Here is a 72,089-nt window from a genome sequence, read left to right as displayed (position 1 = left end):
TTCCTGATCGCCCAGACGCAAGCACTTCTGGCAGGTGTGATTCTGCGGGAGGGTGGAGTTCCCCCAAGACTGCCACATCTCACAGGAGAGGCACTTCACCGTTTCATGAGGTATTGTAAAGACTAACTGGGAACAAGCTCGTCCACCGCCACTTGTTATCGAAACCTCTCGAGTCTAAGCCTCAAATCTCAACTCCTTCATTAGCGAACTGACTCGCTGACCGCTTCGCTCCGCTTGAGCTACTCCTCTACTTATTCGTTTGAGCTTTTCAAACTGCTCGGTAACCTGACCCGGATTGCCCAATCAGCTGCTTTCTGCTGAGTCTGAGCTATTCAAATATTGATTGTCTAATCAACGGCTTTCTGCTGAGCTATTCAAATCATGATTGACTTGATTGCACAGTCCAATTGCTAAAACTGCCAGAATCTCTCGAGTCAAAGCCTCAAATCTGCACTCCTTCATTGGCCCATTCACTCACTGGCCGCTTTCCTATTGATAGGTTTAATGCAACTGAATTTTTTTCCACTGACTTCAGGTGATACCACAACTGAAGGTCATGGATTAAGGGTAAAAGGTGAAAAGTTCGACGGAATCATAAGGGAAACTATGGTGTCTTCCCTCTGCTCATCCTGTATTTGTCCACTGTTTGTTGTTTCCAAATATGGGTACAGTCGAGATCCGTTTTTTTTTTCTCTGTCTTGTTACTGTACTGTCATATATTTCGTTGTCCCCACCCATTTCCCATCCTCACCAAAACTATTTTCGCTGTGTTGGCACCACAATATTGATAACGAGGGAAATGCTCTGGGCACTTACATCTGCGCTATTTGTTGATCTTGACTCTTCCGAACAGCGGACTATCGAAGGCCAGGTGAGCAAGGACGACTGAAGGTGTTTTAATTTGGAAAAAAAAATCAATATAAGTTTCTCAAGCGAGACCATAGTATGTTTCGAAGGAACTTTTAAACAGAGTAGTCGTTACTTGGAAGGCAATGCACGAGAAGCTAGAGAAAACTAACATGATGGTGTAGTTAAGAAGCACATGGACAATCAAGTGATATTCTGTACAGAGACTGCGTGCAGACAGATTTGTAATTGAAATTAGTATGGTAGTCGGCACAGATACTGTTGGCTGAATGCCTAGCGCATGTGTGATACCTTTCAATGTTCTTTGTTGACTGACCTGTGTTCATTTGGGTTGATTGTAACAATAGAGTGAGGCATACAGTATGTCCGCGCATGAAAGATTGTGCGAGGTTATATTTCTGTTGCTGCTGGTCGTCCACTGTACCCATCAAACAATTAACTCTTATTCTGACAATATTCCCACGCAGCAATTTGGAGGTGGTTAGACTTTACGAATTTTTCTAATCATTTCTCCAGGAAAGACCAATGTTCATATACATGAGGGAGTCTGCAGATGCTGGAAATGCCGGTTGTTGCTTAATATCAAGGTACAGCTAGAAATATAGATTCAACCGTCCTTTCACACAACTTCTTTACTTTACCTAAAAATCATGGCGTTCACAATCGGACAAGATCACTTCCTGCCCTATTACTTTGTTCTACAGTGGTTTAGTATTAACAATTAAAATTGTGGACATGTGGCAGTTCTTACCGTCAGATCTTTACCTACCGATAGAACAGGATTTCCTGGTAATGTTTTCTCTTGGGTATTTTTCATCGATCTGGAGGTTTTAATGAAACCCAGACAAGTAACTGAAACAAAACAACCTGACCAAATGTAATTATATTTCTGAAGTTTGCTTTGTTTAAGTATACTGCACCTTTTTACTCTGTCCTCTTCTTTGGCCAGATCAAGATTTCAGACTATATGCAACCAGAATAACCGACGTTATGCGTTTAAACACCGCTAAAGAGGCAAAAATTATGAACATTATTTTTACACTTATAGAGCCAATGGGATTACTGAAAAAAACGACAAACTGTTGATGCTCTCCAACGATCAACATAGTATTTTGAATATTCTTCTCTGCGTGTTGAGTCCAAAGCGTTTCAATATTAGAAGAAGAAAAAAAATATTTTCTGTCTTCATTCCCGCCACTCAACCTTCACTTAAGGAACTCAAGTGTTGAACAGGAACTAACCTTAAACAATGTTCAACACACTTCTTATAACTGCTCGACAAATATTGTCGCACACATTCTACTGCATGGTCCCATTTCAAGGAAGAAATAATTAGTTTGCTGAGTTTACATACCAAAATAGTCAACGCGACAATAGGTGTTATTGAATGGAATTCCATCTTGACCCACTGAAGAATTGCCCGGTGTATGCCATTTTTTCATAAATAAGGGATAGAAATTTATGCTAACTGGAGGAAAATCCAGAATCAGTCGCTGAATTTGAGTGCACATTTGGCAATTGAGAGATTCAAGCGGAACAAGCGAGAGCGTAATATTAACCAGAGAACTCTACGACTGGACTAGATTCCTCAGGTCGGGTGATTTTCACCGATGGAAATAGCTTCACAGCAGCCTCCACTCGAATCCCCACTACATTCGTTTGTCGCAGTGTTTTCACATCTTGTTCTTCCCAACCCCAGTCATAATGATGTAGTCTTAATTCACTGGCACACGTTATCTGTTCAAAGTAGAAATTAATGCTATGAATAATATCTGTACTAGTCCCAAGTTATTTTATATATCTGAATGATTGGAGTTCAATCAATACACCTGGTTCTCTATGCATGGTCCCACCGAGGATCCAAATGGAAGCTTCTCAAATAAAGAAGAGAATGTTGAGAAAGAGGAGAATGTTACTATCCTCCCTCCTCCCCCCAAACAACGCCGTTGACGGGAAGTAGAGACGGACACCCTATGGGGAGAGATTGACGTTAAGGTTTGTGCGGATGGTTTTAGGAGACGAATTGTAATATATGTCTATCTAAGTGGAACGACACACAGAAAGTGCGGCAACAACTTAACAGGATGGACAGCATTTATTGAAAGAAATTTCGGACTGGGATCCTTCATCAGAAATGAAAGGGAAGGCACCTTTGCACCTTTCGCAAACAGTAGGGATTCTCTATGTTTAACCATTTTTATACCACTGCACATTCCCATCATTACAATGTAGGTCAAAGGTTTCTTCTACTGGCACTATGAGGCCACTCTCTCAATGGAGAAACAACACATATTCCGTCTTAGTAGCCTCCAACATGATGGCATGAACACTGATGCCTCTAAATTCTTGAACTTTTATCTCCCTCCTGACGTTTCTTTGAGCATTCCGCATTCTGACACCCCTTTTACCAATTATCTTCTTCTCAACTGCATATCACATCCCGCTAATGCCCCTCCTCTTTCTTTTCGCCTTATGAGCAACTCTCCTTTCCTATCTGACTCCTTCTTAAGCCCTTTTATATGTTGTATCTATCTAGTCCCAGCTTCTCAATTGCTACCCACACTCCCCAAACCTACTATTTCCCTCTCATCTGGTTTCACTTATCACCTGTCTGCGTTATAAACTTTTCCTCTCGAATACCATCTCATTCTGGGTTCTTTCCCCTTTATTTCCAGCGCTGATGTAAGACCTCATCGTAAACAAGTTATATTTATTCCTTTCTATAGACACTGCCTGACTGCTGAATTTCTATAGGATTTTGGGTGTGTTACACTGAATTTGCAGTATATGTAGAATATCTTGTGCTTGTAAAAATAATGAGAAGATTTTGGGATCTCCTTGGACTTTCGTGTCATTAACTTGTCATTTCAATAACGAGAAAAAAAACCTATTTATATTCCTTTGTAGAACTGGACTTTAAGAACCTTAATCTACAAGCGCATGATGCTACTAGTTAAACGCAGTTGTGTGTTAAACTGAATACTGGCTATAGAAAAGAGCTGCTGCCTGTAGAACGAATTAATACAGGGTGGCTGGTTTCAGCATAAACAGATATAAGTAGTACACTGCAAATAGTCAATAGATACAGCAAATGTTTCACTGTATACTCCTGAATGGTTTAAAGAAACACATCGAGACCCGAGATTCAGAAACAGGAGATATCATTGATCCTTTATGAAGAATACGGCCAGCAGAATGTAAAATAGTACCAATTTCCTGGTTACATCAGAAACAGTTCTAAAATTCAACCTTTTTGGACAAACTTGAGATTTTTTTGGGAACAAATTATTGGAACACAACTTCCACATAATCCTATATTATTTTTATTAGGCGATATTGAAGGGATAAAATCGATACCCAAATTGAATAAATATCAGAAAGAATTTATAAAAATTGCACTGGCAGTAGCCAAAAAGGCTATTGCAGTTACTTGGAAATCGGATGCATACTTAAGTATAGATCGTTGGAAGAATGCCATTTCCAGCTGTATTCCACTTGAAAAAAATACTTATAATTTAAAAGATAAATATGAAACATTTTTGAAAATTTGGCGCCCTTATTTACAAAAGACAGGATTAAATATATAGCTGCTCTGAAGATAAAATAATTGGTTATTTGGGGAAATAAATAAATATATAGACTAAAGTTATTACGAACTCCGTGGAGCATGTGGGGATCTTCGGATATCCAGGCACTCTTTCTTTCTTTCTTTCTTTCTTTCTTTCTTTCTTTCTTGGGATGTTGGGGGGAGGGGCTAAGGGGAGGGGGGAAGGGTACTCTTTTTTTTCTTCTTTCTGTAATTATCTGAAAACTCAATAAAAATAAAAAAAAAATACGGTCAGCAGTAAAAAAGGAACTTAACGTTTGAGTTGATTATAAAATGGTGGCACAAAAGTGGGAGAACATCAGAGAGAAAAAGTGCGTTATGTTGTAAAGATGGCGTTGGGAATTTCATTAATTTTTAGTGGAAGATGATCCTTTTTGAGATTTTATTTGTGCCTAATTATAAAGATATTCCAATATTGGGCAACAATATTATAGGACAGTATACACACAGACGTTCATGAAAGCTGAGGATCTGTACGGTATGCTTTATTTGTAGTTTACATTGACAGATTTTTGTCATTATTTGCCGTCAGAGAAAAAAAAAACAGCGAATGGCGGATGGGACAAACGGGTTGAGAGAAGCCGGACTCCACGCCACTCGGAGTCACACACCCCAATTTCAGTCTACTTTGTACCTAAGGTGTACGGGATTAAAAACTGTTTAAGAACTATCCCAATCCTTAAAGAAAGAAGAGGTGGTTTCGAAATAGCACTGGAAGTTTGGGATTCTCAATGCATCAGAAATCAAAAGTATTTTGAAATATCCTGGAGCAGCAGGGACCAGTGAAGATGCATTGGTCTGGCATCCAGTCCAAGTTGTTTCTGTTTGTTGAAATATAATATAGCCCAGTTTAATACAACGTGTTAACGCTAGATATCTATTCTTAAATGCCCCGGTTCCTCATGAACACACCTTCTGTTGTTCAAATGCTGTAAAGGTTTCTGCATCGTGTACCCTGCATCAGGACAACAAATTCCACACCGCATTTGGTTGAAAAAGAAGTGTTTTCTATTTGAAACATATCATCTGCTTCATCGTCTTTCTGCAAAGGGAAGTAGTTCCTATCTAATAACAGCTTCAATATATTTCCTAATATAATCAGTTACGTATCCAGTCAGCCACTTCTGTTCCAAGGCAATCTTTATTTTTTTTTTCAAATAGTCTACATAGCTATACTTCGAGTCCTAACTATATCCGTGCTTACTTCCCCTACAACACTCTAATCGAATCAGAACTTTTATGCCCGGGATCGAAATTGCAAGCAACGCTCTGACGGAGAGGCAAGTACATTTTGCAATTTCCAGTACACATTGCATTTCTTCTTATTCTTGGAGAGTAGATAAACACAACCAGTCCGATTATTTTAATCACTGTCTAACTTGACTTACTTTGATTGGAGATATATGAACATATTCTTCCTCGAAAACTTGCAAAGTTTGAGCAGATTTGCTCTATGGCTAAAGAATTACAAATTCGTCTAGATGTAAGGCAGCGAGTAATCTGAATGGTATGGGGCCATCCATAAACGGGATCGCAAGAAGATGAGGAGGAATACAAATTTACCCTGCTGTATCAGAGTGCAACGATTTCCACTGCCGAGAAAATGTTTACGTGTCTGTTGCTCAAGAAGGTCACATTCATTATTAAGGGCCTTCACATCAACGACACAACGTGGTAAGGGAAACAAGTAAGGTAGTAATGGAAACGATGATGTTTAAAAAAGAGGAAGTACTGGCGCTTTTAAAGAATATAAAAGTGGATAAGTGTCCGGATCCTGACAGGATATTCCCTAGGACCTTGAAGGAAGTTAGTGTAGAAATAACAGGGGCTCTGACAGAAATATTTCAAATGTCATTGGAAACCGGGATGGTGGCGTAGGTTTGGCGTATTGCTCATATGGTTGCATTTTATAAACAGGGTTCTAAGAGTAAACCTTGCAATCATCAGCCTGCAAGTCTGACGTCAGTGCCGGGTAATTTGATGGAAAGTATTCTTAGAGATGGTATATATAATTATCTGGATAGACAGCGTCTGGTTAAGAAGAGTCAACATGGATTTGTGCGCGGAAGGCCCTGTTTGACAAACTTATTGAATTTTTTGAAGAGGTTACTAGGAAAGTTGGCGAGGGTAAAGCAGAAGTTGTTGTCTGTATGGATTTCAGTAAGGCCTCTGACAAGGTTACACACGGAAAGTTAATTAGGAAGGTTCAATCTTTAGGTATTAATATTGAAGCTGTAAAAGGAATTCTATAGTGGCTGAATGAAAGATGCCAGAGAGTACTGGTGGATAACTGTTTGTCAGGTTGGAGGCCGATGACTAGTGGTGTGCCTCTAGGGATCTGTACTGGCTCCAATGCACATTGTCATATACATTAATGGTCTGGATGATGGGGTGGTAAATTGGTTTAGTAAGTGTGCAGATGATACTAAGAGTGGTGGCGTTGTGGCTAGTGATGTAGGTTTTCAAAGATTGCAGAGATATTTAGGCCAGTTAGAAGACAGGGTTCAACAATGGCAGATGAATTTTAATGCTGATAAGTGTGAGGTGTTACACTTTGGTAGGACTAATCAAAATAGGATATACATGGTAAATGGTAAAGTATAGGGGAATGCAGTAGAGCTGAGTGATCAAGGAATAATGGTGCATAGTTCCCTGAAGGTGGAATCTCATATGGATAGGGTGGTGAACGAAGCTTTTGGTATGCTGGCCTTTATAAATCAGAGCATTGAGTATGGGAGTTGGGATGTAATGTTAAAATTGTACAAGGCATTGGTGAAGCCAAATTTGGGGTATTGTGTACAGTTCTGGTCACCGAATTATAGGAAGGATGTGAACAAAATAGAGAGAGTACAGAGGAGATTTATTAGAATGTTAACTGGGTTTCAGCATCTAAGTTACAGAGAAAGGTTGAAGAAATTAGGTCTTTATTCTTTGGAGCGCAGAAGGTTGAAGTCGGGGGACTTGATAGAGGTATTTAAAATTATGAGAGGGATAGATAGAGTTGACGCGGATAGGTTTTTTTCCATTGTGAGTAGGGGAGATTCAAACAAGAGGACATAGGTTGTGAGTTAAGGGGCAAAAGTTTAGGGGTAACGCGAGGGGAATTTCTTTATTTCGAGTGTGGTAGCTGTGTGGAACGAGCTTCCAGTAGAAATGGTAGAGACTGGTTCTATTTTGTCATTAAAAATATGGATAGGTATATGGACAAGAAAGGAATGGAGGGCTACGGGCTGAGTGCAGGTAGGTGGGACAAAGTGAAAGTAAGAGTTAGGTACGGACTAGAAGGAACGATATGGCCTGTTTCCGTGCTGTATTTGTTATACGGGTATATGGTATGTTTATATGTCATCTTCTCGTTATTATCATCCAGAGGATTACAGGAGACTGAAGACGTATACCTAGCGATGTAGTAACAGGTTCTTACCTTCTGCATCAGACATCTGAGCAGATACGAAAACCTGACAAATTTCAGAGTTGTACATATTTACAAATGTTTGTACAAGTTTGGATAATAAATGGACCTTTGAACGTTTGAATCCTTGCACCTGAACATTTCCTCATACTTTTATTGCAGAATTTAATTGCGTAACTTACAGACTTTTATGTCTTGTACTTACTTCTGGCTCAAAATGGAAATAATCACGTCATATGTCACTGATAATAAAAAAAAGTTTATAGTTGACTGCAAATTTCTCTGCGTTGTCGCTTGTCCCAAACGCATTCCGTCATTATTTTTTCATTATCCATATTTGTCTGTTTCCCTCTCAATTAATCAGGGATGCGTATCTCCTTCCCGTGTAAACACAGCCACTTTTTCCGCAAAGCACATTTTCAAGCTCAAAGGGTTCACTGAGGAAGCTGGACCACCTCCAGTTACTAGAAAATTCAAACCCTGGAGAGAGTTTACAATTGGTTTTTGAAAGGCGATGAATACTTTTATACTTTGATTGTAGTCATGAGCTAAATTCATTACAGCTGGAGTAAAAAAACGTGACAAACATGAAATTTCGAAATGAAAACACTACAGTAAAGGACACGAATGAGTGACTGGAATACTTTTTAAACATTAGCACTATTCGGATAGAATAAAATGTGTGCTTATACGACATAACATCTGTATATCATATTCAATATTGACAAACTGGGTCATTGCTCTCTTGGTACCAATGACTATATTTCAGGAGCAATCAATGCAGATCGCTCACAGATCCAACGTTTGCTTTTATCACATGGCAAATCATTCAATTTTCCATCGCCAAGTGTCTCCACACAGTCCTCGCCGTTCTTTGCATCATTTGGTTCCCCTTTGCTCCAGTTTCTAAATAAAAGAACAAGAAAAACAGTATTATTAATAGGACGCGAAATTCAATCTCTGCTTTAGTTCCATACTCATGCTCTAGTTCATGGTGCAGCTAGAAGACCAGCATATGCAGGCAGGGTATGTTTTGTTTTCACAGAATCTGTAGATAGTACTGGGCATATTCTCAGCAGAGGCAACTGAATGGTGAAATGGTGTACGGAATTTATGGCCATGCAATGCTAGGTCTGTAGCACTTATTATCATCACTGCAACAGAAATATCCACTCATCTGATAGACTTTCCGTTGCTTCTCCCTTCTGTGATCTGATGCATTTGTTACTTTCACGTAGAAATGCTTGGCTTGGCATCTGGCATTTGTCCCTTCCAAGTGGAGATGGCGATGACTGCTCCAATCATGACTTTGGCATAGAGCTCTTTCATGGTAAGTGCACAGAACCGAAATGCCGCCCTCCGTTTAGTAAATACTATTTATCATTACTTGTAATTTGATATGTGGGGGCTGTATAATAATAATCGAATGCATTTGTTTCAGAGCGATTTCTCTCTGTCTATTGCATGCAACTTCACCAGTTTTCATCAAGATCTTTCATTCTTCTAAATTTGAGGGTAATGTTCACAGTCGCCTCTTTCAGCAAATCCGCTACTCTGCACCAGTTGTTTTGAACCTTCATTGTCTCATTCTGTGGTAAGTAAATTCATATTGTAATAGAACAAGACAGTTCACAATACTCCAGCTAATGTAACAAGTACTTACTGCTGCATTCAAACTCATTCAGAGTAGAAACAAGGATATCTTTTCCTTTCTTAATAACTTGGTGGACATGCTTTTGGCTTTCAATGACCTGTACATAAACTCACATCAGTTTATTCGAACATTATCATTTTCCAAGTTACATTTCAGTAAATATCTGAACATCAAACCTCTCCAAAACATTCCATCAATCTTCAGGACTAACTCTCCCTCCTGCATCAAAGCGGCATATGCCTTGACTAAGTGACTTGATGTTTGACTTATCAGCCTCCAATCTTGACTGCATGTTACCGCTGGATGCTATTCTGACAGCAATCTTCATTTTGTGAGCCGAAGGTTGGGTCGAGCAACTGATCTCAACAATCGATATATGGATCTGAAACCAGCACTCCTGTAATAGAGTCATAGAGTACAACACAGGAACAAACCCTTCACCGAGCTAATCCGTGTAGAACCATCCAACTGTATGGCGACGATAGTTCTGTATACTCCTACCATACATCTGCCTATTCAAACGTCCTTTAAATGTTAAAGCCGAGCTCGCATGCACCATCTGCGCTGGAAGCACATCCCATATGCTCACACCACTCCGAGTGAAGAATCTTCCTAATTTTTCGCTCAGCATTTCACCTTTCATCCTGAACCAATGACCATTAGTTGTAGTCCCACCCAAACTGATTGGAAAACCCCTTATCTATAACTCTCGTAGTTTAGCAAGTCCTCATGAAATTTCCCCTCCGTTATTTAACTTCTATCGAATATAATCTTAACCTATTCAACTTTCCTCAAACTCAGGTGCTCCAGTCTGGCACCATCCTTGTAAATTTTCTCTGTACTCATTCAACCTTAGCGACATCTTTCCTGTAGGTAGGTAACCAAGATTGCATTCAGTATTCCAAACTAGAGCTCACCAACGTTTTATACAACTTCACATTATATTCCATCTGGTGTATGCAATATTTTGATTTATGAAGACCAGTGTGACAAAAGATTTCTTCCCGACCCTATCTGCTTATAAGGCCAGTTTCAATAAATTATGGACCTGTATTCCCATATATCCTTGCCCTACAACTCATCTCAGTGCACAAGCGTTCACTGTGGTGGGTCTACCATAGCTTTTTTTAACCAAGTACAGCACCTCGCACTTGTTTCCAATAAGTTCGATGTGGCATTTTTTAGCCCATTTTTCAGCAGGTTCAGATCCCGCTGAAAGCTCTGATAGTCTTCCTAGTTGTCCATTACAACCCTCCGCTCCCCCCTCCCCCATCTTGCTGTCACCCGCAAACGTACTGAGCCATTTAAAGTATAAATTTTCTGGCAGGATAGATTAGAGGGCTAGTGGAGGGAGGCTATTTTAGTGGAATTGAGGAATAGGAAGGTGTAGTAAAACTTATAGGGGTGTATTATAGGCCACCTAATAGGGAGCGAGAATTGGAGGAGCAAATTTGCAAGAGGATAACAGATATCTGTAATTAGCACAGGGTTGTGATTGTGGGAGATTTTAATTTTCCATACATAGACTGGAAAGCCCATACTGTAAAAGGGATAGATGGTTTAGAGTTTATAAAATGTATGCAGGATAGTTTTTTTTGCAGCAATCCATAGAGGCGCCAACTAAAGAAAGGGCAGATTTGGATCTTTTATTAGGAAATGAAATAGGTCAGGTGAAGGAAGTATGTGTTGGGGAACACTTTTGGTCAAATGATCACAGTTGTGATGAGTTACAATATAATTATGAAGAAGGATAGGACTGGAGCCAGGGTTGAGTTTTTGATTGGGGAAAGGCTAAATTTGAGGAGATGCGAAAGGATTTAGAAGGAGTGGAATGGGCAATTTGTTTTATCAGAAAGATGTATTAGAGGAATGGAGGTCATTTAAAGGTGAAATTTTAAGGGTACAGAACCTTTATGTTCCTGTTAGGTTGAAAGGAAAGGATAAAAGTTTGAGAGTGCCATGGTTTTCAAGGGATATTGGAAACTTAGTTAAGAAAAAAAGAGATAACTACAATAAATGTAGGCAGCAAAGAGTAAATTAGGTGCTCCCGGAATATAAAGAATATAAGAAGAATCTTAAGAAAGAAATTAGAAAAGCTAAAAGAAGATACAAGTTTGCTCTGGGCAAGTAAGGTGAAAATATATCCGAAGGGTTTCTACAGTTATATTAATATCAAAAGGATAGTGAGGGATAAAACTGGTCCCTTACAGAATCATAGTGGACAGCTATGTGTGGAGCCAAAGGAGATGGGCGAGATCTTGTACAATATCTTTTCTTTGATATGCACTAAGGAGTAGAATATTGAATTGTGTAAGGTATGGGAAACAAGTAAGGAAGTTATGGAAACTATGATGATTAAAGAGGAGGAAGTACTGGCGCTATTAAGGAATATAAAAGTGGATAAATCTCCGTGTCCAGACAGGATATTCCCTAGGGCCTTGAGTGAGATTAGTGTAGAATTAGCAGGGCTCTCACAGAAATATTTCAAATGTCATTAGAAACGGTGAAGGTGCCAGAAGATTGGTGCATTGCTCATGTGGTTCCATTGTTTCAAAAGCGTTCTAAGAGTAAACCTAGAAATTATAGGCCTGCAAGTTTAACGTCAGTGGTAGGTAATTATATGGAAAGTATTCTTAGAGATGGTATATATAATTATCTGGATAGACAGGGTCTGACTAGGAACAGTCAAATTGGATTTGTGCGTGGAAGGTAATGTTTGACAAATCTTATTGCATTTTCTGAAGAGCTCACGAGGAAAGTTGACGGAAGTACAGCAGTGGATGTTGTCCATATGGACTTCAGCAAGGACTTTGACAAGGTTCCGCATGGAAATTTCAATCGTTAGGTATTAATATTGATGTAATAAAATGGATTCAACAATGGCTAGATGGGAGATGCCAGAGAATAGTGGTGGATAACGGTTTCTCAGGTTGGAGGTCAGTGACTAGTAGTGTGCCTCAGGGATCTGTGCTGGGTCCAATGATTTTTGTCATATACATTAATGATCTGGATGATGGGGAGGAAAATTAGATTAGTAGGTATGCAGATGATACTGAGGTAGGTGGCGTTGTCGATAATGAAGTATTTTTTTCAAAGTTTGCAGAGCGATTTAGGCTAGTTAGAAGAGTCGGCTGAACGTTGGCAGATGGAGTTTAATGCTGATAAATGTGAGGTGCTACATTTTGGTAGCAATAATCCAAATAGGACATTTGGTAAATGGTAAATGGTAGGGCATTGAAGAATGCAGTGGAACAGAATGATCTAGGAATAATGGTGCATAGTTCAGTGAAGGTGGTATCTCATGTGGATAGGGTGGTGAAGAATGCTTTTGATATGTTGGCCTTTATAAATCAGAACATTGAGCATAGGAGTTGGGATGTAATGTAATAATTGTACAAGGCATTGGTAAGGCCGAATTTGGAGTTTTGTGTACAATTCTGGTCACCGAATTATAGGAAAGATGTCAACAAAATAGAGAGAGTACAGAGAAGATTTACTAGAATGTTACCTGGATTACAGCACCTAAGTTACAGGGAGAGGTTGAACAAGTTAGGTCTTTATTCTTTGGAGTGTAGAAGGTTGATGGGGGCATGATAGAGGTACTTTAATTTATAAGGGAGATAGATGGAGTTGACGTGGATAGGCTTTTTCCATTGAGAGTTGGGGAGTTTCAAGCAAGAGGACATGAGTTGAGAGTTAGGGGGCAAAAGTTTAAGAGTAACATGAGGGGGAACTTTCTTACTCCGAGAGTGGTAGCTCTGTGGAACGAGCTTCCAGTAGAAGTGGTAGAGACAGGTTAGGTAATGTCATTTCAAGTAAAATTGGATAGGTATATGGACAGGAAAGGAATGGAGGGTTATGGGCTGAGTGCGGGCTAGTAAGACTAGGTGAAAGTAAGTGTTCGCAATGGAATAGAAGGGCCGAGATGGCCTGTTTCTGTAGACTGGGAGAGCTACGGTCTTGAGAAGAAGTGCTTCTCCAGTAACATCCTGAACCCTTCTTTCAACAGGAACTTTCACAGCTAGCACTCAGTTCTACCTTCCATGACGCAAGAAGCCATCTGTACAGGGGGCCGGGCGGTGGGGGTGTGTACTGACAGAACCTCCAGTTGAACTTTGTATTTTTGTGCGTTTTCCCCCGAATCGTCAGTCTGTGGTTTTGTATTGCCATATGCTCTTGTTTGTTTTCATGACCCATGTGCTCCTGTCCCCGCTCCTACTCTACTCCAGCCACTGTATTGCTGAGTACTCCGCCTCTCACCTGTTTCGCATTATTAGTTGTTTTGCTGCCACTTTTGTCTCATTGTGCTCCACCTATCATCTGCCTCCCTGTGTATACACTTGCTTCTTGCCAGACTGTGCCAATGAGTTTGCCCGAGCCGCTCCAGGATTCGTATCGGAATTCTGCCCGTCTGAATATGGACTCCCGATTCTGGTATATGGATTTCTCTAGAATTTTTGATCTCCGCCTGAACTTTGGCGCCAGCTTTGTTATCTCTCTGGATTTCCGAATCCAGAAATATCACAGTGCGCACAGTACTTGGTCTGCGATTGGGTCCCTGCTTCAGCTTCCTGACACTTTTCTAATATAAACATGGATATTTCTCCATTTTGTTCGATCGAACACTATACAGTACGTCGATACAGTTGGTTTACTATAAATACCAATAAGAAAAATTGAAATTATCCATCAGGCCATAAGACCATAAGAGCACAAGAAAAAAGAGCAGGTTGGTTATTCGGCCCATCGAGTCTGTTCCACCATTTCATCATGATCAGATCTATTTTCCCCTTTCGTCCCATTCCCCCGCCTTCTCACCATAACCTTTGATGCCCTGACTAATCAGATACCTATTGATCTCTGCCTTAAATACACCCAATGACTTGGGCTCCACTGCCGCCCGTGGCAACAAATTCCATAGATTCACCAACCTCTGGTTAATATTTTTTTCGCATCTCTGTTCTGAATGGGCGACCTGCAATCCTCAAGTCATGTCCTCTCGTTCTAGACTACGGGAAACAACTTTGACACAGACACTGTGTTCATGCCTTTCAAAATTCAAAATGTTTCTATGAGGTCCCCCCTCATTCTTCTAAACTCCAAGGAGTACAGTCCCAGAGCGGTCAAACGTTCCTCATATTTTAACCCTCTCATTCCCAGAATTATTCCAGTGAATCTTCTCTGATCCCTCTGCAATGTCCGCACATCCTTTCTTAAATAAGGAGCCGTAAATTCCCTGATAAAATTCTACCCGTTCGTATCTTGCCGTATAGAGTTTGGGGTAGGATTTCTGTTGCCGACTCTTCTGTAGGGTATATAACCGATTTCTGCGAACGCAAGCTCTCAGGCTTTGATTCGGACAAGGCAAATTCGTTTGCAACCAATCAGTTTTGGATGCATTTGAAAAGAAAGCAGGCTGAGAAGGGGCGGTCAGTTCTTCGGCAGTTTGAACGGGGCGCGAATTCGCAAACGCGTGAAGACGGTCCGCGAGGCAGCAGGAAAATTTAAAAAGCAAGCAGATTAACTGAGCGGGTGTCGGAGGAGTTGGAGACAGAGAAGGAAGGTGTTGGCTTGAGAGGCTTCGACGAGCAGAGGCTGAGGATGAGCTTCACTCCAAGTGAGGTAAGGCCGAGTAAGATCCTTTAATTAATATAATTACCTTAGGAGTAGGTAATGGAGGCAGCAGTTGAGTGCACTGTTTGCAGTATGTGGGAAGTAAGGGCGAGCACAATTGTCCCTGATTACTCCAGCTGTAAAAGGGGCATGGAGCTGCAGCTCCTGACAAACCGTGTTAGGGACCTGGAGCTGAAGCTGGATGAACTTCGTATCATTCCGGAGGCAGAGGCAGAAATAAACATGAGCTACAGGGAGATCGTCAACCCAAAGAGTCAGGAGACAAGTAGCTGGGAGACTGTCAGGAGAGGGAAGGGGATTATACAGAATGAGCAGAGCACACCTGTGGCCGTTTCCATCAATAATAAGTATAACGTTCTGGCTATTGTTGGTAGGGAGGACCTACCAGGGACAAGTTGCAATGGTTGCATCTCTGGCACCGAGACTAGACCCTCAGCTCAGAAGGGAAGGAGGGAAAAAAGGAGAGCAGCAGTGATAGGGGATTCGATAGCTAGTTGGACAGATAAGAGGTTCTGTGCAGGAGATCGAGAATCCCGAATAGTCTGTTGCCTCCCTAGTGCCAGGGTCAGCGATGTCTCAGATCGAGTTCTCAGTATTCTCAAGGAGAGTGAGCAGCCGGATGTCGTTCTCCATTTTGGGACCAATGACGTGGTAGGAAGTGTGAAGAGGACCTGAAAGTTGAATTGAGGGAGTTAGGCGCCAAGTTAAAGGACAGGACTTCCAGGACAGCAATCTCAGGATTGGTACCAGTAACACATGGAGGCGGGTTTAGAAAATAGTTAGATAGCGCAGATCAACACTTGGCTGAAGACATGGTGCAGGAGGGAGGGCTTCAGATTTATAGATAATTGGGTAGATTTCCAGGGAAGGTGGGACCTCAATTTGAAGAGATTAAGGGAGAGGATGTTAGTTCACAAATAGAGAAAGCTATTAAACAGTGTGTGAGGGAGGGTAGACAGGTGATAGAGAAGGGCAGCTTTCAGTCCGAAGACGTAGGGGAGAAGGAAGAAAAATATAATAAATTTGATTGCATCGTCAGGGATAAACAGAGAGGAAGAGGTGGAGAGATTCTTAAGTGCATCTATATTAATGCTAGGTGCAATGTAAGAAAGGTGGATGAGCACCGAGCATGGAGTGATACCTGGCAATATCATGTTGTAGTTATTAGTGAAACATGGTTACAGGAGGGGTGTGATTGGCAACTAAATATTCCTGGATTTCGTTACTTCGGGTGTGTTAGAATCCGAGTGACAAGACTGACAAGCCTTGCTTGTCAGAGAAAATATTACAGTGGTGCCCTGGAAGGATAGATTGGAGGGCTCGTCAAGGGAGGCTATTTGAGTGGAATTGAGGAATGGGAAAGTAGTACTACACTTATAGGGATGTATTATAGACCACCTAATGGGAAGCGAGAATTGGAGGAGAAAATCTGTAAGGAGATAGCAGATATTTGTAGAAAACATACGGTTGTGATTGTGGGATAATTTCATTTTCCACACGTAGACTGGGAAGCCCATACTCTAAAAGGGCTGGATGGTTTGGAGTATGTAATTGTGTGCAGGAGATATGTTTTTTTTTTATTTTGCAGCAACACATAGAGGTGCCAACTAGAGAATTGACAGTGTTGGATCTCCTGTTAGAGAATGAGTTAGGTTGATAGGTCACGTGAACGAGTTATTTGCTGGGGAGCACTTCGGGTCCAGTGCTACTAGTTTCAATATAATTATGGAGAAGGAAAGTTCTGGACACGGGGTTGAGATTTTTGATTGTAGAAAAGCTAGATTTGAGGAGATGTGAAAGTGTTTAGAAGGAGTGTCTTGCGACAATTTGTTTTATGGGAAGGATGTAATAGAGAAATGGTCATTTAAAGGCGAAATTTATGAGAGTACCGAATCTTTATGTTCTGGTTGAAATGAAAGGTTAATAGTTTGAGAGAGCCCCGGTTTTCAAGGGATATTGGAAACTTGGTTCGGAAAAAAGAGAGATATCTACAATAAATCTAGGAAACATGGAGTAAATGAGGTTCTCGAGGAATATAAAAAAATATAAAAAGAATCTTAAGAAAGAAATTAGAAAATCTAAAAGACACAAGGTTGCTATGGCAAGGAAGGTGAAAATAAATCCAAACGGTTTCTGCAGTTATATTAATAGCAAAAGGTTAGTGAGGGATAAAATTGGCCCCTTAGAGCGTGGAAGGTCATGTTTATAAATCTTATTGTATTTTTTAAGAGGTTACTTGGAAAGTTGTCGAGGTTTAGGTAGTCGATGTTGTCTATATGGACTTCAGTAAGGCCTTTGACAAGGTTCCACAGGGAAGGTTAGTTAGGAAGATCAATTGTTAGGTATAAATATTGAAGTAGTAAAATGGATTCAATAGTAACTGGATGGGAGATGCCGGAGAGTAGTAGAGGATAACCGTTTGTCGGGTGGAGGCCGGAGAATAGTGGTGTGCCTCAGGGATCTGTTCTAGGTCCAGTGATGTTTGTCATATTAATTAATGACCTGGATGATGGGCTGGTAAATTGAATTAGTAAATATGCAGATGATACTAAGATAGGTGGCGTTGTGGATAATAAAGTAGGCTATCAAAGCTTGCAGAGAGATTTAGGCCAGTTGGAAAAGTGGGCTGAAAGATGGCAGATGGAGTTTAATGCTAATTAGTGTGAGGTGCTACTTTTTGGTAGGACTAATCAAAATAGGACATACATGGTAAATGGTAGGGCATTGAAGAATGCAGTAGAACATAGTGATCTAGGAATAATGGTGTATAGTTCCCTGATGGTTGAATCTCATGTGGATAGGGTGGTGAAGAAATCTTTCGATATGCTTTGTTATAGACCTTTATAAATCAGAACATTGAGTATAGAAGTTGTGATGTAATGTTAAAATTCTGTAAGGCATTGGTAAGGCCAAATTTGGAGTATTGTGTAGAGTTCTGGGCACCAAATTATAGGAAAGATGTCAACAAACTAGAGAGAGCACAGAGAAGGTTTACTAGAATGTTACCGGGGTTTCAGCACCAAAGGTACAGAGAAAAGTTGAACAAGTGAAACTTGACGGGAGTACAGTTTGCTCCGCGTATGTCTTCACAGAGATATGGCTCACTGATGGTATTTCGGACGCACCCATCAAGCTAGACGGGCTAGCTTTGTTTCGTTCGGACGGAGATACAGCTGTCTCCGGTAAGGTCCGCGGTGGCGGTGTCTGTGTTTATCTCGACACGGAATGGTGTAAGAACTCTGTGCAGGTTTCCACACACTGCTGATCGATAGTGGAGTTTGTGGCAGTTCGATGCAGACAATTTTATTTGCCACGGGAATTCACCTCTGTCCTTATATTCGGTGTCTACATTCGCCCAGCGCTAATGCTAAGGAGGCGCTCGGTGAACTGTACTATTAGCGAACTGCAGAACTACACCCTGATGGTCTGTTTATTGTCGCTGGTAATTTCAACCAGGCGAACCTTCAGTTAGTGCTCCCTAAATTCCAGCAGTATGTGGACTTTGCACCTGGGGGGGGGGGGGGGGGAACGCAATGGAGCTAGTTTACGCAGAGACTCGCCCCCACCTCGGATACTCAGAAATCATCTCGGTTATGCTAATTACAGCATACAGACCGCTCGCCAGGCGCTAAAGACTAGTTCAGAAGCACGTGAAAACCTGGCTAGCAGGAGACATCTCTGCTCTTCAAGACTGCTTTGAGAACACTGACTGGCACATGTTCAGGGAGGCTGCAAATGATGGGGACTCTACCAACTTAGAGAAGTACACAGCATCAGTAACTAGCTACATCAGCAAGTGCATTGATGATGTTCTTCTCTCCAAAACCATCACTAAACGTGCTAACCGGAAGCCATGGATGACCGCGGAGGTACTTGCGCTGCTGAGGACCCGCGACTCCACCTTCAGAGCAGGCGTCAAGACAGCTTTAACAACAGCAAGGGCCAAACTGTCCCGAGCCATCAGAGGGGGAAAGTGTGCAAATGCCCAGCTAATCCACAGTTACTTCCAGGACAGCGGTGAAACGCGGCCCATGTGGAAGGGCATCCAGGACATCACCAATTACAAGACAACAACACCTGACTGTGCAGATGATACCTCCCTCCCAAATGCTCTGAATAACTTCTACGCCCGGTTTGAGGTGGAAAATGACGTGGCGGCGAGAAAGTCGACCCCTCCTGCGAATGGACAGGTGCTGTGTCTCTCCGTGGCCGACGTGAGAAGAACCCTGTGCAGGGTCAACCCAAGGAAGGCTGCTGGACCAGACAACGTCCCTGGTAGAGTGCTCAGAGGATGTGCAGACCAGCTAGCAGATGTTCTCACTGCCATCTTGAACATCTCCCTGAGCAGCGCTACCATTCCAACGTGCTTCAAGGCCGCCACCATCGTCCCCGTGCCGAAGAAGTCTTCAGTGTCCTGCCTAAATGACTACCGTCCGATTGCACTTACATCCATTATCATGAAGCGTTTCGTGCAGCTCGTCATGAGACATATCAAGACCCTGCTGCCCCCCTCACTGGAACCCTGCAGTTTGTGTACTGTCCCAACAGCTCAACAGATGACGCCATTGCTACCACCCTGCACCTGGCACTAATCCACCTGGACAAAAAAGACACATACGTTCGGATGCTGTTCATAGACTTTACTTCAGCATTCAACATAATCATCCGTCAGAAACTGATTGGAAAGCTGAGCCTATTGGGCCTGAACACCTCCCTCTGCAACTGGATCCTAGACTTCCTGACTGGGAGACCTCAGTCAGTCTGGATCGGGAGCAGCATCTCCAACACCATCACACTGAGCACGGGGGCTCTCCAGGGTTGAGTTCTCAGTCCAATGCTGTTCACTCTGCTGACCCACGACTGTGCTGCAACACACAGCTCGAACTATATCATCAAGTTCGCCGATGACACCACCGTGGTGGGTCTCATCAGCAAGAACGACGAGTCAGCTTACAGGGAGAAGGTGCAGGGGCTGACGGATTGGTGCAGAGCCAACAACCTGTCTCTTAATGTGAACAAAACAAAAGAGATGGTTGTTAACTTCAGGAGGGCACGGAGCGACCACTCCCCGCTGAATATCGACGGCTCCTCAGTAGAGATCGTAAAGAGCACCAAGTTTCTTGGTGTTCACCTGACGGAGATTCTCAACTGCTCCATCAACACCAGCTCCATAGCAAAGAAAGGCCTTTGCGAAGGCTGAGGAAAGTCCATCTCCCACCCCACATCCTCATCACATTCTAGTGGGGTTGCATTGAGAGCGTCCTGAGCAACTGCATCACTGCCTGGTTCGGAAATTGTACCATCTCGGATCGCAAGACCCTGCAGCAGATAGTGAGGTCAGCTGAGAAGATCATCGGGGTCTCTCTTCCCGCCATCACGGACATTTACACTACTCGCTGCATCCGCAAAGGAAACAGCATTATGAAGGGCCCCATGCACCTGTCATACAATCTCTGCTCCCTCCTGCCGTCTGGGAAAATGCTCTGAAGCATTCAAGCTCTTGTGACCAGACTATATAACAGTCTCTTCCCCCAAGCTATCAGCCTCCTCAATATCCGACTCCTGGACTGACACCTTATCCTACTCCTGATTATTAGTTATTGTAATGCCGGTACTGTTTTTGTGTACTTCATGCAATCCAGTGTAGGTCTGTAGTCTAGTATAGCTTTCTGTGTTTTTTATTACACAGTTAAGTCTAGATTTTGTACTGTGTCATGTAAACCATGGACCTGCAAAACGTTGTCTCATTTTTACTATGCACTGTACCAGCAGTTATGGTCGAAATGACAATAAAAGTTGACTTGACTTCTATGCAAATTCAAACGACATTCCCAGGAATGTATCTCTGGATATCCCATCCCATGTCAGCTTCCACTGCCTTTCCATTCTGTAATGCAGAGAGGTACAAAGGTACGCGTCTCTGATTATTCACTAGTTACATAGCAACACAAAAAATGCAGAAATAGATGAATATCAAACAGAAATACCAGACTTTTCAGAGAGGAACCGAGAAGAAAAGTACAACTGGGCTGGGGCCAACACCTTCACTGAGTCACTTAAAAACCAAGCCCACACACAGGCAGACACACACAAATGCAAACAGACGCGTGTGCCAAGCCTCACATATTTCTTCACATTCAAATCATACTCACTCGATTTAAAAAGAAAAGCAATATAAGTCGAATGATCCCCTCCCTCCAACAACAAAACGATAAACACTTCCCGATTTCCTCTGCAGGGGCTCATTAGCAAAGGCCCTTTGTTGCGAATCCTGAATGAAATCCGAGGAATCAGATAGATTAAAAAGGCTTAACTGCAGAGGGATTGAACCCTTCCTCCTCACCATCCGCCCTTCCTTGTTCCGCAGACAGTATTTACTCCACAATGTATAAAGGTTAGGGATGGTATTCCATTTCTTTGCTCCACCGGGATGCCTGCAGCGCCCAGAACCATTTATATGCGGAATATTCGGCATATCCCTCGCCCTTGACTCTCCACCCCCCCCCCCCCCCGTTTGCTTAGACAACTTCCGAACCTGGCTACGAGTGCCTTATTTTGCATGCTCTAAACTTTGTGATAATTGAATCGTTGTACTTACAGGATGACCAACAGCTGCTGCTATTAAAGACAGCACGACCCCAGTTATCGAAAAACCGTTTAGTAACCACGTGCTTTATCATTCCATGTTATTTTAATATCCTCCAGTGCACTACCACTATAGTAGCATAATTCATTGCTAAGAGCCCACTAGCGCAGACATTTAGTAACCTCCACTCCTATGCTCCATTCCGCTTGGAGTTTAAAATCCTATTCAGCAAGAGTGAGATACTTAAGTTTAATCGCTGCCATTACATTACCCGATCCCATGATGATGTACTATGCTCAGGGGAGGCAAGCAGTGTTCTCAGGGTGTTATTGATTGCGTGATGGAACGATAACCCGCTCCCCACCCTTCCTCTACCATTCCCTACTATGTTGCATCCTTTCAGGTTATTGGTATCATTCTCCAGATTAGAGACATTGTCCTGCTGTTTTGTGAGATTAAATGGTTTCACAAAGTCTGGTGAAATTTTGATCATAGACCTGGTTCCAGTGTTTGTTTTGATTTGATGTCGGCGGCGGGAGAATATAGATGCGGCTAATAGAATAAGATGGGTGGAAGCGAGAAACAATAGTTGTGGCAGAAAGGCATGAAGGTGTAAAAGAAAATGGAAAGTTGAGGACTTTGTTATCTGTGGTGGTATGGAGGGTACTGAAGAGAGTGTGGCGATTCCATGACTTATTATTATGCCGAGACTGTAATTTCGCCATGATTAATGTCCCCATCTGCAAACTTAGTAACAAAATACTTCACTGGCCTCTATGCAGTCCATTCCGTCGCCTCCGGTATACATCTTACCTAATCATTTTCATCGAACTCCATTATTTTACCTTAAAACACACACACACACACACACACACACACACACACACACACACACACACACACACACACACACACACACACACACACACACCCTGGAGGATCTAAGCAGGTCGGACTTCACCTGTGGAAGAGTATGGGCCGAAACATTTTGTTTCTGTCACGGTCCCAGACTGTTAATTCCACATATTCTCCTAATTCCCTGTTCCCCGTGTTCTCCCGGGCTCCTTGATTGCGGCATCTGATTCTCATCTAAAACCTGCAGTATAAAAACCCTGGCTTCGCATCCACTTATCGTCAGATAGTTGTTTCAGTTAATGTGGTAATTCACGGTCCCGGCCGCTTAGGATTGTGTGCTCTAAATTTTATTTCTGTACCGAGGTTTGCCTGTGTAACTCTATCGCTCCGTGTCAAGGTAAGTGTTGCCTGCTGCCTGCCTTTCCGTTCACCCTCTTGTTTGCCGTTCAGCTCCAGCCATGCTCACGCCCTTGTATGCATCCTGACTATCTGAGTGCCGGTGTCCTGCGTTTGGGTGCACCCGTTCTTGGCAACAGAAAGATCTGGCCACCAAGGACCCAGCAGACACCAAACACCCTTCAACAAACCCTCGCTAGCCAATGTTCCCAAGTGGGACAGCACGATCAACTCCTGTGGGAGGTTAACCTCCGTTCCCTGTTTTCTCACGTCACGAAGATGGGTAACCAGATGGACCGTGTTTCCACTCATAGCACTCAACCGACTACTGGAACCCAGCCTATCCAGCCCACGCGTCACCAACAACCCCGCCCAGAGAGCCAGAGCCGGAGCAATATGCGGGAGATTTGGGAAAGTGCCTGGGTTTCGTACTTCAAGTGCTCCCTGTTTATTTGAACTGCAGTTGTCGACTTACTGCACAGATAAGTCTAAAACTGCTTATGTCATGGGGTTGCCTCGGGAGACTGCATTAGACTGTGCAATAGCAGCCTGGGATAATCACTTCTCAGCACTTATTACCGCCGCCTCCCGCCAGAACAAGCCCCTCTCCTCCTCCTGCACCCCGAGTAGCTCGCAGCCCAGCAGCTTCTACCGGCCCAGGAGAGGAACCCATGCAGCTGGTACGGAACCGTCTTTCTCCCACTTACCGACTCCGGACAATGTGAGTGGGCGAGTGTCAATATTGCGGTCAGTCGGCCACTTCCTTGCCACCTGCCCCCTTCGACCAAAAGGGAAGGCTCACCAGTAGCAGGAGGAATCCTGATGAGCCAGACAACAGTCCCTTTCGTCCTCCGAACCCGGATGAAGCTTCAAGCCACTGTGTTACAACCAACAGTCCTCCCTCTGCTAGCAATAGTGGACTTCGGCGCAGAGGGAAACTTCATGGACGAAAACATAGCCTTCCGAGCTGGAATTTCTCATGAGCCTCTGTGGACCCTCCTGGACGCCTGGGCGTTAGACCGTAGACCCGTAGCGCTAGTCACGCACCGCATCTCTGCTTCTCCTTCTCTCCGGAAACCATCGGGAACGGGTGCGATACAGTCTAATTTCATCTCCTCAAGCCCCTATAGTTCTCGGCTACACTTGGCTCAGCCGTTATATCCCCTGCATCAACTGGCAAAACTGAAAGCTTGAGCTAGTTCTGCCATTCCTCTTCCCTGCAATCAGCCCGTCCCCCAGTGGAGGGCACTGAGACTTCGTAAGCCTCTGAAACCCCTGATTTGTCCAGTGTTCCCGTAGAATACCATGATCTTGGAAAGGTGTTGAGTAAGGAACGGGCCCTTTCTCTGCCTCCACATCGCCCAATACGATTGCACGGTTGACCTGCTCCTCAGAGCCTCATTACCCACCAATCGGCTGTCTAAACAGTACCGTCCAGAAAGAGAAAGTATAGAGACGTACATAATTGACTCCTTCGCGGTTGGCATCAGCCGACCCTCTTCTTCCTCTGTAGGTGCTGATCCCCTGCCCCTTATCAACTCAGCATTCAGGCCCCTTCACAGAGCCGCTTTTTTCTAAGTTGGAATTGCGGAACGACTATCAGCTGCTCAGGATACGGGAGGGAGATGAATGGAAGACAGCTTTTAACACTACTCCCCTTCGGTCATTGTGAATACCTGGCGATGCCCTTCGACTTGACCAATGCTCCTCTTGTGTTCCAGGCTCTGGTCAACGACGTTCTTAGGGACTTTGGTAACTGGTTTGTTATCGTTTATGTGGACGATATTGTTATCTTCCGTAATCTCCAGGAGCAAACCAAGGTTCTTGACAGGCTTTTGGAGAACAAGCTATTTGCTAAGGCAGAGAAGTACGAATTCCATGCCCGTTCCGTGAGTTTCCTGGGGTACAACATCGAGAGTGGGCAAGTGAGGGCGAATGTAGAAAAGATCTGGGCGGTGGCAGAGTGGCCCAAACCCAGGACGCTCAAACAACTGCAGCGATTTCTGGAACTCGCCAATTTCTACCGTCGCTACATTAGGGACAACAGCCGGGTCGCAGCGCCGCTTAACCAGCTCACCTCTCCTGCGACCCCCCTACCACTGGACCAATGGACTCAGCCTTCTCATAGCTGAAGAGGCGTTTCATCTCCGCTCGCATCTTGGTCAAACCTGACTCGACTCGCGAGTTCATTGTGGAAGTAAATGCCACCGACACTGGGATGGGACCGGTCCTTTCTCAACGCTCTATCCAATACCAAAATCTCCATTCCTGCGCCGCCTTCTCTCTCGGTCTATCCCCAGCTGAACGGAACTACGACGTTGCGAACCGGGAGCTGCTGACCGTCAAACTCGCCTTGGAGGAGTGGAGGCACTGGCTGGAGGGAGCAGAACACCCAGTTGTCGTCTGGACAGACCATATGAGCCTGAAATACATCCAGACAGCTAACCGCCTTAACTGTCACTAAGCCCGTTGGGTACTGCTTTTTGGCGGCTTCAATTTCACCCTCCCCTACCGTCCTGGTTCCAAGAACCTGAAGCCAGATGCTATCTCTCGCCAGTACGTCTCTGAGGAGGACCCGTCCAATACTGACACCGTCCTTCCACCATCCTGTGTTATGGCTGCTCTCAGCTGGGAGATCGAGTCCGTAGTTAAAGTGTAGACTCAACCTGACCCAGCGATGGCCCCTCCAATCGCCTCTTTGTGCCCGTTTCTGTCGTTCTCAGGTTCTCCACTGGGGGCATACTGCCCAGTTCGCCTGCCGTCCTAGAATCAGTCGAACCGTGACCCTTTTGAAGCGACATTGCTGGTGGCCCACCATCGATGCTGATACTCGCTCCTTCGTCTCCGCCTGTACAGTGCGTACCCGCAGAAAATCCTCCTATCAGCGAACTGCTGGGCTGCCTCGTCCCCTACCTGTCCCTGGCCGCCCTTGGTCCCACATAACTCTTCATTTCGTCAATTGACTTGCCCCTTCACACGGTAGTACACAGTGGTGGACCGTTTTTCCAAAGCTGTGCACTTCATAGCCGCGTATTCCGCTTTTAAGGAATTCCCTCTGACATGTTTTTAACCGGGGCACCAAATTCATCACCCAAGTCTGAAAATCCTTATGTTAAGCCCTCGGTAAGTCTGTCTTCCGGTTTCCATTCACAGACTAACGGTCAGACGGAGCGAGCAAATCAGGATTTGGAAGCAACACTGCGCTGCATTTCCGCCAATAACCCGTCATCCTAAAACACATATCTCACTTGGGCTGCGTATTCCCACAACTGCCCGATCAGCGCCGCCACCGGTATGTCTCCTTTCAACTGTTACCTAGGTTATCAACACACTTAGTTTCCTGCCCACAAAGTCAACATCGCTGTGCCCTCAATTCAGGCCCATCTCCACCGGTGCCACAAGGTCTGGAATGATACACGCTCGGCCCTGCTCCGCTCTGCTGACCGCAACGGAAGTTTGCCGATCACCACCAGATTCCAGCACCCAATTAACAGCCTGGTCAGAAAGTTTGGCTCTCTTCAAGAAACATCCCCCTTAAAACCGAATCCAATTAACTCACCCCTCATTACATCAAACCATTCGAGTTCGATAGTATCATCAACACCTCGGCGGTCAAACTCAAGCTGCCCAGATCCATGCGCATTTATCTTACCTTCCACGTGTCCCGACTGAAAGCTATGTCTTTCAGCCATTTGTGCCCTCCTGCCGGGTGGTTCGCCTGGAGGCTCGACCGTTAATTCCTCATAATCTCCTAATTATCTTTCCCCATGTTTTTCCGGTCTCCTTGATTGCGGCACCTGATTCTCATCTAAAACCCGCAGCATAAAAATCCCGGTTTTGCACCCACTTATCGCCAGATCTTTGCTTCATCCAGTGCTGTAATTCACGTTCTTGTTCGCTTAGGATTGTGTATTCTAAGTTTTACTTCAGCACTGAGGTTTGTCTATGGACCTCTGTCGCTCCATGTTAAGATAAGTATTGCCTGCTGCCTGCCTTTCCGTTCACCCTCCTGTAGGCCGTTCACCTCCAGCCATGGTCCCGTTCTGGTCTGTATCCTAACTCTATTTTTGTGCCAGTGTCCTGCGTTTGGGTTAACCCGTTCTTCGCAACAGATTCTGATTTTACTTTAAAATTACGCTTTCGTATTCAAAGTAGAAAGAGGAAGTATGTTCGTTATAGGTAGTTCTCTACAGTCAATGTACTATCGGATTCGTACATATTCATCCACTACGTCAACGCCAATCATGCCTTCGACACGCCTTCGAAGTGTTTCAGAATCTGATGTATTTGGAAGCTGGGCCACCACTGAACCGGAAACATAATGATCTCTAGCAGCCAGAATCTGGAGAGGTTTTGAGGTGATTGCGTCGTGTTTCAGCTGTTTCTGTCTTCACATTCTTTTCTCAATGTGGCTGGACCGCATCACACGGGATTTCAGGTTTGGAGGGAAGGGAGATCGACAGTCCAGTACTAACTTACTGCATTTTATAGTTCAGCGTTGGTCTGAATCCAGATTTCAATAATTGCCCGACTACGTAGTGGCATTTCACAAAATTCTCAACTACAATCCCGACAATGAAATTAGAATGCGACTTAATAGAATAGAAACGTCTGAGCTAGGTAGATAAATGGCTCATTACATTCTGCTTTGGCCAAATAACAAATATTTAATACGCCCACATTTGACGAGGGAACATGATCAATATGGCTGAGCTAGGCAGGTAATTTACACGATCCCAATAACAGCTACTGATTAGAGGTCGTTAGGAAGATAATATGCACGAATAAAAGTAGGCCATTATGCCCATCGTTACTGTTCCGCGATTCAATCATGGGCTGATCTAATTCTTCCAGTCATCCCCACTCTCCTGCCTTCTCCCGATACCCTTTGTTGCGTTTGGTAATAAAGAACCTATGTATTTCTTCCTTAAATGCACCCAATGGCTTGGCCTCCACAGCCGCTTGTGGTAACAAATTCTACAGATTTACCACACTCTGACCGAAGTAATTTCTCTGCATCTGTATCCTAAAAGTACGTCCTTCAATCCTGAATTCGTGCCTTCTTGTCCTAGACTCCCCTACCAGGGGAAATAACTTTGCCATATCCAATTTGTTCAGGCTTTTGAACACTCAGAATGTTTCTATGAGATGCCCTCTCATTCTCCTGAACTCCAGGAAGTACAGTCCAAGAGCTGCCAGATGTTCCTCATGCGGTAACCCTTTAATTCCTAGAATCATTTGCGTATTATCTGAACCCTGTCCAATGTCCGTATATCCTTTCTAAAATAAGGAGCTCAAAACTTCACAAAATACTCTAAGTGTGGTCTCAAGAGTGCCTTGTAGTGCCTTAACATAAGATCCTGGCTTTTATATTGTATACCTCTATAAAGGAATGCTAACATTGCTTTCGCATGAGTCATCTCCATCTCAAGCAAGAGGTTAACTGTTCGGGTATCCTGCACAAAGAATCCAAAGTCCCTTTGTATCTCTGCAAAAATAGGGATGCAAAGAGAAGGGTTTGGGGTTAGAAGTGAGAAATTATGGGGGACGGGGCTACGAAAGCGAGAGAGGGGGAGGGCTCAAGTCGAATGACCATAGAAGAAGGGCGAGGGGAAGGAGACAGGTGAGCTCCAGACAGGGTAGGTACTGGCAGAGAGAAGAGATGAAAGCAGAGGTAGAAAAGAGAAGTACAATGGGGAGTATGTGGAGCAGAGATGAAAAAGCATGTGTTTGATTTGAAATCTAACCCACCTGCACGATACCTAAGCTTCTGCATTGTATTGTTTTACGATTAGTGTACGTGTTGTAGGTTGATACTAGAGACCTTCTGAAGTTCAGTGGAGCGAGAGCAGGAATTAATTGATGGAATAACAGATATATGTGACTTATTGCAATCCCTTGCTTTCAGTTAGTGGAAACTTCAAAAATAATAGCATCTGCATCACCGCAGTTCAAGCTGCAATTTCACGGCTGTAGGAAAGTAAATTCAATAGCTGTCATAAACATTTCTCATTTGCAATTGTTCATCCTGAAAACTCATAGGTATTGTGACGGTGGGTTAGAGATTTCATCTCACTCCACATGCTTCCCGTTGTACTTCTCCTTTCTACCTTTGCTTTCATCTCTTCTCTCTGCTAGTACCCACACTGTCTGGACTTAACCTGTCTCCGGCCTCTTGCCCTCCCTCTAAAGCTGCTCGACTCTCGCCCACCCCCCTCGTGCTTTCGTAGACCCCTCCGCCACACCTTCTCACTCTCTAACCCCAAACAGCTTTCTTTGCATCCCTGTCTTTGGCACTTCTATGTAGGGCATCCTGCTACTCTCCTGACCCTCCTGAGTTGGTCTACTTTCCTCGCCTCTTGCCCGATAATCTTCTGTTTCACTGTTTCCGTGTCTCTGCTTTCTTTTGCACCCCTCCGCCGCCTCAGCCTCCTTCCAATATCATACCTCGACAGTCCATCTCTTTCACTCACGTTACCTTTGTTAGCTAGCCACCACCGTCTTCCATTACCGAAGCTCCTCCGTCTCTACCGCCTCCCCCACCCCCATGATTCCTTTGAATCTCCTTATCACCTTTGCTGACATCTCACCATTCGCGCTTCCACTATACCATACTTTCTGCAGACGCTGACCGCCTCATCCGTTGCGTTCTACTGGCCGATTTCCCATTTACATCTTCCAGGACACCGACATCTCTTCGCTTTGTCAGCCACTCATTCTCTCTCTCTAGGTCTCCTCTCTCTCTAGAGCTCCTTGTTCATGGCACACACAGTCCCCATCATCTCTTCTTTACCCTGGTCCGCACAGTTCAGCTCCCCTGCCCTCTTTGCAAAGCAGCTTGACAAAGCTGACCTCACCATTTCCGCATCTCCCGCCTCTCTGTGCCTGCCATCGAACCATGGAACCATAAAACATTATAGCACAGAAGCAGGTCTTTTGGCCCTTTTTGGCTGTGTCGAACCGTTTTTCTGCCTAGTCCCACGGACCTGCACCTAACCCATATCCCTACATACACCTCTCATCCATGTACCTGTCCAAGTTTTTTTTTTATGTTCCGGGTGAGCTCTTATTTACAACTTCTTGACGCCTTCTGTCTTTCTGACCTATTCTTCGCCTAAGAACCGTGCTACTGTCTCGCTTTCACCTCTTCTCCCTGCCGCGCTCTCACTTCGTCGATCTGCCTCCCGTCTTTCCCTCACCCTGTTCATGTGTCGTCCGCTTCTTTCCAGGATTTTCTTCAGTCCTTCTTTTGCCCCCATTGCTTTGTCCCTTTCTCCCTGTACCTTCTCTCTCCGGCATTCTATCAGCGACCACACGTACGTCCTTTCTTCACTTCCTCTTCCACGGCCTGCAGTCGATACTGTTAATCGGCACACCCTGGTCCTCTATCTAAGCGCCCACTGCTTCTATCCTTCTCGCCCCCGCTTCAATGACACACCTTCTTTTCCCTCTCTCCCTGCCCAGCTCCCCGCCTGTCCTCAATTTCTCTAGCTGCCCTCTATCCACATGCTTTCCTTGTGCGTTTTCCTCCAAAGTCTTGCTCTGTTTCAATGTTTGTCCTTCTGTGGCCCCCGCTACCCTAAAGCGTTAACCGATCATAAAGTGATCCTCAAAGTAGTACATTCAACAACTTCTGATTTGCCTTCTTCTCCTGAACAATGGATTCAGTTCAAGCAGATTTGTTAATCTGCTTTCCTCAAGCTCAAGAAACTGGAAGAAGTCCAGTGCATCCTATGCGTCAGAGAATGTCCATTGAATACCCATTAACAACGCTGCGGAAGAGCTAGTATTGTCGTGAGTGATCAAACTCGTTGGCACTGGGGATTTGACATTTTTTGCAATGATTTTGTTCTGTCAGGAGGACAAAACCTTTCTGTTCCTGCTATTAAATGAAAGCTGGGTGATGGTCATTACTGTGGAAACGGTCTAAGGACAGACTCAAATTATCTGCTCTTTATTCTGCAGTCAGCATTTCCTGGCTATCCCTTGAAATATGCTTTACGAATTGCCTCGGCGCTGAACCATAGATTTGGCAACAGTGCAAGACAAGAACAAAGGGATTATTAGTGAATATTCGAACTTCTGCTGGACAGTTTTTTTGTGAGATGTATTCTTGTATGTTATACTTGTATATACTAAGAGGACATATATATAATCATGGATTTATAAACTTAATAAGCATGAAATCAGCTCTTTCAGACCATCAAGTCTATCCCGATCAATGCGTATCATCTATAATAGCCCCGTTCCCAGCGTTTGAAATTTAACTTCACCCATCTGCAAACTCATGTGAAAAAAATTGCCTTGTAATTTTGAAAATTTTTAACTTTACTTAATAACTCTGCATTGTTTTCTTTCCTTCCATTGTAACGTGGAAATAAAGTATGTTCAACACTAAATATCCATGTCTTTCAAATCATTACATAAGTCATCAGGCAATAAAACAGTCCCTGGATACATAAAACATGGCAGAGGAAACAGTTAATTATCGTTCATAACTTATGTAATATTCGCAAGAAGCAATGACCATTTCCATTTGAAAGTAACCACCCAAGTATGTACTCAATTCCGTGATTATCACTGACAATATTCTGAATAACATTCGTCTAGAAGCAAGACGAGACCAGCCACATGAACGATATAAGTGCACAAATATGGCCAAAGACTGGGTACTTTGAACAATTGTTCCTATAAACATATCTACCTCTGACAAAAAGCATGCTCTACATTTCAAATATTGCTGCGACTTTTCGTAAAAACACAAAGAAGTCAACAGCATGTAAGACAATGAATCTCGTTTTACCAAAATTTAATAGCAACTCCAAAACTATCTCTTCACTGGCATTTGATGAACACATTCTCACTTCTGTATTCCAAGCAATCTGTATGGTCTGTACAAGCGGACGCAGGGCACACAACCAACACTAAGAAGCTCCGCTAATTACGGGTATCACTGATATGTCATCAGCCATAAGACCATAAGATACAGGAGCAGAATTAAGGCACTTGGCTCATCGAGCCTCTTCCACAATTTCATCATTGCCGATCCTTTTCTCTATCAGCCCCAATTTCTTACATTCTCCAGTAACCATTTATGCCTTGACTAATCAAGAATATATCATCCTCCGATTTAAATATACTCATTCACGTGGTCATCATAGTTGTCCATAACAAGAAAATCCACAGTTCACTACTCTCTAGCTAAATAAATTCTTCCTCATCTCCATGCCAAATAGGCGCCACACTATTCGCATGCCTTGTCTTTTTTTTTCTTGAAACTCGTCTGAACATATCCTTTGTCAGTATATCCCTTCTTAAATAAAAATCCAAACTCCACGCCAGGCTTCACCGTTGCCTTTTAAAGCCTCAACGTTACATCTACGCTTTCATATTCTGGATGTCACGAAACGACTGCTTATATCACATTTGCCGTCCTCACCACAGCCTCAACCTGCAAATAACCTGTATAGATGCTGCATGATGACTTCCAGTCTCTTGAACTGATCTGAGAAATAAGAGACGAAGCCAATATGATGGAGGAGTGAGAGGCCTCCATCAGTCTGACAAGTACCTCAGTATTCGCATTTATCTTCGACGTGACCCCTGATGCCACGAAAGTAGGTATTTTACAGAATGCAAGGGAATGCTGCAAGCCCAAGTATCGCGGTTGATGCTGGTTAGTGCTTCCACTCAGCGTGACAATTCCGATAGAAATCTGCATCCACGGACAGGACGTACTAGGCAGAGAGCTGCTACTCACAGGGGTAACTTGACGAAGGAAGCTCACCCGTATATTCTTTTACAACTGTGGTGAGTATGGATACTTCAGGCAGGAGTGTGCAGGACAGGTAAACGTTCGGAAAGTGCCCCGACAGTTGCTAAACAGAAACAGAAGTCTCGTGGAGAACATCAAGAAAAACATTAAAGTGCAAGATCTTATTCCTGAAGGCTTAGTGCAACCTGATTCGAGTGCATTCGTACGGTTGAGGCTATTTATGCTAGAGCCTTACTTGACACAATTTCTTCGATTACTCTGCTGTAAGATCCTTTTACAACCGGCATTTGACACATCTGTCGTCGACGCCATTCAGTGCCCTAGAAATTTGGAGGCTTTAGCTCTGACGATTACCCGTATGATGGTTACTGTTCCTTCAAGTTGGAGTACTTCAGAACCTTGATACATTAGTGTTAGTTTGTCCGGAACCGGCTGAAAAAAAATAAAGCCGTCATTATTATCGAATTAAATACACCTATTATGAGAAGGCTCGAGGGAGCTTGAAAGGAGAAAAAATGAGAGAAATGTTTCAAAACCGTGTCTATTCACTCGATGTTCAGAGCTGTTTTTGAGAAGTTAAAGGTTCCTACTAAGCAGACTGATGAGCACAAACGAGGAACTGCGTGGCACACCCATTCCAAACACGTCGTGTCGCATCCTAGCCAAGTAGCAACCGTGACGGGGAAACACCAAATTACCCAGTATGACTGCTGCTGAGGACCTCCTGAGTGGATGCTCCGAATCACAAAGGAGAGTCACTCCAGTGAACTGGGGTGCTGGTGAGACCGGAACTTCGGTTGTACACGTGATCAGAATGTCAGTGATTGTCAGGAACACCTTGGTGAGATAGGTCACCCGCAGACATCGGGCTGCTGCACTGGACCGAAAGTAGCTGCAGAAGGTTGTTAACCTAGACAGCTCAATTTTTGGCATTAGCCAGCGTGGTCTCGGAAAGGTAGCATCCATTGTTAAGGAAGTCCAGCACCCAGAACATATCCTTTTTTTCTCTGTTACCTTCAGGTTGGAGATACAGAAGCCTGAGGACACTCGCACAGCGATTCAGTAACAGCTTCTACCCCTCTGCCATCCGATTCATAAATGGACAGTGAAACTTTGGACACTAACTCAACGTTTTATTATACAGTTTTTTCTGTTTTTGTTTATTTTTAATAATCTTCAATATACGAAATACGTAATAGATTTACATGGTTATTTATTAATATGCTTTGTTTCAGTTATTTTTCTTTTCTCTCTCTCTGCTAGATTATCTTTTGCATTGAACTGCTGCCGACAAGTCAACAGGGGCACGTGACGTTAAATTGCACGTAACATGCCAATGATAATACACCTGATTCTGATTCTGAGCTAACCTGGCTGAAAGCTATTGTGGTCACTTCTATGTAATAGAATATAATTCACCTCAGTTTCTAAGCGTTTTGATATCCAGGCTACTCTGAATGAACGTGGTTAAACTGAACGCTATCGAAAAGAATTGATTTTCTACCCCTTCCGCAGCCCTAAGCCATAAAATATTTGAAGTTTATAATCTCTGTTCGATTCCGTTTTCTATTTGAAGTGATATATTTTGTTTACATTTTACAGAAGGTGGTATCTGAGGGCTAACGCCAGAACAGAATAAACCCTCAGCCCCAATTACCTACAGCCTCCTGGGTCTCTCCCTCCTGATGTGAATTGTTGCTCTATGTACAAAAGGTTATTCTGCGTAAGGTCTGCGATGCTATTAACTTTGGAACACATCTTAAAGTATAATTCACTGAAGCTAATGAAATGATATGCAGAGAGAACCGTGCGTAATAGTCATACAGTGATATGATTAGGGATAGTGGCTGTAGTAGGCACGTAGAAGTCAACACAGTATCGAAGGAATAACCTCATTCTTTTGGACAAAGGTGAGTTAACTGAACGACCTAATGAAAATTCTTATCTTTATCTCCACTCCGCACAGCAACAGACAAAATTACCAGAGGTGGGGGTATCATGCAGTTGCAATTCCACTATTTAAACAGGGAGTTCAAAGATTTAAACTCATCAGGCACTATTTATGGGGAAAAAGTAGAAACAATAGTAAAAAAAATCAAGATTATCAGAGGCTTTTTCCCAATTGTATCTATTTTATTTTCTTGCTGCTAGTGCTGGAATGGAGCCAGACGGGGGCAATTTCCATGGAGGAAGGTATCTGGATCTTCTCAGCTCTTTCCTTGCCTCAGTAATTCATTGTAACTTGCGTGTCCATTCACCTCCCATGTTATCTCAAGCTGGACATTGATGACATCTCAGAAAAAGAATTTTACTTAGAGGTAGACTCATTCCGTATGTGTCTCCGCTATTCCTTAGATTCCCATTGAATCTGCTGGTCATTGACACTCAGTTCACCCGCATGCAAGATAACGCTGGAAATCAGTTCCTCAGAAAACCTATTGACAATATTCCAAGTACGGCCTGACTAGGGCTTTAAAAAGGCGAAGCATTATTTCCTTGTTTTTATGTTCTATTCCTCTTGAAATAAATACCAACATAACATTTGCCTTCTTTACTACAGACTGAACCAGTAAATTAAACTTCTGGAAGTCTTGCACGAGGACTACTAAGTCCCTCTGCACCGTTGATGTCTGAACCTTCTCCCCATTAGATAATCTTCTGCACTATTGTTCCTTTTACCAAAATACATTGTCATACTTTTCCCAATACTGTATTCCACCTGCCACTTCTTGGGCATTCTTTCAATTTAGCTAAGCCCTCTTGCAATCTCTTTGCTTCCTCGGCACTTCTTCCCCTCCACCTTACTTCGTATCATTCTCAACTTTTGCCAGAAAGACACCAATTCCATTATCTAAAGCATTGACAAACAATGAGAAAAGTAGCACTTCCAATAATGACCCCGAAGAACGCTACTAGTCACCGACTGCCAACCATTAAAGGCCCATTTTATTCCCACTCGCTGCCTCCTGTCGGTTACCCATTCGTTTATCCATGCCAATATATTTCCTGTCACACCATAAGATGGCCCCTCATCAAACGCCTTCTGAAAATCCAACTAAATGACATCTACTGCCTCTCCTTTGTCCGCCCTGCTTGTTCCTTCCTCGAAGAACTGGAAAAGATTTGTCAGGCAAGATTTCACTTTGCAGAAACCATGCTGACTTTGACTGATATTATCATTTGTCTCCAAGTAGCTCGAAACCTCATCCTGAAAATTAGACTCAAACATTTTGCCAACCACTGAGATTAGTCTAACTGGCTATAATTTTCTTCGTTTTGTCTTCCTAACTTCTTAAATCGTGGAGTGGCATTTGCAATCTTTCTGTCCTCCGGGACCATGGCAGAATTAAGTGGTTATTAAACGATCAGGGCCAATGCATCAGGTATTTCTTTAGCAAACTTACTGTGGATTCTGGGATGTAGTCTATCTTGTCCTGGTGACTTATCCATCTTGAGACCATTGAGTTTGCTCAGCACGTTTTCCATTGCAATAGCAATGACACTCACCCCTGCTCCCTGACACTCGCGGACGTGTGGAACAGTGACCACTCATGCAAAGCATCCATTACATTCATCAGCCGTTTCTTTGTTCCCACCTCTCATTACTACCTGACCAGCATCATTTTCCAGTGGTATAATAGCAAACCTCACTTACTTTTCACTCTTTATATATCCTGCTTTATATTATTGGCTCGTCTGCCCTCATGTTTCATCTTTTCCAATCTAATAGCTTTTTTATTTACCTTTGTTTGAATTTCAAAAGGTTCCTTATCATTGAACTTCCCATGCACTTTTGCTTCCTTATATGCCTTAACTTCGGCTTTTATACAGACCTTAATTTCATTTGCCAGTCACGGTTGCCTACACCTGTCATTTGAGAACTACTTCCTTCCTTCCTGCGCCTTGTGAATTGTTTGCAGAAACTTCAATACCTCTACTATGCCGTCATTCAACCCAATATCCTTCTCCAATGCACCTGGGTAAGCTTCTCGCGTTTGTCTCTGTAATTTCCTTTATTCCATTTCGGTACAGATACCTGTGAGCTATGCTTCTCCGTCTAAGACTGCAGTATAGATTATGTCATATTATGATTAATGCCTCTTTGGTGTTCCTTTTCGATAAGCTCCCGAATAAGGTCAGGGTTGTTGTTGTGGTACTTTTAACACTGCCAAATGCACAGAAATGAACGCAACAGACTTCGAAAAAAGATTAGGTGAAAGGGATTGGATAATTACTTCCCAGACAACTAAATAACCAACAATTCATACTGATTTTGAGAGAGAATAATGGTCTGCATTATTTGTCGTTTATTTGAAAATGAGTGTGTTGCCATTGGAGGATGGAAAAGCTCAAAACAGATGGAAAAACTTTAGTGATCATCTGTCAATTCTCTCCATCCTATTGAGCACAATAAGAATGGCACAGATTGCCCTGTGGTGATTGTTCTCAACATGTTTACAAGCAATGTCATTTAGAATGGCTGGTTTGGTGTGTAAGGTAACTCGCAGGTTTTGCTCCAATACTGACACAAGCCGGATACGTAAAATAATGGTCACATGCAACAGGGACTTTTCAGATGTGTTGCGACAAACCATTGCTTGGTAATAAATGCTAAGGTTACTGCCCAGAATGTATCGCCAAGTACCTACATAATATACTGTACATTGGGTATAACATGTGTGTTTGTCTTCACAATAGTTCAATACAGAGATGGAGAAGAATCAGCTGAATCATTATAGTATTGGCACGGAATTCCATCATTACGTATCTTATCTACCAACCGTTTCATAATCTCACTCATCTGAAAGATTTTAGGATACGATTATCTCCTAATACCTTCCATCTCTGTATTTGGTACATACCATCATAAATTCTGATTCCGAAGGCAAGTCTATGGCTTCATTGCTTTCCAGATTTAGATCTTGTATGCTTCAATAATGAAAATAAAAGGATGCGTGTAATCCTGTTCAATCCAAAATGAATTGCTATTCACTGACTCGCATGATTCATATTTCACTCTGATTATTGCCAACTACTTTTTTATGTTTATAGGCTGCAATTTCTATTTTGATTCTACTGCTCAATGCAAAATGCTCTCAAAATGCACTAAAGGATGGGTAATGTCGCAATATCCTCTTTTGAGTCAGTATGGATAGAAGTCAGGAACAGGAAGAGAGCAGTTACTCTATTGGGAGTATTCTTTAGGCCCCCTGCTAGCATCAGAGATACCGAGGAGCAGATCGCAAGGCAGATTTTAGAAAGGTGAAAGAATAACAGGGTTGTTGTCATGGGTGACGTTAACTTCCGTAATATTGATTGGCACCTGATTAGATCCAAGGGTTTAGATGGGGAAGAGTTTGTTAAGTGCGTCCTGATGGATTCCTGGCACAGTATGTTGACAGGCCGACTCGGAAGAATGCCATACTACATCTAGTATTAGGTAACAAACCGAATCAGTTCACAGATCTCTTAGTGGGAGAGCATCTGGGGGACAGTGACCACCCGTCCCTGGCCTTTAACATTATCATGGAAAAGGATAGAATAGAATAGAAATAGAATAGAGAGGACAGGAACATTTTTAATTGGGGAATGGCAAATTATGAGTATATAAGGCTAGAACTTGTGGGTGTGAATTGGGATGATGTTTTAGCAGGGGAATATACGAGGAAATGTGCTTAATTTTTACAGACTCTTGAAGCATGTCATGGTGAGGAAGATAAAGAATGGTAGAATGTCGGAACGATGGGTGGCAAGTGAGGTGGAGAATCTAGTCAGATAGACGAAGGCAGAATACGTGACGTTTAGGAAACAAGGATCAGGTGAGTCTATTGAGGAGCATAGAGTAGCAAGAAAGGAACTTAAGAAGGGGCTGAGGAGAGCAAGAAGGGGGCATGATAAGGTCTTGGCGAGTAGGGTGAAGGAAGACCCCAAAGGCATTCTTCATTTATGTGAAGAAAAAAATGATGACAGGAGTGAAGATAGGACCGATTAGAGATAAAGGGGGAAAGATGTGCCTGCAGGCTGTGGAAGTGAGCGAGTTCCTCAATGAATACTTCTCGTCGGTCTTCACGAATGAGAGGGAACTTGATGACGGTGAGGACAATATGAGTGAGGGTGATGTTCTGGAGCATGTTGATATTAAGGGAGAAGTTTTATTGGTGTTGTTAAAATACATTAAGACAGCTAAGTCCCCGGCGCCTGACGGAATATTCCCCCGGTTGCTCCACACGGCGAGGCAAGATATTGCTGAGCCTCTGGCTAGGATCATTATGTCCTCGTTGTCCACGGATATGGTACTGGAGGACTGGAGGCAGGCGAATGTCGTCCCCATGTTCAAAAATGTTAGTAGGAATAGTCTGGGTAATTATAGACCAGGGTGCCTGACGTCTGAGGTTTGACAACTGTTGGATAAGATTCTTAGAGAGAGAATATGTGGACATTTGGAGAATCATGGACTGATCAGGGACAGTCAGCATAGCTTTTTGAAGGGCAGATTGTGTCAAACAAGCCTGATAGAGTTCTTTGAGGAGGAGACAAGACATATAGATGACGGTAGTGTAGTGGATGTGATCTACATGGATTTAAGTAAGGCATGTGAAAGGTACCACACGGTAGGCTTATTCAAAAGGTCAGAATACATAGTTTCTAGGGAGGTTTGTCCAGGTGGATTCAGAATTGGCTTGCGTACAGAAGGCAGAGGGTCGTGGTGGAGGGAGTACATTCGGATTGAAGGGTTGTGGCCAGTGGTGTCCCAAAAGGACCGGTTCTGGGACCTCTACTTTTCGTGATTTTTATTACCGACCTGGATGGGAAGGTAGATGGTTTGGTTGGTAAGTTTGCAGACGACATAAAGTTTGTTGCTGTTGTGGATAGTGCTGAGGATTGTCGAAGATTGCAGAGAGACATTGATAGGATGCACAAGTGGGCTGAGAAGTGGCAGATGGAGTTCAACCCGGAGAAGTGTGAGGTGGTACACTTTGGAAGGACAAACGCCAAGGCAGAGTACAAAGTAAATGGCAGGGTACTTGGGAGTGTGGAGGAGCAGAGGGATCTGGGGGTACATGTCCACAGATCCCTGAAAGTTGCCTCAAGGGTACATAGGGTAGTTTATAAAGCTTATGGAGTGCTAGCTTTTGTAAGTTCAGGGATAGAGTTTAACAGTTGCAGGGTAATGATGCAGCTCTATAAAACTCTGGTTAGGCCACACTTGGAGTACTGTGTCCAGCTCTGGTCGCCTCACTGTAGGAAGGATGTAGAAGCATTGGAAAAGGTACAAAGGTGATTTACTATGATGCTGCCTTGCTTAGGGAGTATGCATTATGACCAAAGATTAAGGGAGCTTGGGCTTTACTCTCTGGAGAGAAGGAGGAGGTGAGGAAACATGATAGAGGTATACAAGATATTAAGTGGAATAGATAGAGTTGACAGCTAGCTCCTCTTCCTCAGGGAACCACTGCTCAATACAAGAGGACATGACTTTAAGGTAAGGGTTGGAAAGTTCAAGAGGGATATTAGAGGAAGGTTTTTTACTCAGAGAGTGGTTGGTGCATGGAATGTACTGCCTGAGTCAGTGGTGGAGGCTGATACATTACTGAAATTTAAGAGACTACTAGACAGGTATATCGTGAAATTTAAGGTGGAGGATGATATGGGAGGTAGAATTCAATGGTCGGCGCAACGTTATGGGCCGAAGGGCCTGTACTGTGCTGTAGTGTTCTATGTTCTAAGTTAGAACTAGAACATAAAAATCAATTATGTAATCCTTTGGTGGGACTTTACTTGGAGAATGGTTAGCAGGTTGGAGTCCCATATCGAAGAAAAAATATGCCAACATTGGAGATGGTTCAGCGGAGGTTTAGAAGAAAGATTCCAGGAAAGAAAGGGCTATAGGCTGATTTGCAATTTGTGGCACTGGGCCTTTTGTCGCTGGAATATGGAAGAATCAGTATGAATTTCATTGAAACCTAGAAAGAGAGGATCAGGAGAGAATGTTTCTCTGGTGGTTAAAGTCTAGGACCGAAGAACATATCCTCAGAACAGCGGGTCGTCCATTTCTAGCGGAGATTAGAATATCTTCAGACAGAGGATGTTGAATCAGTGGAATTTTTCTGCCACAGGCGTTTTTGAGGCCTGGTCATTGGGTCTGGGTCTATTTAGGGACGAGGTTCACAGGTTCTTGATTAGTCAGATGTAAATAATTATAAGGGAATGACAGGAAATGCTTTTAAGAGTGGAATAGCTCAGCAATGCGGAAATGGCGGAACATGCCCGATAGGCAGAATGGCTTATTTATGCTCCTATGGTCTTATGCAGAAGGTTAGGCTGATGTTTCTTCGTTTACAAGAACTGCCGAGATAATCAAATAGATCTCTGCATTGTGATATTCCTGTGATCACCTGGTCTATATTGCACGTACAAGCTCAATGTTCTTCCCCTATAGGTATTGCTGATAAACCCTGCTAGGCATCCAGAGGCGGACAGGATCAGAGAGGTTATTTAGCGAGTTGCACTCAGTTCTGCTTCCCTTTGATTCCACAATCCATCAGAACAGTGTAAGCAGCCTTCAATGCCAGATTCTCTTGTAAGTGTTCTTATTCAAAGTGGAAAATAGTGTCAGTGATTGCATACTACAGTCATTTGGTAGGAAGGGTATTGAATGTGACTCCGAGTTCCGATAGAACTCGAAACCTACTGAAGTTACATCTGTTTGTGAATTCGGGCGCGTAATTAAAGTTCTCAATAAACGACTACAGTCCAGCATCATTCCTACATCAGTGATAGTGGTTTCCAAAGGTGAGTGCTACAGACACGGCCTAGTCTCTTTGGGGTGAATGCTGAGTGAGCGTTCCATCTTGGCTGCAGGCTGTGATAGCTCATCAGGAGTGAGCAAGGACTCCTGTGATGAATAAATGGTGGAGACCATGGGACAGTGAAATTAATAGGATCAGCCTACAGATTGATTATAGTAGGACCCACTTTCCAGAGCTTACAGCATTTTTTGAGCAAACGGCTTTAGTACAATTACAGGATTTCAATACACCAAAAGATGAGAAATGCATCATAATGAAATTACTGTTTCTTCCTTATCTCTTGGCCTAAATCTGGAGCATCATTTCTGCCCTACTTCGTTAGAAAATTAGAGCAGTTCAGGAAGAAGTGTCTCGGCCAGAAACGTCGACAGTGCTTCTTCTTATAGATGTTGCCTGGCCTGCTGCGTTCCACCAGCATTTTGTGTGTGTTGCAAAGCAGTTCAGGAATTGGGTTTAACGTGTAATGTGGTGCAGTCTCCGAAACTCGGTGTTAAGACCATTGGTATTTATCAAACATTTCCCAAAATTTCGATTTTGAATAACAAGTGAAAATTTCATTAGAGTATTTAACCATAACTTTTGAGATAATGTATGCAGATTGGTAGAATAGCGCTGCCTTGCAGACGAAATTTAAAACTGGGCAATGCAGTATTACTGTGTATTGTGAAGAAAAGCAGAAAACAAATGTTATAAAACAGGATGTGAGTCCGAGTGGGTTATGTGAACAGCGAGCTATGGGTGTTCGTGCATACTTTGCTGGATGTATCAGTAAGGTCTCAGAAAGTTTTTAATATACATGTAATGATCACTAGTCATGAACCCTTTGGACCAACGAGATGCGTCGGCTACCGGCACTTCTCGGCATACCTAACGGTTATTTATTTGAGTTTATTCGTGCTGTTTAACGGTAACATTTATCACAAGATTTTCACTGCGTTTTTTGTGACCCTTGTTATTTGAACACAATTTCCTAATGTTTGTCGCCTTTCGGTGACTGTTTTTGGATTTCCAGCCCCACCAGTTTCCTGTGCTTTATGTTCCATATGAGGTTATTCTGGATCAGCGATCATCCCTGATGCCTGGATTCGAGTTCCGTGTGATCTACCTTTCCATGTGCTGAAGTCACCACTCGGTGAGCTCCTATTCCCCGTATTATTTTTCGAAGTAAACTTCATCGTTAATTTCTACTGTTGAGCTCTGACTTTACTCTGCACCTAGGTCCGCTCGTCTGAAGATCGTTAAATTGCCGAACTTAAAATTAGTGGCGACGGTGCAATGCATGGAAGTTACCAGTAACTGATATAAAAATATTTTATGGACCATAGCAGGTGTAATTAGGTCAATTTCATGACTACATATTGATTAATCCTTCCAGAATTTGACGGTAATTAAACTGCCAGCGTGGTATTAGATAGAATGAATGTGTTTTTTTTTTCTTTTAGAAGCTTATAGCACGGAAATTCTATGAGTTATTACCTGGATTTTGATGTTCCTAATTTACTAGGATATTATGTTTTTGTGACTGAGAAAATGTTTAAATTAGGTCAAATAATTTCATTCATTCGTTCCCTCCATCAGAACATATTAATATCCCATTCTGGCAACCATGAATTTCATATCTAAGGCACTTTAAGCAAAGTTAGCTTTACTAACTGATAACTATTGAAGACCATGCCAATTACCTCACTTTTACCTTCAGTTCATTTTCCCGCTTTGTTCAAATTAAAGCACACTAATTCATCAGCAAAACATAGCAGCAGATGAATACGGGAAGAACATCCCTAAACTATTTTTAACTTAATGTCATTGGAAATCCTCGAGTGTGGAGTCAGTATTGGGCACTTCCAGTCTACGCCAATGTATCACAGAGTCAGTTGGGTCTGTTTAGTTGGTGTTTTTGTAATTTATTAGATGCTTAATGTATTATATGTAACATATGCACAGTACATTGCTTCACTAATTAGTGATACACTTTTCTGAATTTGAACAAGAGTCTCCAAAAGCTTACAAGACTGATTGATTGCAAACGATTTTGCCTTGTCCGAATTCAAAGCTTGACACATAAGTTGGTTATCTATCCTACTGAAGAGTCGGCAACAGAAATCCGACATGAACTCCATGTGGAAAGATATTAAAGAGTAGAGAGTGCAAATTATCTCGGGATAATTTCTTTTTTTCTGAGAATTTATTGTATACCGACTGACTCGTCGGACTGTGTAGTGATCAATCAAGCAAAATAGAGAAATATCCATGTTGACGTCAGAAATGTTTCGCCCATTAATTTAAAGCATGATGAAGCTCAGCGTAAGTGACAGAAGGGGAGCTCAACTTGTTTAACGTAATGTTCTGGAACTACCTGGCAACTTGCTTAACATATTCTGCCCTACCTGTGAGAGAGAAATATTGACCTTATTTACCCTCCAAATCCACAGATATGGAGTGGGAGGAAGAAATCATCTCAGGCAACCTCAAAGGGGCTATTGTAGAAGAGGAAGAATACAAGCAGAATACAAGTGAGGATAATACAGAGAATTGAGAGAAGTAGAAGGAATGGGGCAAGGAATGGGGCAATGTGGGCTGAAAGATGGCAGATGGAGTTTAATGCTGATAAGCTTTAGGTGCTACATTTTGGTAGGACAAATCAATATAGTACATATATGATAAATGGTAGAGCATTGAGGAATGCAGTAGAATGCAGTGGAAAACGGCCTGTAAAGGAGTGGAGCTTTGCAGCTTTGACTCAGGGAGCGGCGTTGTCTTGTCGAGGGAAATACCTTGTGCGAGGCTTTGGCTCGAGAGATTCTGGCAGTTTTCGCAGTTGAACTGTGCAATTAAGTCAATTAAGATTTGAATGCCTCAGCAGAAAGCAGTTAATTGGACAATTCAAGATTTGAATTTTTCAGACTCAGCAGAAATCAGCGGATTGGGCAATCAAAGTCAGGTGACCAAGCAGTTTGGAAAAACTCAGACAATTAAATAGAGGGCAAGCTCAAACGGAGCGGCCAGTAAAGGAGTGGAGATTTGCGGCTTTGACTCGGGGAGCGATCTTGTCGAGGGAGGTGCGAGTCTTTGGCTCCAGCGATTCTGACAGTTTGGGCAGTTGGACTGTGCAATCAAGTCAATTAATATTTGAATAGCTCAGGAGAAAACAGTTAATTAGACAATTGAAGTTTGGAATAGCTCAGACTCAGCAGAAAGCAGCTGGTTGGACAATCGAGGTCAGGTGACCAAGCAGTTTGAAAATCTCAGGCAAAAAAAATAGAGTAGTAGCTCAAGCGGAGTGGAGATTTTCGGCTTTGATTCGGGGAGCAATCTTGTCGAGGGAGGTGCCTTGTGAGGAAAATGCATGTCTTTGGCTGGAGAGTCTTCTGCGAGGAGGCCGAGGGAGGAGACCACGCCACAGTTGGAGAGGGTGAGAGGTGGTGAAGAAATGATAGGCAAACTGATTCAGTGTGATACTTGCATGATGTGAGAAGTCAGGGACACTGATGGTGCCTCCGGTTGCTATAACTGTGATAAGTGTGTTCAGGTTCAGCTCCTGAAGAACCATTGTGGAGCGCTGGAGAGGCAACTGCATGACTTCAGTTTCATCCGGGAAAACGAGAGTTCTCTGGACATGAACTACAATGAGATCGTTACACCAAAGATATCCGAGGAGAGAACGGGGGCGAGGATGAGGAAAGGATGGATGCCTGAAGTACAGAAGACCGCGGGGATGTGCCACTTGAAAGCAAGTTCACCCTCTTGGAAACTGTCGGGACAGAAGACACTGCCAGTCTTAGAGGCGGACAGGTCTACAGGTCAAACATCGGCACTGAAGCAAAGCCAAAGAGACAGACGTCAGGCAGAGCCGTGGTAGTAGGAAACTCCATAGTGAGAGGTACAGAAAGGGGCTTCTGCGGCAACAGGCGGGATTTAAAGATGGTGTGTTGCCTCCCTGGAGCCAGGATCCAAGACGTCATGGACCGATTGCAGAGCATCCTCAAGGGTGAAGGTGAACAGCCAGAGGTGGTATTGCCTGTTGGCACAAATGACATCGGTAAGAAGAGGAAATAAATTCTGCAACATGACTTCAGAGAACTCAGAAGAAGGCTGAAAAGCAGGACCTCCAGGGTGGTTATCTCCGGTTTGCTTCTAGTTCCTCGTGCTGGTGAGGGAAGGAACATGGAGATATGGGATCTCAATGCGTGGCTGAGGAGTTGGCGGGTCAAGCAGGGTTTTAGATTCTTAGATCACTGGGATCTGTTTTGTATGTAAGGATGAATAGTACAAAAGGGACGAGTTGCACCTTAACAGGTGGGGGACCAATATTCTGGCAGGCAGTTTTGCCACTGCTACACAGGTGTGTTTAAGCTACTAAGTGGGGGGGGGGGGGGGTTGAAGAACTGGAAATATAAGGATGGAGTTAAAGGAAAAGAGAGAATAAGAAATGTTAAGAAAGACAACAGAATTGACGGTGCAGAAAACTCAGGAAGGGATCGGAGAGTATGGCCATGTGCAACAAAGACCGATGTGAGAAGCGAGAGGAGTAATGGATTAAAAGTATTATATATGAATGCACGCAGTATAAGAAATAAAATGGATGAGCTTGAAATTCAGTTGGAAGTTGGTAAGTATGATGTCGTAGGAATAACAGAGACATGGCTGCAAGAGGACCAGGGCTGAGAAATGAATATTCAAGGTTATACATCCTATCGAAAGGACAGACAGGTCAGCAGAGGAGGTGGGGTGACTCCGCTGGTGAGGAATGAAATTCAGTCCCTTCCGAGGGGTGATATAGAATCTGGAGATGTAGAGTCAGTATGGATAGAACTGAGAAATTGTAAGGGCAAAAAGACCCCAATGGACGTTATCTACAGGTCCCTAAGTACCAGCCTCGATATAGGGTCCAAGTTGAATCAAGAGCTAAAATTAGCATGTCGCAAAGGTAATACTACGATTGTAATGGGGGATTTCAACATGCAGGTAGACTGGGAAAATTAGGTTGTTACTGCACCCCAGGTAAGGGAGTTTGTGGAGTGCCACTGCGATGGATTTGTAGAGCAGCTTGTACTGGAGCCTACCAGGGAGAAGGCAATTCCGGATCTAGTATTGTGTAATAAACCGGATTTGAGAAGGGAACTCAAGGTATCGGAGCCATTATGAGGTAGTGACCGTAATATGACAAGTTTTAATCTACAATTTGAGAGGGAGAAGGGAAAATCGGAAGTGGCAATATTACAGTTAAACAAAGGGGGCTATGGAGCCATGAGGGAAGAGCTACCAAGGTTGACTGAAAGGATACCCTCGCATTGATGACAGTGGAACAACAATGGCAGGTATTTTGGGTATAAGTCAGAAGTTGCAGGATTAGTTCATTACAAAGAGGAAGAAAGATTCTAAGGGGAGTCGGGGACGACCGTGGTTGACAACGGATGTCAAGGACAATATAAAAATAAAAGAAAAGAAGTATAACATAGCCAAGATAAGCGGGAAGCCAGAGGATTGGAAAAAAATGAAGAGAAACAGAAGATTGCTAAAAAGGCAATACAGGGGGAAAAGAAGAGGTACGAAGGTAAATTAGCCAAGAATATAAGCGAGGATATTGCAAGCTTCTTTAGGTATATGAAATGGAGAAAAAAATAGTTATGACCAACGTTGGGCCCTTGAAGGCAGAAACGGGTGAATTTATTATGGGGAACAAGGAAATGGCAGACGAGTTGAAGAGGTACTTTGGATCTGCCTTCACTAGGGAAAACGCAGGCAATCTCCCAGATGTCATAGTGGACAGAGGGTAACGGAGGAACTGAAGGAAATTCACATTAGGCAGAAAATGGTGTTGGGTAGACTGATTTGACTGAAGACAGATAAATCCCCAGGGCCTGATGGTTTACATCCCAGGGTACTTAAGGACTGGCTCTAGAAATCATGGAAGCATTGGTAATCATTTTCCAATGTTCTATAGATTCAGAAACAGTTCCTGAGGATTGGAGGCTAGCTAATGTTATCTCACTTTTTTAAGAAGGGAAGGAGCGAGAAAACAGGGACTTATAAAACAGCCTGACATCAATGGTGGGGAAGATACAGGAGTCAATTATAAAAGATAAAATAACGGCACATTTGGATAGTGGTAACAGGATAGGTCCGAGTCAGCATGGATTTACGAAGGGGAAATCATGCTTGACTAATCTTCTGGAATTTTTTGAGTATGTAGATATGAAAATAGACAAGGGAGAGCCAGTGGATGCAGTGTACCTGGACATTCAGAACGCTTTTGATAAGGTCCCAAACAGGAGACTAGTGGGCAAAATTACAGCACATGGTATTGGGGAAAGGCTACTCACATGGATAGAAAATTGGTTGGCAGGCAGCAAAGAAAGAGTAGAGATTAACGGGTCCTTTTCAAAATGGTAAGCAGTGACTAGTGGGATAGCACACGCTCGGTGTTGGGACCGTAGCTACTTACAATATATTTTGAAGATTTAGATGAAGGGATTAAAAGTAACATTAGCAAATTTTCAGATGACACAAAGCTGAGTAGTAGTGTGAAATATGAGGAGGATGTTAGGAGAATGCAGGGTGTCTAGGACAGTTTGGGTGAGCGGGCAGATGCATGGCAGATGCAGTTTAATGTGGATAAATGTGAGGTTATCCACTTTGGTGGCAAGAACAGGAAGGCAGATTACTATCTGCATGGTGTCATGTTAGGAAAAGGGGAAGTACAATGAGATCTAGGTGTCCTTGTTCATCGGTCACTGAAAGCAAGCAGGCTTTAAAGAAAGCTAGAGGCTAGTGGCATGTTGGCCTTCATAACAAGGGGAGTTGAGTTTATGAGCAAAGAGGTCCTTCTGCAGTTGGACAGGGCCCTGGTGAGACCACACCTGGAGTATTGTGTTCAGTTTTGGTCTCCAAATTTGAGGAAGGACATTCTTGCTATTGAGGGAGTGCAGCGTAGGTAATCGAGGTTAATTCCCGGGATGGCAGGACTGTCGTATGTTGAAAGATTGGAGCGACTGGACTTGTATGCACTGGAATTTAGAAGGGTGAGAGGGGATCTGTTTGGAACATGTAAGATTATTAAGGGATCGGACATGATAGAGGCAGGAAACATGCTCCTGATGTTGGGTGAGTCCAACACCAGAGGCCACAGTTTAAGAATAAGGGGAAGGCCATTTAGAACACAGTTGAGGAACAAACTTTTTCACCCAGACTGTTGTGGATCTCTGGAATGCTCTGCCTCAGAAGGCAGTGGAGACCAATTCTCAATGCTTTCAAGAAAGAGTTAGATAGAGCACTTAAAGATAGCGGAGTCAAGGGATATGGGGAGACTACAGGAGCGGGGTATTGATTGTGGATGATCAGTCATGATCTCACTGACTGGCGGTGCTGGCTCGAAAGACCGAATGGCCTACTCCTGCAACTATTGACTTTTGTCTATAACAGGGTGATCTAGGATTAATGGTGTATAGCTCCCTGAAGGTGGAATCTCATGTGGTTAGGGTGGTGAGGAAAGCTTTTGCTATGCTGGCCTTTATGAATCAGAGCATTGAGTATAGGAGTTGGGATGTAATGGTAAAATTGTACAAGCCATTGGTGAGGTCAAATTTGGAGTCTTGTGTACAGTTCTTGTCACCGAATTATAGGAACGATGTCAACAAAATAGAGAGAGTACAGAGGATATTTATTACAATGTTACCTGGGTTTCTGCACCTAAGTTACAGAGAAAGGTTGAACAAGTTAGGTCTTTATTCTTTGGAGGATAAAAGGTTGAGGGGGGTCGTGATCGATGTATTTAAAATTATGTGTGATAGATAGAGTTGATGTGGAGAGACTTTTCCATTGAGAGTAGGGGATATTCAAACAAAAGGACATGAGTTGAGAGTTAAGAGGCAAAAGTTTAACGGTAACACGAGGGATAACTTCTTTACTCAAAAAAGTGGTAGCTGTGTGGAACGAGATTCCAGTACAAGCGGTAGAGGCAGGTTCGATTTTGTCATTAAAAAAAACTTGTATGGGTATATGGACTGGAGAGGTACGGAGGGTTAAGGGCTGAGTGCTAGGTACTAGGTGAGAGTAAGCATTCGGCACGGACTAGAGGGGCCGAGATGGCTGTTTACGTGCTGTAATGGTTATATCGAAATATAGTGTGAATTCTACATTTTCAAAGCCACGACGAGAATAACGGTGAATTGCATAATTCCTCGTTGTCTGCAGAACATACCGAAAGAGTTGGCAGAGCATATAGGATCTCAGGCTTCATAAGTAAACAGTGCTAGCGCAATCCGTCCGAAGTCGTCTGTGCCCTCTGAATGCAGACACGAAAACCGATAACACAACACTCCTATTTTCATATCTACTTTATTTAGGATTAAGTTATAAGTATAGAGATAGAAGTAATCAACAAATTTGACTGGATATTTATCATTAGAAAGCGGTAGATCTTGAGCATAACCTCAGAGGCTAGAACCTGAAAATAATATGGTGTTCAGAAGCGGGATGCCTGGATGGAAAAGCAGAAGATGGCTTTGTCGACGAATAGAAAGAAAATAAAAAGCTGAGACATGTGTGGGACTGGTATTCGAAGGTAGCACTGGCAACACTCGGATCAATTCCATCCACCTGCCTCATGGAAGTTAGAGGTGGCAGCCCAGCTTTCTAGGATCATGTTTGGATCGAATAACTCCCAGCCTATTGGCGGGTATTGGCAAATTATATTTAAAGAAAACGTCAACTGCTGGGAAATAATTTAGCGGTTACAGACCCAGACACTAAAGTTTAACAAGTTCTGGTAAGTATTCCAGGATTCAGATGGATAGCTGAATGTGGGCGCAGGTGGGTTGGGTGCTCGGTATAGCGAAAGAAAGGAGACAGGATTTCCCGGCGGTAGCTGAATATTGCATTCGCAATGGCCGTAGGATTGACTTCGAGGGTGCAAAGCTACAGTACCGGGCCAATGGCTTTGGGACCGCCTGGTGAAGGAAATCTTTTGAAATAAAACTAGAAATAAAGAAGTTTAACAAAGGCGAAGTTCTCGTTCTAAGTAAAAGCTTATTCGATTGTAAGCAAGCTGAGACAGCCAAAACCGGCTGGGATGAGCACTAGTCAATCAGGAGGGACGGTCATCGGAGGTATATATACCACTGGACTAAATAAGCATAGGCATCATTTCTGACCAAATGGCAGAATTTGTCAACGAAAAGGCCATTTATAATCGTTACTTGTACCCGGCTTCAAGGCAGAGAAGTGTTTATCCGTCATATACGCCATGAAATCATTTGAAGATTTAACTCTGTTCCAGTGGGGAGAACACGGATAAAAAAAGATCTGGCCACGCACCCGCCACGCCATTCCCAGATAAAAGCTGCTCATCTAGTGTACTGGTGAAAAAGAAGTTTACAAACGCATTTACCGCCCACATTACTCTCGGTATACAGAGGCCTGAAGGAATGTTAGGCTGCTTGTTTTTCACAGATAGCGAAATGCTTAGAAGCGCATGGCCAATCGTGCCACAATCCGTCTTCATTGACCACCACACAGTCTTCATCGAAGTTTTCATCCTTGTCGGGTTGACCGCTTGCCCAGAATCTGAGTGGAAAGAGAGATGTGCAGAAAAACAATGGACAATTCCATAACTTATTAAAATATCATTGCCTTGCGCCGGCAGCCGGAGGTTCCACTGCTGACGGATGCTTACACCTTTTGTGGCGACAAAATTGATCCCATAACTGTAATTAGCCACCATATTTGTATAAACCGTTGTTTGTTCTTGAACATTCATTTAGGTAGCGCTTATCATTTATATATAGTCGCAAATCCCTCAACCCGACCCAAACATCCAATAGACACCTGATCATTGGGGATCAGATATTAATGTGAAATCCAGGTTGGTTTGATCTATTCGGTATTAAGGCGTTTCAACTTCCATGCGTTATCTCGATCCTCCTTACTGCAAAAGAGTTAATAAGGTGGATCCCCGACTCACATAGTGGATTTTGAATTGGGAAATCAGCTGGACAAGGTAATTAATGGACAAGGATGAGAGGCGATCTTACAGAAACATTTAAAATGATGAAAGGGATAGTTTAGATAAAAACAGGGAAGTTGTTTCCACTGATAGCTGAGACTACCACTCGGGGACATAGCCTCAAGATTCTGGGGACTAAACTTAGGACAGAATATAAGGAGGAATTCGTTTTCTCAAAGAGTAGAGAACCCGTGGTGTTCAGTGCCCTGTGAAGCGGTGGAGCTACTTCAGTAAATATATTTATGACACGGTTGGATAGGTTTTTATAGTAGGGAAATTAAGGGTTATGGAGATAAATCAGGTAGGTGGTGATGGATCCATGATCAGATCAGATATATTCTTATATTCTTATTGAACATCTGAAGGGAGGAGGGGGCTGATGGGTCAGATGTCCTTCACTACTCCTATTTCATATGTTCTTATGCAGATGCAAGGAGGATTAACCTGATTGCTAGTGGCCTCAAACAGCCTCGACACTACTTAGAAAGGAGAGCAAGTCCCGGCAGTTGTGAACAAAGAAGTCTCCATTCATCTTGCAAATCTTTAATTTCCTGCACTTTTTTTCCCCTTTCTTTTCAGAATTCTGAACGTGAAGTTCCACAGTGGGGAATCCAAAATTCTGTTGATTTAACAGTTTCTTCCAATTCCTCACCAAATATAAAGGTTCATCTCCAGTTTAATCCTTTCAATATCTAGGCGTCCATAACTGAATATAGATCTTCCTGACATTCCTGCTTTTCCGGCCTATAACCACATATTCATCACCTACCATTTTCTCTCACATTAATTATGCTCTCCGTTCCCACTTGCGTTTCGACCTCCTGGTCTTTTGAGTATTTCTGTTTACCTTTATAATATCCTACGATTTTTGTACTTGACTTTCTTTGTGTTGTTGTAAGCACTATTAATCTTTGTGTTTTTCCCGGCATCAGCATTGAGTCCACTGAAGCGCTTGTTCCCCTTCTTCCTGTTTAAACGTTGGGATTGCTTTTGATCTTCTCATTGCAATAGCAAAAAATATTGACAAATTACTATGGTTCAGCGCGGCTCAGACAAGACACCTCAGGCGCTTAATGGCGTTTCATACGAACAGCGTCTGATGGCTCTGGGCCTGGTTTCACTAGAATTGAGAAGAATGAGGGGTGGATCTCATTAAAACCGATCGAGTAGTGAAATGCTTTCATAGAGTGAATGTGGACATGATGCTTCGTATGGTGGGAGTGGCTACCACCAGAGGACACAGGACTCAGAATAGACGGTTGTCCATTTAAAACGGAGATGAGGGGGACTTCCTTTAGCCAGAGAATGCTGGGTCTGTATAATGATAGCCTCATGCTGGCCCCATGCAGAATAGAGGTTCGGTTATTATGTAGTTTTAAGGCAGAGGCTGAAAGATTCTTGATTGGTCAGGGTATTAAGAGAAACGGGTAAAAGGCAGGAGACTGCATTGCGGCTAAGAGGACAATTGAATCACCTATGATGCTATGGCGGAACAGGGTGATGGACCAAATGGTCTAATTCTGCACCTCTATCATACGGTCTTTTGGTCTAATTGAAAAATCCATCAGGCGGGAAGTTATGGTAAGAGCCCTGCTTTGAATTTAACTGCAGTACGATCCAAACTTTGGTGGTTGAAGGACACCGCTGTATAATACTCTGCTTACATATAAACCCACATATAAACTCAGGGACAATATTATTAGATACACTTACACAGTTGCTTGTTAATACAATTATCTCCGATCTGCAACCACATGGTAGCACTTCAATGCACAAAATCATGCATACATATGACCAAAAAATTTATTTGTTACTCAGATCAAAAGTCAGAAAGAGGTAAAAAACCTGATCTAAGTGACATTGAACGTGGAATGGTGGTTCGTGCCTGACAGGATTGTTTGAAAATCTCAAAACTGTAACACAACAGTCTCCATAGTTTACAGAGAATTGTGCTAGAAACAAACAAAATTAATTCAGATATGTGAGGCTATGAGGCAGGAGCTTAGAAGCATAAATTGGGAACAGACGTTCTCAGGGAAATTTAGGGCCGAAATCCGGCAAGTGTTCAGTGCATATTTGCGTGGAGTTCTTTGTAGGTACGTTCCAATGAGGCAGAGAAAGGATGGTACGGTGCGGGAAATATGGTGTACAAAAGCTGTCGAAAATCTAGTCAAGAAGAAAAGAGAAGCTTACGAAAGGTTCAAAAACTAGGAAATTATAGAGATCTTGAATGTTATGTGGCTTTCAGAAAGGAGCTTAAGAATGAAACTAGGAGAACCAGCAGGGGCCATGAGAAGCCCTTGGCGTACAGAATTCAGCAAACTCCAAGGCATTCTACAAGTATGTGAAGAGCAAGATGGTAGGACGTGAGAATATAGGACCAATCAAGTGGGTTTATATGTAAAACTGGGTATGGAACCGAAGGAAATAGCAGACGTACTTAATGAATACTTTGTTTCAGTATTCACTATGGAGCAGTATCTTGACGAATGTAGGGATGACTTGCAGCGCACTGAAAAGCTTGAGCATAGAGATATTGAGAAAAAGGATGTGCTGGAACTTTTGGAAAGCATAAAGTTGGATAAGTCTCTGAGACCGGAGGGGATGCACCCCAGAATACTGTGGCAGGAAACGAAAGATATTGCTGAACCTCTGGTGATGATTTTCTATCATCATAAATGGGAGTACAGATAGGATCCTGAGAGGCAGGACTTATGAACATTTGCAGAGTTATAATATGATTAGGAATGCTGAGCATGGCTTTGTCAACAGAAAATCGTGCCGTAAGGGCCTGACTGATTTTTTTTTTTTTTGAGAAGGTGACTCAACACATTGATGAAGGTAGAACAGTAGATGTTGTGTAAACTGATTTTAGCAAGACACTTGATAAGGGACCCCATGCAAGGGTTATTGAGAAAGTAAGGGGGCATGAGATCCAAGGGACATTGCTTTGTGGATCCAGAATTGGCTTGTCCACAAATGGCAAAGCGTGATTGTAGACGGATCATATTCTGCAAAAGGTCAGTAACCAGTAGTGTGCCTCAGGGATCTGTCCTGGGACAGCTACTCTTCGTGATTTTTATAAATATCCTAGATGAGGAAGTGGAGAGATGAGTTAGTACATTTGCTGATGACACAAAGGTAGGGGATGTTCTGGATAGTGTGGAGGGCTCATCAGGATATCAATAGATGCAAAACAGGGCTGAGAGGCGGCAGATAGAGTGCAATTCATGTAAGGGTGAGGTGGTTCATTTTGGTAGGTCAAATTTTTGATAGTATTAATAGTATGCCTCTTAGCAGTTTAGAGGATCAGAGGGATCTTGGCGACCGAGACCATAGGATACTCAAAGCCGTTGGGCCTTTAACTCTGTGTTAATGAAGGCATAGTGTATTGCACTTCATCAATCGTGGGATTGAGTTTCGGAGCCGAGACGTAATCTAGAAGACATATAGGACCCTGGTCAGACCCCACTTGGAGTATTGTGCTCAGTTCTGCTCACGGCACTACAGGAAGGATGAGAAGATATAGAAAAGGTGCAGAGGAGATTTACAAAGGGTGTTGCCTGGATTAGGGAATATGTTTTGAGAGAATAGGGTGAGCAAACTCGGCCTTTCTTCCTTGAAGCTATGGAGGATGAGTGCACACCTAATAGATGTGCATAAGATGATGCGAGGCAGTGACCGTGTGGATAGTCAGATGTATTTTCCCAGGGCTGAAATGGCTAACAGGAGATGGCAAGATTTTAAATTTTTATGATTTTAAGATAGGTAGAAAGGAGATGTCACGGGGAAACTTTTTTTTACGCAGACTGCGTTGAGTGCGTGGAATGGGCTGCCCTCGATGATGGTGGAGTCGGATACGATAGGGTTGTTTAAGAGTCTCCTGGGTAGGTACACGGAGGTTTGAAAAATATAGGGATATGGGTAACCGTAGGTAAATACTAAGGTCAGTCTAGATTCGGCAGAGCTTTTGTGTTGCAGGCTTTCCATGTTTCTAAAAATACGCATCCAGTGAGCGGCATTTCTTTGGAAGAAAATGCCTTCTTAACGAGAGAGATCAGAGGACAAGGGATAGACAAGTTCAAGCTGACAGGAAAACGACAACACTTCTTTAGTCATGTGTTACAGTAGTTGTGTGCACAACAGAATGTGTGAGCATACAACATTAAAGGAAAAGATAGGGCATACAAGGCAGCAGGAGCTATTGGGAATATAGAGGATTGGGGAGCTTGTAAACACTTGCACAAGGAAACTAAGAAGGTAATTAGGAAGGAAAGATGAATTATGAAAGGAAACTGGGACTAATATCAAAAGGCATACTAAAAGCTCTTTTAAGTATATAAAAGGTAAAAGAGAGTCGAGAGTGCATATAGGATTAATACAAAATGACAATGAATATATTGTAATAACAGATGCGGAGATGGCAGAATTACATTTGAAGACATTTGCTGTACACCAGACCTTCAAGTGTGTTAGGGAAGTGAAGTTTGTGCAGTGAAAGTTACGTCTGAGAAAGTGCTCAGGAAGCTTAATGGTCTGCGGATGTATAAATCTCTTGGACCTGATGCAAGCCCCCTCGGGTCTGAAGCAAGCAGCTGAAGATACTGCGGAGGTATGAACGATCATCGTACAGGAATTGATAGCTTCTGGCATTGTACCAGATGACTGTAAAATTTCAAAAGTTACACTGCTATTTAAGAAGGGTAGCAGGCAGCAGCAAGGAACGTTAGACCTTTTAGCCTGACATCAGTGGTTGGGAAGTTGTTGGAATCGATTGTTAAGGATGACATTACAGAGTATTTTGAAGTATATGACAAGATAGGCCAAAGCCAGCATAGTTTTCTGAAAAAAAATACTGCCCAACAGATCTACTGCAATCATTTAAGGAACTTATAAGCAGGTAGACAAAGGAAATGAGGTAGATAGGGTGTAATTGGATTTTTAGAAGGACTTTGACAAGATGCCACACATGAGGCTGCTTCGTAAGATAAGAGACCATGGTATTACAGGGAAGTTACCAGCACGCGTGGAGCATTGGCTGGTCGGCAGAATATAGAGAGTGGGAATAAGGGGATCCTATTTTGGTAGCTGCCAGCTCCCACTGGACTTCTTCAGGGGTCGGTGTTTCGACCACTGCTTTTTCCGATGTATGTCAATGATTTGAATTACGTTATTAATGGATATGTGGCTACATTTGCCGATGATAAAAGATACGTGGAGAAGCGGTCAATGTTGAGAACACTGACAGCCCGCGGTGGGACTTGGATAGTTTAGGGGAATGGGTCAAGAAGTGGCAAATTGAATACAATGTTGGAAAGCGTATGGTCATGTACTTTGGTGGAAGAAATAAAGGAGAACAATATTAATTAGATTGGCAGAGAATTCAAAATGCAGAGATGCAAAGGAAAATTGGAGTCCTTTTGAAAAATACCCTCCAGGTAGAATCGGTGGTGAAGAAAGCGAATGAAATGTTGGCATTCATTTCTAGAGGTATAAAATATAAGAGCAGGATGGGGAGCTGAGGCTCTATGGGGCAGTGGTTCCCAACTTCTGGGCCGCGAAGCATGCAGGGGTCCAGCGAGAGGCGGAACGCACCCAGCACATCTCTAAGAAAAAAAACCCGAAATAATCAAGCTAATTGATTAGGTGCCGCCCGGCACGTAAATGTCGGCCCAGATCAGAGGCGATTGCTTGATTGGCTTGATTATTTATTTATTTATTTATTTTCTTAACGATGAGCTAGGTGTGTTCCACCTACCACTGTCTGGTATCTGTCCGCGGCCCGGAGGTTCGGGCCACTGCTATAGGGCACTCGTGAGAGCACGCTTGGCGTATTTTGTGCAGTTTTGGGGTCCTTATTTTAGAATGGATATACAGGCAATGGAGAGAGTTCAGAGAAGATTCCCAAGAATAATTCAATGAATGAAATGTTCGCCGTTTGAAGAACGTCTGGCAGCTCTTGAAATGAGTGTCGATCTCATAGAAACACACTGCATGTTAAAAGGCCAGAACAGATTAGATATGGCAAAGATAAATGCCATTGTAGAGGCATCTAGGACAAGAGGGCACGAATTCAGGATTGTGGGATGTTAATTTAGAACTGAGATATGGTGAAATTACTTTATTCAGAGGGTGGAAAATCTGTCGAATTTATTGCCATGATCGGCTGTGAAGACCAAGTCATTGGGTATATTGAAGACAGACTTAGATAGGTTCTGGATTAGCCAGGGCATCAAAGTGTATTGGTTGAAGGCAGGAGAGTGGCAATGACTGGAAGAATTGGATCAGCACACGATTGAATGGCGGAGCAGACTCAGTGGGCCGACTGGACTACTGCTTTGTCTCATGCCCTATCGTATGGTCTAACATATCTAACATGGGAGTAGATAGGCTATCGCAGCAGAACCACAAACGTGCACTCAGTGGCTGGTGTAGGTGCGGCCTAATAAACTGAACACTGAGTGTACGTCAACAAGAGAGGGAAAGTATATAAAGAAGGATGTGTCCGTGGAAGGAAAAGGGAAAGTAATTTGAAACTGCGAGTTGGGGCAGAGGTCAACATTATTAACACTGCACAAAATTCTGTATTCAAGGGGGTTAATAGCATACCTCAGTGGACTGTGGGTGAAGGTTTTTCACAATGCGAAATAAAAATATACTCACTTCATATTGGATGGATAATCAGTACCATCTACCCAACGCCAAATCCCTTCTTCTTCTCTGTCATGGAGACCAATCCAATAGTCATGAGTCGCATTCAGCAGGACGTTCTCCTGCAAATATAAAGTAATATATTCAGATGACCAGATTTGCCGGTGTTCCTGGTATGACAAATTTAATTGCTCAGATTCGTTGATCCAGTCGGGAGTCAGACACAGAAGTTTGTCTGCTGGATAAGTGCCTTGTTAAAGCACAGGATCTTGCGTTCTGTTAATGTAAAAAGAACTGAAATTAATAAAAATGGTTCCTAAGCTCTGGCATCCTCCTACCAATTAGATATGGATCAACGTGTGAACCAGTTCCCTTCTGATTTTTTTCATTCCCTTTTAGGAAGAGCACTTGTGTGATCTTAGTCCATTACAGCACGCTGGGCAATAACAAACAGATATAGGGATAGACAAGCATTTTTGATATTTACCCAAAACTGTTTTCATCCTCAAATTAGCCATGTACGTGGCAGTATGAGCTCAAGCCAATAACTTCCTTCTTTTGCCTGTCCTTCAGCCCTTGTCCAAACTTCACGTTATTCACACTGAGAGAACAGGTTAAGACTTACCTTTCTCTCGTAGATAGTCAACCACAAACGTTTCAGGATGATGTCAGATATCACCTGGGTGGTGCTGATATCTTACATCACCCTCTTAATATATGAGGAGATACATAAGTGAATGCCTATCCTGAAACTCAGATTTTACCTCAGTCTCATGAGAACATTCTGATGCCAAAGTTAAAATCAACTCATGAGCATTTGCTTCGGAAGAATACAGTCGGTGTGTTTCTACGAATTGCTGCAACAGCGAGCTGATCCAAGTTTTCAGACATTGTTGTAAACATTGAAATCATTGCCTTCAAGTATCTGCAAGTCTGTCGGCTCATGCCCGAAGAAAAATCAATATAATTGAAAGAAATGTATTAATAATATTGTTAAGAAATTAATATGATTATTGTTAATATTTTTCTCTCAGCTCCAGCTGGTAAAACTTGGAATACGGTCATAGCCTGGCACGCTCATGCGTCAATTGCTAGAATCTCATGGACTATCCTAGTGTTTAATTTTGTAGCTTTCCGAAGATTTGCATAGATATTGCAGTGTAGTTCTTACTTTTTAATTGCTATTGTGCAGTGAACTTGGGATGATACCAGTTGTGTATATTACTATCGGGACAATGTAGACTGTGTTTATCTTCAAAAGTATTTCAATTCCTTCTTTCAATTCAGCATATTTCTGGTGCTTTCACTTACCGATTTCTGTACGTAATGTGCGCTTGCAATGGCTATATCTATTAAACAAGTTGGTCTGGGTTGTTTATCCTGTATTATTATATCCAGCCAGATATTGTGGATTGTGTAATCTATAATAAAGGATTAGTCATAATATAATTTGTGGTATTCTGACTCCAAAACTGGATCTGGGATAATTCTATAGTAAGGTGTGATACTTTTTTTTTGTTTGTATTTTGAAGCAAGTTTTTGATAAATGATGTTTGCCACTTGTTTGTGCCTGTGTAAGCAATCAGATTGTGTTAAACCGCTTCAGGATTCTGTAATGTGCTGAATTGTTTCCGATATTTCTTGGCATTTTCTACATTTACGATCTTGAATTTATTGGTCTTTTATTAAATATTTTTTCAGTGTGAGTGTGTGTTAACCTCCAGGCTCTGTATTGCCACAGGAAACCATTTCTTTTGGATAGAAACTCTGAGCCAGGCTTTTGACACTTCCTTGTCGACATCAGGTCGGCACGGATTGTGTGTATATCATCTATGGGATTCATGCTCTTCCAATGGTTAACAGTTTTTTTCAATGGTAATACTTTCTTCAGTTTTTCATGGTTATGCTCTCATTTAAATTTGTTGGTGTATAGTTCTTACCTGAAATTTATTTGCCTGGGCAGCGAAATGATTCCAGTTTTCGTTATAAAATTATATCCTTAGAAATTATGTCTGACGATTTTGTATATTTTAATGTGTTACTCCCCTTTTGCATTCTGGCCTAGGTAATGTTAATATGAACACATTCGAATGTACATAATATTTTCTGACATTTGTCACTTCAGTTCCTATATTTCTTTGTTGATTTTCAAGATTGCTCTCAGACCAAAGTACAAACCAAAATAATGTAGCGAAAGTGTTTGTTGCCTTGGCTATATTTTACTGTAATACTCTGCTTGGCAGATTATCTCAAAACGTTGAAGTAAATTCTGTCAAAGGATTTTCCTTTATCCCACTATGACATATTTTCTTTCCTGGTGATATCCCAGATATTTACTTTTCAATTAATCAATTAGTTGTATTCAATCATGCTACTCTGTTTTGTATTCTATTAAATCTATTGCATCTTTCTTTATGTCTATGGTTCTGAATTTGTTGAGTCCATGATGATGATGATTATTATTTATCATCATCATTATTATTACTCTCATCATATGTTTTCTTCAGCTCGTGCTTGTAAAACCTGAGATACGGGCATGGACAAGCACATAATTTCTCATTTACTCGGAACGACGTTCGGACTGTTCTAGTGGTATTTAGTATTGTGGCCTTCTGAAGATTTTCAGACATATTACTGTAGATGCATAATTGTTTAATGCTATTCTGTACTGCCTTTGGGATGACACCACTTGTCGATATTACTTTCAGGACAATTCCAAAAGAGTAGCATGGATAGTCAGTGTAATGCAAAAATTAAATCTGGGACTAGTGACAAGAGTAAGGATGAAGGGACGCAAGTGAAGGAGAAATATTCTGGTTTTACTTGTTACTACTGTAAGGAAGCTGGTCATGTTATGGCTAATTGTCTTGTCCTGCAGAAGAAGATGGAAAAGGAGGCAATCGCAAATGCTTGTATTCAGTGTTGTGAAACACCTTTAAAACCAACGGTTTCTGCACATTCTGATGAGGTTCAGTTAAGGACTGAGAGGTCTGACCGAGTTAGGAAGGGATTCGATAATCTTATGTCAAATCTGTTTCTGTCAGTAAATGAAGGGACAACCCCGGTACTGGTGAAAATCCTACGAGATACGAGGGATTCTCAGTGACTTATATTAGACAGTATTCTGTAGTTTGCTGATGCAACTGACACGGGTGAATTAAATCTTCTTAAAGGCATCGGGGGCGTCACTGTTTCTGTGCCATTGCACAAGGTAACTTTAGAGTCAGGATTGGTTTCGGGATCAGTTATGATAGGACTCTGCCCCAGTTTACTGGTGGAAGTTGTTACTTTGCTAATAGGGAATGACCTAACAGATGGTAAAGTTGTTCCAGCTGTGCAGCTGACAACTAAGCCGACCACTAACTAACCACAGATGGATTTTATCGTCTACCCCTCCTGTGCAGTAAGTCGAAGTATGGCTAAGAAGACAACACATGCAGATAGTTTTGCGAAGCATTATTCTGCCACCCCTAATAGCCAAAATCTGGATTTAGGATATGATGGTTGTCAGGGACTTTTCTGCTTTCAATGTTTCATCAGAATTCAGGTACTATACCTGATGAGAAAGATTTGTCTGTGGTTAGGAAGGAGTTTCTAGCGGAGCAGAGCCGAGACCCTGAGACTGAAGCTTTAAAAGAAAAAAAACACTCAGATGATATCACTAACAAAGTGCCAGTAGGATATTATCTCAAGTATGCAGTTTTAATGTAGAAGTGGTTATCACCTGCTATACCTGCAAGTGAGGAATGGATGATTGTCAACATGTTGTAGTTCCTGAAGTTTGTAGGAACGAATTTTTAAATTTAGCCCATTGTATGCCCTTGGGTGGCCATCTAGGTTTAAATAAATCTGTTAACAAGATTTTGAGACAATTTCTCTGGCCTAGTCTAAGGAAAGATGTTATGACCGTTTGTCTAACTTGTCACTCTTGTCTAATTGTGGGTAATCCTAATCAAGTTACACTTGTAGCCCCACTGCAGCCTATATCGGCATTTGGTGAATCCTTTTCTAAAGTTACTGTGGATTCTGTTGACCCATTGCCAAAGTCTAAATCTGGCAATCAGTATTTGCTAACCATTATGTGTACCACATTTAGATTCCCTAAAGCAATACCTCTCAGAAATATCAGGTCTAAAGGTCTGGCAAAGGCTCTTATAAAGATTTTCAAATTTCTCGTTTGCCTAAGGAAATCCAGTCCGATCAAGGAAGTAATTGTACATCTGGATTATTTCAGCAGATAGTTTATGAAATGGAAGCCAAACAAATTACGTCGTCTGTGTATTATCCAGAATTATAGGAGCTTCAGAAAGAATCCATTCTACCCTCAAAACAATGATTAGGACATACTGTGTTGAAAATGAGAAGAATTGTGCTGAAGGAATTTGTTTGCTTTTATACACAGTAAACAAATCCGTACAGGAATCCCTGGGCTTTAGCCCATTTGAACATAAATTTGGTCATGGAGTTGGAGGACCGTTGACCCTGTTAAAGGAACAGTGGATTATAGAGGACATGCATGTCAGTTTGCTGCATTATGTTTTGAAATTCAATGATAGATTACGCAAAGCCTGTAGCCTAGCCAGACAAAACACAAATGTTTCTCAAGACAAAATGCAGGGTTTGTTTCATAAACAGGCTCGTGAAAGGAATATCCAAGTGAGAGATAAGGTATTGGTGTTATTTCCGAAGCTGACAAACCCATTCCAAGTGATTTTCAACAGACGGTATGAAATAGTCTCTCAAATGAATGATGTAAATTATGTTGTCAAAACACCGGATTGACGGAAGTCAACACAGGTGGTGCATATAAATATGCTGAAGACATCTTTTGGCGAGCAGGCATCATCTGTGAGTTTTGTTGTCAATCAACTGAGTCTGGCAACCATGGGAACGGATTAATAGATTCATCTGAGGTTCATTCTAAATCAATCATAGTCCCGGTAAAATATATATATATATATACTATTCTAGAAAACACTGATAACCATTTAGCCCATTTTCAGCCACGGCGACGACAAGTGAAGGAATTAATTTTCAAGTCTAAAGACTTGTTTCCTGATGTTCCAAGGAGAACCACAATCGCATCACATGATGTCGATGTCGGGAATGCTAAGCCCCACAAACAACACCCATTTTACATGAACGTAAAAAAATGTAAACTGGCTGAACACAATTTGAGTATATGAGAGAAAATGGTATTATTAGGCCTTCAACATTAGATTGTGGCTCATCGTGTATTATGGTACCTAAACCAGATGGTAATATTAGGTTTTGCACCCTCTATAGAAAGGTGAATGCTGTAACAAATACAGATGTTTATCCCATCCCTATGTGGATGATTGCATAGATAAGGTTGAAAAAGCTAAATTTCTTACAAGGATCGATCTTTTAAGGGGTAACGATGAGTCTGAGTACAGAGAGGAAATGAAGAACCTGGTGGCATGGTGCGAAGACAATAACTATCCCTCAACGTCAGCAAGTCGAAGGAATTGGTTGTTGACATTCAGAAGTACCGAACCGCAGAACCCCATCTACATCGGTGATGCGCAGGTGGAACAGGTCAAAAGCTTTACGTTCCTCGGTGTGAATATGGCAAATGAACTGACTTGGTCTAACCAAGCAGAATCCACTGCCAAGACGGCCACACCAGCGCCTTTACTTCCTGAGAAAGCGGAAAACATTTGGCCTGTCTACTAATCCCTCACTGATTTTTATAGGTGCACCGTAGAAAGCAATTATCTAGGGTGCATCACAACCTGGTAAGAAAGTTGTCCTGTCCAAGACCGGAAGAAGCTGCAGGAGATCGTGTACCTAGCCCAGTATATCACACAAACTAATCTTCCATTCTTGGACTCTTTTTACACCACACGCTGTCGGAGCATTGCTGCCAGGATAATCAAGGACAAGACCCACCCAGCCAACACACTGTTGTCCCACTTCCCTGCGACAATAATAAATAAAGTATTATTACTTATTAAAGTATTAGTGTGTTCCTTTGACGGATAGAGGTAGAGGCATTTTTTGCGTTTGGTGAGAACTTCAGGGTTGCATGAATGCAATGTTTTGCCACCTGGGATGAAAAATGCTCCAGGAACATTCCAGAGAATGATGAATGCTGTAATTCGAGGGTTTCAACATACAGATGCCTATAATTGCGTATTTAGTCACAGGAAATGACACGTGGGACTCCCACATATCTGCAGTAGTAAAGCTGTTTGACAGGATTTCAAAGGCCAACCTTAGAGTTAACTTCGATAAGAGTGATTTTGGCCATGCCACTGTGACATATGTGCCACTGAGGAAGAGATTGTTTTCTGGTAATTATTAGAAGACGGTCTACCTGTGACTGGTCACTTTCGGTGATGTGGATTTGGATCCACACGACGGTAAATACCTACGGCAACATCTATCTCATTTTACCAGCATGAAACCGATGGAATACTTCGTACTTAACATTTCTCTACATTTCATGTTGAATTACAAATACAGTGGCATGCAAAAGTGTGGGCACCGCTGGTCAAAATTTCTGTTACTGTGTATTGTTAAGTGAGTAGAAGATGAATGATCTCCATAGGTCATAAGATTAAAGATGAAAAAATCTTTTCAACATTTTAGCAAAATTAGTGTATTATTTTTGCTTTCTACAATTTTAGAGGAAAAAAAACAAGGAAAGGAGCATCAATGAAAGGTTTTGGCACTCCAAGAGATTTAGGCTATCTGATAACTTTTACCAAGGTCTCAGACCTTAATTAGCTTGTTAGCGATATGGTGTTGTTCACAGTCATCGTTAGGCACGGCCAGGTGATGCAAATTTCAAAGCTTCATAAACCTTGTCCCAACAATCAGCAGCCATGGGCTCCTCTAAGCAGCTACCTAGCACTCTGAGAATTAAACTAAATGATGCCCACAAAGCAGGATAAGGGTATAAGAACATAACAATGCGTTTTCAGGTAGTCATTATCTCAGTTCGTGATGTAATTAAGAAATGGTTATTAACAGGAACGGTGGAGGTCAAGTTGAGTTGGAAGACCAACTCAACCTTTCGAGAGAACTGCTCATAGGATTTCTTGAAAGGCACATCAAAAACCCGTTCGACTGCAAAAGACCTTCAGGAAGATTTAGCAGTCTCTGGAGTGACGGTGCACTGTTCTACTGTGCAGCGCCACATACACAAATATAACCTTCCTGGAAGAGTCATCAGAAGAAAATCTTTCCTGCGTCCGAACCACAAAATTCAGTGTCAGAAGTCTGCAAGGGAAAATCTAAACAAGCCTGATGCATTTTGGAAACAAGTCCTGTGGACTAATGAAGTTAAAATAGAACTTTTTGGCCGCAATGAGCAAAGGTACGTTTGGAGAAAAAAAGGTGCAAAATTTCCTGAAAAGAATACCTCTCCAACTGTTAAGCACGGCGGTGGATTGATCATGCTTTGGGCCTGTGTTGCAGCCAGTGGCACGGGGAATATTTCACTAGTTAAGGAAAGAATGAATTCAATTAAATATTAGCAAACTCACGAAGCAAACATCACACCGTCTGTAAAAAAGCTGAATAGGAAAAGAGGATCACAACACTCTTGGCGGCGCTAGATAGAGTAGGTCACATTTTGGCTCTGCTCCTGTCATTTTTCGATTTCTGTATCACTGTTCTATTATACACGTATTATTTCCTAAGCAATGTGTTTCACTCTTTACATACCATATGGTTTTTTTAAGGAAAATGGACACTAGTGTTAACTTTGTTTCATGGAACACGAATGACTTGAATCATCCCATTAAATGGAAGAAGATTTTTAAAGCTTTTCATAGATTGAGTGCTGAGATTATTTTGCGCAGGAGACTCATGTGAGGAAGGAGGATAATCAGTGTTTTTTTTTTAGGTTTTTGGAAAGGGCAGCAGTTTTATTCAAACTCATCGACCACAATGAAAGGCGTTTACATTTTTATAGACCCATCGATCTCCTTTGTTTATTATGATACAATCTCCGACCCATAAGGTAGATTTCTAATAATTACTAGTTTACTTTATAACCAGAATTGTTTGTTAATGTTTATGCACCAAATACTGACCAGACTGAATTCTTTAAGAATTTATATGTATCTGTTCCCAATTTAAGTGAATATATGTTAATAATGGGCTTAGATTTTAATTGTTGTCTGCATCATATGATGGATAGGTCTGCACCCAATCAGGTACTTCCAATCAAATGTGCTACTTGTATTAGTTTATTTTTAGTTGACTCGGAAATTCAAGAAATTTGCAGGTTTTTAAGTCCAAATGATAAAGAGATCTCATTCTCTTCTCATGTGTATCATAATTACTGTACAATCGATTCCTTCTTTATTTAATTCGTGATTAGTTTTATCTGTCACTGCTTATGAGTACGATTAAATCGCTATTTCCGATCACGCGCCTTTGAAATTATGAATTAAATTAAATGATGTAACTTATAGTAAAAGACAATGGCGGTTCAACTCTATATTGCTTCAGGATATAAATTTTGCTAAGTTCATTGAAAAACAGGTTGCATTTTTCTTTTCATCTATGTCAACAGGAAAATTTGCAGTGGAATATTATGGAATAACTTTCAGGTATATATCCGTGGGCATATTATTTCCTACTTTGCTGGACTGAAAAAAAAAACGAATTAATAGTGAAGTACATACATTGGTCGATAAGATTAAAGAAACTGACAAAGAGTATTCCATTGCTCCCAATTTGGAGCTTTATAAAGAGAAAGTCGAACTTCAGATGCAACCTAGTTTGTTATTAACATCCCCGTTTGGAAATCAATTATTAAAACTGAGTGATTTTATATTAATGATGATAAATCGAGTAAATTATTGGCTAACCAATTGAAAGCTGCTTTGGCGAAAAACCAGATTAATAAAGTTCGTAGACGGGATTGTATTTTGACGGTTGACCGTGTTGAAATCAATAAATCTTTTCAAGAATTTTATACCAATTTATATCAATCAGAATTTCCTGTTGATACTACGAAGATGCATGATTTTTTATGGACACCAACTATTCCAAAATTATCAGTTGATGAACGTTTAGCATTAAATGCACCTATTACTGCAGGGGAAATAAAGAAAACAATTTTTTTTCGATGAACTCTGGTCAAGCACCTGGCCCGGATGGGTATACATTTGAATTTTTGAAATCTTTTTCAGATTTACTTTCTTCCTGCTTATGTCGAAATTTTAAAGATGCTTTATTTGTAGGTAAAGTACCACAACCCTTTTATGAAGCATCTATTTCTTTCATTCCTGGAGTTATTCGACTAGTACTGATAGATTCCAGTCATTTATCCTCATCAGCTTGACTCATCCCTGGTGACATGGATTATTGATTACCTGACTGGCAGACCACAGTACATTCGCTTGCAACACTGTCTGTCAGAGAGTTGTCAGCAGCACTGGGGCTCCACAGGGGACTGTCCTGTCTCCCTTTCTCTTCAACATAAACACCTCGGACTTCAAATACTGCACACAATCTGGCCATCTTCATGTTTTCTGATGACTCAGCCATAGTTCGACGCATCAGCAAGGGAAATGAGGCTGAGTACATCTGAAGCTTAATGTAAAAAAGACTAAGGAGCTGGTGGTGGACCTGGGGAGTGTTAAGGCACTGGTGACCCCGGTTTTCATCCAAGGGGTCAGTGTGGACATGGTGGAGGATTACAAATACCTGGGTTACGAATTGATAATAAACTAGACTGTTCAAAGAACACTGAGGCTGTCCACAAGAAGGGACAGAGCCGTCTCTATTTCCTGAGGAGACTGAGGTCCTTTAACATCTGCCAGACGATGCTGAGGGTGTGGTGGCCAGTGTTATCATGTTCGCTGTTGTGTGCTGGGGCAGCAGACTGAGGTTAGCGGACACCAACAGAATCAACAAACTCATTCGTAAGGCCAGTGATGTTGTGGCGGTGTAACTGGACTCTCTGACGGCGGTGTCTGAAAAGAGGATGCTGCTCAAGTTGCGTGCCGTCATGGAAAATGACTTCTATCCGCTCCATAATCTACTGGTTAGGCAGAGGAGTACATTCAGCCAGAGACTCATTTCACCGAGATGTAAAACTGAGCGTCATGGGAAGTCATTCCTACCTGTGGCCATCAAACTCGACAACTCCTCCCTCGGAGTGTCAGACACCCAGTGCCAGTAGGCTGGCTCTATACATATTTCCACTTGGCATGATTAATTTATTATTATTTATTTGTTTATGGTTTCATATTGCTATATTTCTTCACTGTTCTTGGTCGGTGCGGCTGTAACGAAACCCAATTTCCCTCGGAATCAATAAAGTATGTCTGTCTGCCTGTCTGTTTAATTGTATTTGCTACATTAATAGCCAGAAGATCCATTTTACTTACATGGAACGATTCCAATCACCCTACCACATTTCAATGGTTTCACAAACGACAGTATGTTTAAACTAGGAAAAAATTAGTATCGGTACTATGGACTCTTTGGTTCAATTTGAAGAAACTTTGAGGCTATTTATTCAATAGTTTCACATGATGTATGTTGACCCTATCTGAATCTTGTTTTTTTATTAACTTTTTGCTCAGGTATAGAGGAACAGAGTTAACGACAAATTATAATTTTAGCCGATGAAATATGGCAACCAAATCTTTGTTCATTTGTTAGTTTTTTTTTAGTTTAATTCTTTTTAGTTTCTGTTTTTTGTCTCTTTATAAAATATCTTTTTTTATGGTTATTTACTAAGAGATTGGGAGGTTAAGCTACATTTGTTACATGGAATCTGTGTTTGTATACGTTAACTGTTATTAATGTAATCCCGATCTCTTTGCATCATTATCCGTATTGTTATGTTTGCTAATTTGAAACGTCATAAAAAGATTGAGGAAAAAAAATAGGATGGCTTCTGTACAAGATAATCATCCTTAACACACCTCAAAATCGACAATGGACTCCTTTAAGAAGGCAAGCTGAAGGCTTTTCCCATGGCCCGCACAGTCCCGAGACCTAAACATCATCGAAAATCTGCAGATAGACATCAAAAGAACAGTGCAAGCAAGCTGGCTCAAGAATCTCACAGAACTAAAAGCCTTTTGCAAGGAGGAATGGGCGAAAATCCCCCAAACAAGAATTGAAAAACTCTTATCTGTCGACAGAAAGCGTTTACAAGCTGTGATACTTACCACGGAGGGGGTTACTAAGTAATGATCATGCAAAGTGCCCAAACTTTTACTTCGGGCTCTTTTCCTTTTTTGTTATTTTGAAAGTGTAAAATATGGAAATAAAAAAAGTAATCTTGCTAAAAATTTTAATGAAATGGGTCGACTTTACCTTTATGCCTTTTGGAAATCGGGTCAACTTTTCTTCTCTTAGCTATTCACAGCAACAGAAATTTTGACCAGGGGTGCCCAAACTTTTGCATACCACTGAATCTCTCTCGCATCATTTATTCCGTGGATTACTGAACTTTCTTACTTTGCCATCTTAAAAATCCAAACCTTGTTTCCCGAAGCTCAATACATGTATTTACACACATATCTACACATTACACTGTTAACGTTTGTTTACTTTGGTTAAGTTATTATGTTACCATATTATAAGTAAATACTAATAAAGATAGTGGTTTTAACATCAAACCTAGACTCCACGTGTAACCTATTGCTGCTGGTTCATTTCTAAAACGTCACGTTTCGTAACACTGTGAACTCAATATTCAGAGGTCATAACATAAAAATGAATAGCAACATGTTTAAGTAAGAAAATATAAATGAATGGCAAAGAGCTGTTATTGATCTGTAACAACGATTTATCCAGACAGTGACCAGCATCAGACCAACACTCAGTTATTTATGGCTTCTCTGTGCCTTTGTGACTCAACGCTTTCACGAGGCAAAGAACAATCTGAAGATGCTGGTCAGCTTGACCGTTCAAAAAAATCTCCTACCTGTTCTCTGGCATTGTTGATGACAATAAGATTGGCATCTACCGATTCACATTCTCTCTGGGCCTCTGCCCACGTTTTTCTACTTGAGGAAATATTGTAACAGCTTTCTCTGAACAGAGTCCATTCAGTGGGACATCGTGGCCAATCTATGAAGAAATTGAGGTACTGTTAATGCCTGAGGTAGTGTCCTACTTTGAATGGACATATTTCAGGTATACTTGAATGCAGAGGGTAAGGGGGAAATCCATGAATGTATGATGCCTAAAAAGGAGGCATCCATCATTAAGGACCCACATCACCCAGAACATGCCCACTTCTCAATGTTACCGTGAAGGAAGAGAAAAAGTATCCTGAAGACACACACTCAACGTTTTTGGAATAACTTCTTCCCATCCACCATTGTATTACTGAATAAACAATAGATATGGAATTGCATCTTTGAAGGTCGGAAAGGCTGCTTTTTGCAATAAAAAGAAAATTAACAAGATATTTTTCACGGAGCGTATATAAACTGTGACGGACTATTGAGAAAAATATTGAGCGTCTGTCACACCAAGTGGAGTGGAGTAGAGCAAAAAAAAAACGGTTAAGAGGAATATATTTCAAGCAATTTGGGTGATTAGAGGAGGTAGGTTTCTTATGCATACTTTAGTGCGGTGTTGAATCTATTTTTAAAACTAATGAAAAAGACATAGATGTTCAACCTATTATAGCAGCCCTCTGGCCCGTGTTTCAAGTGAAGTTGCATTACGTTGTAAATTTAGGCTTGGTATGTTGGGGTTTTTTCCGATCTCATTGATAGGGTGGGCCTATGACTCCTTTGTCTAGCGACGTTAGATGTTTGTGCAACTTAATGTCGCTGGAATAAGTTAAACTATCCTTCTCCATCTTGCTAATAAGATTTCTGAGGCTATTTCATCAGGCACTAATATACCTCGAGGTTGATTCAAGAAACACTCTTTCCGGAAGTTTCCTTTGGTTCTTCTCCAATTAGAAAGGATCCTTGGCTTTAACCCAATAGTTCAGCATGTGGTGTCCATTTATACAGAAACAGTGAATGATAGTTTCTGCCGTTAAAATATAAAGATATAGAATCTCTGCCAATGCAGAGGAAATGTTGAACCGATGGAAAAAAAACTAAAAGGAGAAATGGAAGTCCTAGAAGTATTCATTGAAATCTGTTTTCTAAAAGCTTCAGATTTAGTTTATGAGCCTGGAGGATTTATCCTGCTACGTAAATTGGGTGTGCTTCCCTTTGTTTCCAATCGTAACTATTTTCCCGACTTACATATTATGCCAGACATATTTTTAGTTATTCTCCAAAACTGCACATCCCACCAGCAGTATGTGCGACTGTTTTAAGAGGGAGGACAGCACAAATATTCTTGATATGATGAACTGAATATTCCTTTCCTGTACGATAACTACTGCTCAGTGACGCAAATCGGTTATTCTGCAAGCTTTCGTTTTCTGCATATTGCTAGTAGGCTGCCCTTCCGCCAGTGACACTGAAATTGAAAGAAAGACTTGTGACTCAGAAAGGCAATATTGAAGTGCTTTGCCTCTGTTATTCCTTAAATACTTCTGAACATAATCAGCTTGGCAAAGTATGTGAAAGGTGGTGATCCAACTAGAATTGAATATGACTCCAATTAAAACATTGTTTAGGCTTTGTATCTGTTTGCACATCTGCTCACGACATTTCCGACATAGTCTATAGAGCAGTCATGTCTGCAACAGAGATTCAACAACATTTGCAAGGACTAATAAGTAGTACTTCTGGAGATCGGATACGCTGAAGAAACTTAGAAGCAATTTGCTGCAAATATATGACATTACCAAGCGGCTAAAGAGATTCAAACAACACACACAAAATGATGGTGAAACACAGCAGGCCAGGCAGCATCAAT

This window comes from Hypanus sabinus, chromosome 16 (assembly GCF_030144855.1).
Source record: "Hypanus sabinus isolate sHypSab1 chromosome 16, sHypSab1.hap1, whole genome shotgun sequence".
Lineage (NCBI taxonomy): Eukaryota > Metazoa > Chordata > Chondrichthyes > Myliobatiformes > Dasyatidae > Hypanus > Hypanus sabinus.
Note: the sequence above shows the minus strand (reverse complement) of the source record.